Source organism: Pyrus communis, chromosome 15, assembly GCF_963583255.1.
Source record: "Pyrus communis chromosome 15, drPyrComm1.1, whole genome shotgun sequence".
Taxonomy (NCBI): Eukaryota; Viridiplantae; Streptophyta; class Magnoliopsida; order Rosales; family Rosaceae; genus Pyrus; species Pyrus communis.
The window spans coordinates 14,769,450-14,841,538 of NC_084817.1; positions in this window are offsets into that span (position 1 = coordinate 14,769,450).

Sequence of the window (72,089 nt, forward strand, 5' to 3'; positions counted from 1 at the left end):
ATGATTGAATGTGCATGTGGCTGCAATGGATTAGGAATCCTTCAATTTCGTCCATTCCTTTTGCTCCAAACATAAGCTATCCATTCCAAGTCCAATTTTGCTCCAAAATGCTCCAAAATGCATCTTTTTGCTTCCTTAGCCATATGAACCTAAAAACACACGAAAATGGCTTAAACTACTAAAACAACTATGAATTAACAATATAAATGCACGAAAACAAGCTAAGTAAGTCGCCTAAATATGCTCCTATCAAATTCCCCCACACTTAGGTTTTGCTCGTCCTCGAGCAAAACAAAAAAACAAAACAAACAAAACGACACTAAACAAGTAAAACACAACCTAAACCTTCCAACAATCGTCTCAGGGATTTCCAATGCACATGACATGTTAAAAATCATTATTCCCACAGAGTTTAGCCATCTTTACACTTAAGTACATTCTTACTCATAGTCACCACATACTAGTTCGCATTTAATCAATTAAAACACATTTCGAATGTAGTAACATGCCTTAGAGAATTTCCTTAATTCCTCACTAGAATGCACTCTATTTTCACACAGATTTTCTAACTTCACACCCTACACTAGGTATATGTGAGAAGATTGATGTAAATATGAATTCTAACACTCACATATGTTATATCAAAGAAAGCATTTTCTGGATTTACGACAATGACATGAATATGATCTCATGAATGGAATGCTACTACTTAGATGCAAGAACCATTGACACCATATGCTCATATCAATTCCAAACTCCACATTATTGAACACATAACGATCAAGATAGAAGTCAAAGGGGTGTAACGGGGCTAGGGTATTGGCTAACAATGAAAGGTGAAGGATAAACAAACATTCTTAAAGCAATAGTGAGCAAAGTATTGAATTAGGCACTTAGAATTCCCTTTAGAACGCAGAAGTCAACTTTGAACACCCAAGGGGAAGTCACAAAACTTAGGGCCATATTCAAACTTTTTGGGCCCTTTCTTCAACAATCACACTTGTGAGTCCATTCTCACTTATTTTCACTCTTTTTTTTTTTTTCTTTCTTTTCTTCTTCTTTTTCTCACATTTTTTTTTTCTTTTTCCCGTGCCTCCTTTAAGACTTAGGCACATACATACACACAAAAATCCCGCCCCACACTTATTTTCTGCAACATATTAATCAAAAGGAATTCATTATCCGTCATGCTTACTATGCTTCAAGAACAAGGGTACGGATGGTCCTAATCTAGGCTAGGTGAGGATTATGTGGGTAAACAAAGAATATGGGCTAAACAAGGCTCAACGGGGTTAAGACTTACAACATATACGAAATATGGGAAGTAAGGCTCTTTGGCTATGGTGGCAACTACACAACTTCATCTTGATATATGTTATGCAATTCAATGTCATGCTTTGAATGAAACAGATATAAGTTCTAGCATTTAGTTCTATCATGATACAATTGCATTCTAAGTAGCAACCAAGCAAGGAATAATGAGATCATTCAACAACTTTAGAAAACAAAGAATCACAGATTATAACTCTCCAAAGAAGGTAATGGCTCGAGTCTCACAGGGTTGTAGTGTTTGTTTGAGTTTCTTCCTTCAAGCATGTTACAAAAACGAATTTTTCTTTTATGATTGCATGTGAAGTCATACATTATAACCATGACCAAGCATATACCAAGAGTAAATCAAACTTTCATCCATGTTTATAACTCTCTTTAACAGTCATGCAATTACAAACCAAATCCTTGTCATTTTGTTGGAAGGTACCCTAAGACACAAACACACAAAAACGACTCAAAACACTCTTTTTAGGCTTTTCAAAACATGTTTTTCAAATTTTTATGTGATTTTCGAAGTTATAAAACAAAACATACTAAAACACTCTAAAACAACTTAAAAACACCTTAAAACAGCAAGGAACAACATTTTAAGTTATGGGTGATAAAATCCCACGAATTTGAATCAAATATACTTAGTTACCCCCCCCCCCCCCCCCCCCCCACACTTAAATCAAACATTGTCCTCAATGTTTTAAGAATAGATTCACACAAAACATAAGTAAACACACAAAAAGCATTTAAACATACTAAACATGGCAGAATGTAATTAACAAACAGAAGAGTTTAGGGACGCAAATCTGGTTATGGAGTGTAAATTCCCTCTTCTCCTTGGTGATTGCATTGAGGCTTTGATCTTTGTGATTCCACAGGCTTACTCTTGAACTGGTTTCCTCCCATCGTTGATTTTCCACAGGCTACTCTTGAACTGGGCTGGAGGATTCTTTTAGTCTCCTCCGCTCGTTGATTTTCCTTTGTGCTACTCTTGAACCGGGCAGCAGGATTCATTTGGTCTCCCCCGAAGGTCTGAGCTTACCCCTTTTATCTGTTTCTTTGTTCAATCTTTGCAGAAGTGGTCCCTTCTCTGGAAGTGTATCAACCGTTGAAGATGACTACTCGAGAGCAACGCTAGGTAAGCAACTGATGCGAGATTTATACGCACACAAATTAAACCCTCTTTTTGTCAATTGTAGTATAAGTATAAGTAGGGATCGTTCTTAACCGGGGATTAGGAGGGATTGCAAATCACTTGGAAACTGACTCAAAAACGTAAAATAAAGTTTAAAACACTAAACTAGACTCAAAGAAAGCAACACTAAACTTTAAAACACTAAAACAAACCAAAAGACTCAAACATCACCCAAAACACTCAAAACTGCCTTAAAAACACTTTCTGGGCAGTTTTGAGCACTTTGGTGAATTTGGACGAATTTGTGTAATAGATTGAATCAAAACACTTAGAAACATAAACTAAGACACTTTCTAACTAAATTGGACATTAAAGTAAAGGGGGATTTAGGTTTATACGAAATTAAATTAAATGAACAAATTGCAATTAAAACAGAATGTAAATATGAAATTGATGAAATGGAATGAATGGATGATAGAATAGCTAAGGGGTTCATCTCCATACATGTTACACTTGCATAATAAAATGATTTCCAATTGCATTTCAATAAACCATGACTTCTCAACGCTCCAAGTTAATTAGGTCCGCTTAAATTAACTTTCAGATTTCCCTAGATTCATTGGATTGAATGGAATACGCATTACAACCAAATTATTCCTAATCAAAGTCCCTAACTATGGAATACGCATGATAGAGACATTCAACAAAGATCATTAAGTTCAACGGAAATCATAAACATCGACGAGGCATTCGTTACTATGGAATACACATGAAACTTATGCCAAGAATTCATTTAACGCGATTGTTTATAAGCAACCTCCACTACTCGTTTTGTTTTGTTTTTGGTTTCTTTTGTTTTGTTTTGCTCGAGGACTAGCAAAAGCTAAGTGTGGGGGTATTTGATAGGAGCATATTCATGCGACTTAAATGGCTTGTTCTCGTGCATTTACGTTATGTTTCTTTAGTTATTTTAGTAGTTTAAGCCATTTTCGTGTGTTTTTAGGTTCATATGGCTAAGGAAGCAAAAAGATGCATTTTGGAGCAAAATTGGACTTGGAATGGATAGCTTATGTTTGGAGCAAAAGGAATGGACGAAATTGAAGGATTCCTAATCCATTGCAGCCACATTCACATTCAATCATTCACACCAAAACCTTGCACATGCTTTCCCATTTCATTATTCATTCACTTTGCAGCCACCATTCACTCTTTAATCCACATGCATTCATCATCATCATTCACCACACCTTGCAGCCACATGCATTCCCCTTTTATATTTCCAACCCACATGCACTTCCCCCTTTATCATTTCAGCACATGCACTTCCCACTTCATCATTTCAGCCACCAAACATCCACATGCATTCATCCTAGCTGTTTTGCACATGCATTCACTTAACCTAGCTGTCATGTTCCCTCTCCCATCCATTCATCTCCCTATAAAAACCATACACACTTCACACAACATTCATTCATTCTTCCATATTCAGAAATTCACCAAAACCCCTCCCCCTTTGCCGTGCAAATCCACCAATTCCCTACAAATCCAAACACCACTCCTCTTCCATTTCCATCACTCCCCAAACCATTCACACCATCAAACTATCCTTAGACCTTGTGCTACAACGAAGAGGAAGAGAAGAGTGCCTAAACGTTCATACAATTCAAGTTTGAGTTGTTGGAATGTTTAGGTGTTTCTTTGATTTCAATGTTTAATTTCAATACTCTTTGTTTTGTACGTATGAGGAATGGAAGAGAAGAGTGCCTAAACGTTCATACAATTCAAGTTTGAGTTGTTGGAATGTTTAGGTGTTTCTTTGATTTCAATATTATGAAGAACTAAACCCCCCTTGGCTAGGGGGGGGATTCGAAATATATGTTTATGCTTGCATTTTGATTTGATTACTTCTAATTGCGTTTCATAAGTTGTGGATTCAATTTGTTTAACCGTTTGATTGATAACTTATTTATGTATGTTTATTGAAAATTTGATGCGTGATTTATACGCACACAAATTAAACCCTCTTTTTGTCAATTGTAGTATAAGTATAAGTAGGGATCGTTCTGGACCGGGGATTAGGAGGGATTGCAAATGACTTGGAAACTGACTCAAAAACGTAAAATAAAGTTAAAAACGTTCACAAAGACTCAAAGGACTCAAAACAAGTTCAAAAGACTCAAAACTGCCTAAAAACACTAACTAGGCAGTTTCTGACCTTAAACCCAATGTTGGACGAATTTAAGATTATGGTTTGATTCAAACGTAAAAACACAATATAAAACACTATACTAGACTCAAAGAATGCAAAACTAAACTTTAAAACACTAAAACAAACCAAAAGACTCAAACATCACCCAAAACACTCAAAACAGCCTTAAAATCACTTTCTGGGCAGTTTTGAGCACTTTGGTGAATTTGGACGAATTTTGGGAAATAAATTGAATCAAAACACTTTAAAACATAAACTAAACAAAGTCTAAACACTAAAGAACAAGAAAGTAAAGGGGGGGGGGGGTTAGGTTTTGACGAATTTAAACTAAAAGAACAGATTGTAAGTAAAAGCAAAATGTAAATGTGAATGTGTGATAGAATTGAATGGAATGAAGGCTAGCTAAGGGGTTCATCTCCATACATGTTATACTTGCATAATAAAATGATTTCCAATTGCATTTCAATAAACTATGATACTCAACACCCCAAGTTAACCGTGATGCACTAATTAACTCTCAAATTTTCCTTATGTTATTGAATTGGATGATGCATGCGACAATTCAAATCATTCTCCAATGGTTCTCAACATGAATGCATAGAAGAGATACAATGAGAGATCATTATGCTCTATGAGAATTATAAGTGTTGACGAGGCAATTGTAACTATGAATGCATGATACTTTTGCCAAGAATTCAATTAACGCGGTTGTGACTAGCAACATTCACTACTCATGTTTATAAACTTGTGACGATTAGGTGAAACTCGTTTATAAACTAGCATCGAGTTTATGCATGAAGACTAAGTATGCATCCCTAATCAACATACAAAAACAAGTTTTTAATAAACATGATAATTGAATTACAATCACAACTTAACAAATCACAATTGGAAGAAATCAATTCATATTTCAAACATGTTCATGGCTTCAAACTTTCCCCTAACTAATTAGGGGTTTAGCCACTCATGATTACAACAAACTTAGAGAGTAATAACAAAGTAAACATTGAAAACAAGAATCGAAGTACACCTAAAAATTCCAACAACTCAATCTTGAATTGTATGAACGTTTAGGCCTCTTGTCCTCTAGTTGCTGCGGCACAAGGGGTTTTGGTGAGTTTTGGGGGTTATGGATGATGTAGAATGATGTGTTTAGGGTAGGGATGGATGTAGGGGAAGGTAAGGAGTGTTTTTGGGCAGAAAATATGAAGAATGGTGAAGTATGGTAGTGCTAGAGAGAGGGGAGGAATTTCTGGCGTGAATGAATGTGTATGAGAGATGGTTTTCTGAAATGGAAGAGTGTGTTGTTTGTGGCTGCAATGCATGCTTATTTATAGGTGAAATGGGGGGAACATGATGACTAGGAATTAGGTGGAAAGCTGAAATGGTGATGGGAGATGCATGTGGCTGTTTGTGCATGTGATTAAAGGGTGGAAATGCATGTGCTTTCACAGAAATGAAAGGGAATGCACGGTTTTGGTTGATTTCTGGTGGTTGTGAGGTGGAAATCTAGGTGGAAATGCATGTGGATTAAAGCTATGTGAATGATTAAGGTGAATGTGCATGAGTGCATGTGAAATCTGCCAAGATGCATGTGTTATGAAGTGGATTTTCTGCAAAGGCAAGGTGAATGTGCATGTGATTAAATTAAAAGATGGAATGCATGTGAAAGGTTGGAGATTGAATGATTAAAGTGCATGTGGCTGATTTATGAAGGGGAAATGCAAAGGGGAAATCTGGAAATGGGATAGGAGCCACGGCATTGTGTGGTGTTTGTTTGAATGTTTGCAATGATGAAATGGATGGGAGTGGTTTGATGAATGAGTGGATGGAATGATGAAAGAATAAAGGGAATGATGAAAGGGGAACAAGTGCATGTTAGCCACGGCAAGGAATGCATTTTCTGAATGAATGAAGGCAGGTTATGTGGAAGGGCTTGAACAAAGGTAGAAGCATGGCACAAAGGTGAATGGGTGATGTGTGAATGTGGTTGAATGATTAAAGTGTAAATGATTAATGAATGGTTCTTTGTTGATGGTGGAAATCTGAAATGATGAAGTGGAATGTGCATGTGGCTGCAATGATGGTGTTTTGCACGGCAATGATGGAGAAAGAATGTGTGGATGCATGGTTGTGTTGGTGATGAATGTGAACTCTTTGTTCTTCATTTTCATTCCTTTGGTCTTCAATTTCGTCCATCTACTTGGCTTTAAGCATATGCAATCCATTCCAATCTCTAATTTGCTCCAAAAGGCTCCGAAAGGCATCCTTTTGCATCCTTAGCCATATGAACCTATAAACACACGAAAATGACTTTAAACACTAAATTAAGTAAGAAAACACAACATAAATGCATAAGAACTAGCTAACTAAGGCGCATAAATATGCTTCTATCAAATTCCCCCACACTTAGCTTTTGCTAGTCCTCGAGCAAAACAAAGAAACAAAACATAACCTAAACCTTCCAACGTTCACCTCAGGGATTTCCAATGGTACATGACAAGTTAAAAATCATCATCCCCACAGATTTGAGTCATCTTTACAATTGAAAACATACTTAATCATATACACCACTTACTAGTTCACAATTAATCGATTAAAAGAATGTTTTGAATGTAGTAACATGCCTTAGAGAATTTGCTCAATCCTTACAAGATATGCACTCAATTTTCACTCAGATTTTCTAACTACACACCCTATACTAGTTATATGTGAGAAGATTGATGTAAATATGAAAACGAATGCTCACATATACGTATAACAAAGAACGCAATTTATGGAGTTAATAAGCATGTTTAGAAATGATCTCATGAATGGAATGCTACTACTTAGATGCGAGAACTAATGACCATATGCTCATACCAAATTCAAACTCCACAAATTGAAACACATAACACTCAAGAATGAAGTCAAGGGTTGTAACGGGGCTTGGGGTAGTGGTTAACAAAGAAAAGATAAAGAGAACAAGCGTTCTTCAAGTAATAGTAAGCAAAGTAGTGTACTTAAGACTTAGAATTCATTTAGATTGCAGAAATTAACTTTAAAACACAAGGGGAAGACTTAGACAACTCCTTAGGGCCGAATTCATTGTTTTGGACCCTTACTTCAACAAACAATACTTTGGAATTCTTTTTCACAACTTTTCAACTCTTTTTCATACTTTTCACGCCTTTTTTTTTTTCTTTTTCTTTTCTTTCATGCCGTGCCTATGGCACACAAATTCTCACACAAGAACACTTCCCCCACACTTGTTTTCTGCCAACATAAATCAAAAGAAATTCAATTTGAATCATGCTTTACTAAGCTTTAAGAACAAGGGTGTGGATGGTCCTAATCTAGGCTAGGTGATGATAATGTGGGTTAACTTGAACATAAAATGACATGGGATACACGGCAATATGGCTAAGGTGGTGGTCACTACACAACTTCATCTTGAATCTGTGTTATGCAAATCAATAACATGCTTTGAATGAAATGGGCATGAGTTCTAGCATTTGGAACTAAATGATGAAACGCCTCTAAGTAGTAACCAAGCAAAGAATAATGAGATCATGCAACGACTTAGAAAACAAAAATGCACAGATTCTAACTCTCCAAATAAACGTTTAGGCTCAAGTCTCACAAGGTTGTAGCGTTAATTTGAGTTCCTTCCTTCAAGCATGTTACAAAAACTGATTTTTTTTTTTTTTTTTTTTTTTTTTTTTTCTTTATGATTGCATGTGAAGTCATAAGTTATAATCACAACCAAGCATACACAAAGAGTAAATCAAACTTTCATCCATGTTAATCACTCTCTTTAACAGCCATGTAATTACAAACCGAATCCTCATCATTGTGTTGGAAGGTACCCTAAAACAAAAACAAACACACAAAAACACTTTGAAAACAACTCTTTTTGGGTTTTTAAAACAAATTTTTCAAATTTTTATGTGATTTTCGGATTTTTACTTCAAAACACACTAAAACACACCAAAACTGCTTAAAAACAGCAAGGAACAAGTCTATAAGTAAAGGGTGATAAAATCCCATGAATTTGCATCAAAAACACTTAGTTACCCCCCCCACACTTAAATCAAACATTGTCCTCAATGTTTCAAGCATAAAATCACACAAAACACAAAGAAACACACAAACAGCAAGTAAAACAACTAAATAGGCAGATTCGAAATAAACAACAAAGTGAAGGGGTTAGGAACGCAAATCTGGAATTGGAGTGATTTCTTGAGCTTCCTTTGTTGAATTGCATGGGTTGCCTCCCAAGTAGCGCTTTCTTTAACGTCTTGCAGCCGGACGAAGACACGTTCATGCTCCATTGGAGCCCACGGCATGGAGTGGGGTCTCCTCCACGACATGCTCCACAAAGTTCTCATAGTATGGCTTCAATCTATGTCCGTTCACCTTGAACTCGTGGCCACTTTTTAAGCTTTGGACTTGGACTGCACCATGAGGAAAAACATTAGTAACAACAAGAGGTCCAATCCATTTAGAACGTAACTTACCAGGGAATAACCGAAGTCTTGAATCAAAAAGCAACACTTTCTGCCCCTTGGAGAACGTTTTGGTACGAAGCATCTTATCATGATAAGCCTTCGTCTTGTCCTTGTAGATGCGAGCATTCTCGTAAGCCTCGTTCCTAATCTCCTCAAGTTCATCTAATTGGAGCTTCCTATGAACTCCAGCAGCGTCTATGTCCAAATTGAAGGTTTTCACAGCCCAATGTGCCTTGTGCTCTAACTCAACGGGCAAATGACATGGCTTACCATATATAAGCCGAAAAGGTGACATGCCAAGGGGAGTTTTGTAAGCCGTACGATAGGCCCACAATGCATCGTCCAAGCGCAAACTCCAATCTCTTCTTGAGGGTCCCACGGTTTTCTCTAGGACTTGTTTGATCTCCCTATTTGAAACCTCCGCTTGCCCATTGGTTTGAGGGTGATAAGGTGTGGAAACCTTATGAGTAACGTTCTACTTCTTGAGCAAAGCTTCAATGGTGCGGTTACGAAAGTGAGAACCCCCATCACTAATTAAAACTCGTGGCATCCCAAACCTAGCAAAAATATTAGATTTCACAAAATCTGCAACAACCTTAGAATCGTTAGTACGGGTGGCTTTGGCTTCCACCCATTTGGAAACATAATCGACAGCTAGCAAGATATAAGTGAAACCAAAAGATGGAGGGAAGGGGCCCATGAAATCAATACCCCACACATCAAAAATTTCCACAAATGAGAGAGATTGTTGTGGCATTTGGTCCTTAGGCCCTATGTTACCTGTTCTTTGACACTTATCGCATGTTAAACAAAACATTTTAGCATCTTTAAAGAGATTAGGCCAATAAAATCCAGATTGTAACACCTTTAGGGCTGTCCTTTGGGTGCCAAAATGTCCCCCACATGCATAAGTATGGCAGAATGTAAGAATGGAATTAAATTCAGATTCGGGCACACATCTACGCACAATCTGATCTGGGCAGAATTTCCATAAATATGGATCATCCTAAACATAAAAACGTGCATCATGAACAAGTTTATCACGTTGGAACTTGTTTAGGGTACTAGGAACTTGCTTAGACACCAAGAAATTGACCAAATCGGCATACCAAGGGGTTCTTACCTCAATGGACAGAAGTTGCTCATCCGGAAACGTTTCTAAAATGGGGGTGGACTCTTCCTCACGCACCATTCTACTTAGGTGGTCAGCCACCACGTTTTCACACCCTTTCTTGTCTCGGATTTCAAGATCGAACTCTTGAAGTAGGAGCATCCAACGAATGAGTATTGGCTTAGCCTCCTTTTTGGTGAGAAGATACTTCAAGGCTGCATGGTCAGTGAAAACAATTACTTTAGTACCAAGAAGATATGATCTAAACTTATCTAAAGCAAATACAACCGCCAAGAGTTCTTTTTCGGTTGTAGAATAATTCAATTGAGCATCATTTAAAGTGCGTGAAGCATAATAAATAACATGTGGCTGTTTATTTTTCCTTTGACCCAAAACAGCCCCAAGTGCATAATCCGATGCATCACACATCAATTCAAAGGGAATGGACCAATCCGGGGGAGTTATGATGGGTGCCGTGGTGAGTAAGTCTTTTAGATGCTTGAATGCCTTCTCACACGCCTCGTTGAACTCAAAAGACACATCCTTTTGGAGTAGGCGGCATAGGGGTTGTGCAATCTTGGAAAAGTCCTTGATAAATCGTCGATAGAATCCTGCATGGCCAAGAAAAGAACGGACCTCTCTAACCGACGTAGGAGAGGGTAAGTGACGTACAAGATCTATTTTAGACTTATCAACTTCAATTCCTTTTTCAGAGATGATATGACCCAAAACTATACCTTGTTTAACCATAAAATGACATTTTTCCCAATTCAAAACAAGGTTAGTTTCCATGCATCTTTTCAAGATTAAAGTGAGATTATGCAAACAAGCATCAAATGAGTCTCCAAACACACTAAAATCGTCCATAAATACTTCAATTATCTTGTCAACATAATCAGAGAAGATACTTACCATGCATCGTTGGAAAGTGGCCGGTGCATTGCATAAACCAAATGGCATACGACGATATGCAAAAGTACCAAATGGACAAGTAAAGGTGGTCTTTTCTTGATCATCCGGCGTTATGACAATTTGATTATAACCCGAATAACCATCAAGAAAGCAATAAAAAGAATGACCGGCTAACCTTTCAAGCATTTGATCAATGAATGGCAAAGGGAAGTGATCTTTCCTTGTTGCGGCATTTAGCTTTCTATAGTCAATGCACACCCTCCAACCGGTTTGAATGCGTGTAGGCACAAGTTCATCTTCTTCATTCTTCACCACAGTCACTCCGGATTTCTTTGGCACAACTTGAACCGGTGAAACCCAACGGCTATCCGAGATAGGATAGATCACCCCACAATCTAGAAGCTTGATAATCTCCTTTTTCACAACTTCCATCATTGGAGGGTTGAGCCGGCGTTGAGCCTCTCTGGTTGGTTTAGCCCCCTCCTCTAAAAGTATGCGATGCATGCAAGTTGTAGGACTAATACCCTTTATGTCGGCCAAGGTCCATCCTATGGCCGTCTTGTGCTCTTTCAACACCCGAATCAATTTCTCCTCCTCTATTGCTGTGAGGGATAAGGAAACTATGACAGGCAACGTCTCATTGTCTCCCAAATAGACATACTTCAAATGATCCGGCAATGGTTTAAGCTCAAGAATGGGTGCCTGAATCACTGAAGGTAACAACTTGTTAGTCGAAACAGGAATTGGACTCGGTTTTGGAGGCTTACCAAAGTGTTGTGGCAATGACTCAAGTGCAGCAACCATCTCGGCCTCATCTTCACTTCTAGGCACGGCAAAACCAGATTTTTGCCCAATTCCTTGTGCAATTGTTGTTTCAAGTGTATCCCTCTCCAAAGAATCGAGAAATTCCTGCGCCAAATCATCAATTATATCAATAGAAAAGCAAGAATGATCGTCCTTAGGAAATTTAATACTTTCAGAAAGATTGAAATCAATGACTTCCCCATCAAATTCCATCGTTAAAGTTCCTTTAAACACATCTATCTTGGTGCGGGCTGTTTTCATGAAGGGCCTCCCTAATAGAATCGGTAATGGGGTGGAATGGGGTGAATCCTCCATGTCAAGCACGTAGAAATCCGCTGGAAAAATCAAGTTATCAACCTGTACCAAAATATCTTCCAAAACACCCTTTGGATATGCATTAGAACGATCGGCTAATTGAATTATCACACCATCATTTTTAAGCTCACCTAAGTTCATAGATGCATAAATAGAGTATGGCATAACATTAATCGAAGCCCCTAAGTCTAACATGCATTGTTCAAACTTAGTATTACCAATAACGCACGGAATTGTAAAACTACCCGGATCTTTGCATTTAGGGGGTAATTTCCTTTGTAACACAGCAGAGACATTTTCACTTACCTGGACCACCTCCTTGTTTGAAATCCTCTTCCTCGTTGTGCAAAGCTCTTTTAAGAACTTGGCATACTTAGGGACTTGCTTGATTGCATCAAGGAGCGGAATGTTAACTTGAACTTTCCTAAAGGTTTCCAAAATGTCCTTTTCACTCTCCTCCTTCTTTGATTGCCTAAACCTGCTAGGAAAGGGCACGTTTAGTGGAATGGAACTTGACAAAGTCGAATTTGGACTTACCTTAGGCATATTGGACGGTTTTGGCACAATAGGGGGCTGCGGCAAAGATTCTTTCACCCTTGCCGTGGCCTTTATTCCTTGTTCCTCCTCTTCTTGCAGCAACATGTCCTCTTCTTGACTTGTTTTGGATGGCCTTGAGGTGGTTCCGACCTCCTTACCACTTCTGAACATGATTGCCTTGGCAGATTCGCACCCTCCCCTTGGATTGACAACGGTTGAGCTAGGGAGCTTGCCTTTGTCTCGGAATTGTCCTACAAATTCCGCAATCTGCCCAATTTGTTTCTCCAAGTGATCCACCCTTTTGTCTTGGTTTTGCATGGCTTTGGTTTGATCCTCTTGCCCCTGAGACAAATTGGTAAGTAATTTAAGAAGTGTTTCATTGCCCAACGACGTACCTTGATTGTTTTGGGCAGGTTGTGCTTGGTTTGGATTGGGGCCGAATGGCTTGGTGTAGAACCCCGGGGGTTGTTGTCTAAAGCCTCCTTGTTGTTGAGGTTGTTGAGGTTCCCTCCACTTGAAGTTTGGATGGTCTCTCCAACCCGGATTGTATGTGTTGGAATATGGATCATTCCTTGGTTGATTGTGGCTCGGAAATCCCATGGCATTTGCACTCTCCCATCCCCCATTCTCAATCAATTGAGGGCATTTTTCCGAAGGGTGTCCTTGGATAGAACATACACCACATACAATCGGTCCTTGTATCTTCATTCCTTCGGCCATCTGAGACACAATAGAAGTAAGATTAGCTATCTGAGATTGAATATCGGATTGAGAACTTACCTCATTCAAGTGTTGCCGTGGGGGGTCCCTTTGCCCAAGTCCTTCATATTGTTGTGCATTTAGAGCACGGTTTGCAATTAGGGTCTTGGCCGACATAGGAGTTTTGTCCACCAATGCACCTCCCGCCGAAGCATCGAGCATTTGCCTTTCAATGGGAAGAAGGCCCTCATAGAAATATTGAAGGAGAAGCTCCTCCTTCATTTGATGTTGAGGACACGATGCAACAAGGGCTTTAAAACGCTCGTAGTATGCCGGAAAAGATTCTCCTTGACTTTGTTGGATTCCGCTAATTTTCTTCCTCAAGAGAATGACTCTTGAAGTAGGGAAGAACTTCTCCAAGAACGCTCTCTTCATGCTCTCCCAAGAAGTAACGGTCCCGGGTGCCAATTCATAAAGCCAATCCTTAGCCTTTTCCACAAGAGAGAATGGAAAAGCTTTCATCATTAGAATGTTCCCATCGACATTTATGGGTGTCATGCTCGAACAAACAACCTCGAACTCCTTGAGATGCTTGTTGGGATCTTCCATGGAAAGCCCATGGTATTTCGGAATGTGGTGCAACAAGCTTGACTTCAACTCGAATTCATCGGTCTTGCCTTGGGCAGCCGCGGGGTATTGAATGCATAATGGTGCGGCATTGGCCAACCCCGAGGCCGAAAGCTCTTTAATGGTCCGATTGTCTGCTGCCATAACTTCTTCTTCCACACTTTCAAACTCAGATTCGGCCTCTGAACTTGAACTAGGTTCACTAGGTTCGGGATGCCTCCTCTTTCTTCTCAAATCACGTTCAAAATCGTCGTTAAAGTCCAAGATATGTGCATGCACAGTTTGAGAACTCCGCGTCATGCACTAGTACCTAAACCAAGAAAACAAAACAAAATGAGAAAACTAGGTAAATTACACTAAAAACATACGGCAAAAACACAAGGGATTAGCAATTTTGCTAATCCCCGGCAACGGCGCCAAAATTTGATGCGAAAATAGTTAAACACACAAATTAACCCTATGGATGACAATTGTAGTAAATGAGCAAATAGGGATCATTCTGGACCGGGGATTAGGAGGGATTGCAAATGACTTGGAAACTGACTCAAAAACGTAAAATAAAGTTAAAAACGTTCACAAAGACTCAAAGGACTCAAAACAAGTTCAAAAGACTCAAAACTGCCTAAAAACACTAACTAGGCAGTTTCTGACCTTAAACCCAATGTTGGACGAATTTAAGATTATGGTTTGATTCAAACGTAAAAACACAATATAAAACACTATACTAGACTCAAAGAATGCAAAACTAAACTTTAAAACACTAAAACAAACCAAAAGACTCAAACATCACCCAAAACACTCAAAACAGCCTTAAAATCACTTTCTGGGCAGTTTTGAGCACTTTGGTGAATTTGGACGAATTTTGGGAAATAAATTGAATCAAAACACTTTAAAACATAAACTAAACAAAGTCTAAACACTAAAGAACAAGAAAGTAAAGGGGGGGGGGGTTAGGTTTTGACGAATTTAAACTAAAAGAACAGATTGTAAGTAAAAGCAAAATGTAAATGTGAATGTGTGATAGAATTGAATGGAATGAAGGCTAGCTAAGGGGTTCATCTCCATACATGTTATACTTGCATAATAAAATGATTTCCAATTGCATTTCATTAAACTATGATACTCAACACCCCAACTTAACCGTGATGCACTAATTAACTCTCAAATTTTCCTTATGTTATTGAATTGGATGATGCATGCGACAATTCAAATCATTCTCCAATGGTTCTCAACATGAATGCATAGAAGAGATACAATGAGAGATCATTATGCTCTATGAGAATTATAAGTGTTGACGAGGCAATTGTAACTATGAATGCATGATACTTTTGCCAAGAATTCAATTAACGCGGTTGTGACTAGCAACCTTCACTACTCATGTTTATAAACTTGTGACGATTAGGTGAAACTCGTTTATAAACTAGCATCGAGTTTATGCATGAAGACTAAGTATGCATCCCTAATCAACATACAAAAACAAGTTTTTAATAAACATGATAATTGAATTACAATCACAACTTAACAAATCACAATTGGAAGAAATCAATTCATATTTCAAACATGTTCATGGCTTCAAACTTTCCCCTAACTAATTAGGGGTTTAGCCACTCATGATTACAACAAACTTAGAGAGTAATAACAAAGTAAACATTGAAAACAAGAATCGAAGTACACCTAAAAATTCCAACAACTCAATCTTGAATTGTATGAACGTTTAGGCCTCTTCTCCTCTAGTTGCTGCGGCACAAGGGGTTTTGGTGAGTTTTGGGGGTTATGGATGATGTAGAATGATGTGTTTAGGGTAGGGATGGATGTAGGGGAAGGTAAGGAGTGTTTTTGGGCAGAAAATATGAAGAATGGTGAAGTATGGTAGTGCTAGAGAGAGGGGAGGAATTTCTGGCGTGAATGAATGTGTATGAGAGATGGTTTTCTGAAATGGAAGAGTGTGTTGTTTGTGGCTGCAATGCATGCTTATTTATAGGTGAAATGGGGGGAACATGATGACTAGGAATTAGGTGGAAAGCTGAAATGGTGATGGGAGATGCATGTGGCTGTTTGTGCATGTGATTAAAGGGTGGAAATGCATGTGCTTTCACAGAAATGAAAGGGAATGCACGGTTTTGGTTGATTTCTGGTGGTTGTGAGGTGGAAATCTAGGTGGAAATGCATGTGGATTAAAGCTATGTGAATGATTAAGGTGAATGTGCATGAGTGCATGTGAAATCTGCCAAGATGCATGTGTTATGAAGTGGATTTTCTGCAAAGGCAAGGTGAATGTGCATGTGATTAAATTAAAAGATGGAATGCATGTGAAAGGTTGGAGATTGAATGATTAAAGTGCATGTGGCTGATTTATGAAGGGGAAATGCAAAGGGGAAATCTGGAAATGGGATAGGAGCCACGGCATTGTGTGGTGTTTGTTTGAATGTTTGCAATGATGAAATGGATGGGAGTGGTTTGATGAATGAGTGGATGGAATGATGAAAGAATAAAGGGAATGATGAAAGGGGAACAAGTGCATGTTAGCCACGGCAAGGAATGCATTTTCTGAATGAATGAAGGCAGGTTATGTGGAAGGGCTTGAACAAAGGTAGAAGCATGGCACAAAGGTGAATGGGTGATGTGTGAATGTGGTTGAATGATTAAAGTGTAAATGATTAATGAATGGTTCTTTGTTGATGGTGGAAATCTGAAATGATGAAGTGGAATGTGCATGTGGCTGCAATGATGGTGTTTTGCACGGCAATGATGGAGAAAGAATGTGTGGATGCATGGTTGTGTTGGTGATGAATGTGAACTCTTTGTTCTTCATTTTCATTCCTTTGGTCTTCAATTTCGTCCATCTACTTGGCTTTAAGCATATGCAATCCATTCCAATCTCTAATTTGCTCCAAAAGGCTCCGAAAGGCATCCTTTTGCATCCTTAGCCATATGAACCTATAAACACACGAAAATGACTTTAAACACTAAATTAAGTAAGAAAACACAACATAAATGCATAAGAACTAGCTAACTAAGGCGCATAAATATGCTTCTATCAGAATGCGCGCTTAATTTTCATGCATGAATATGACGCTAGAATATAAGTGAGTTTCACCTAATAGTTACGAACTTATATTCGCAAGTAGTGGAGGTTGCTTATAAACAATCGTGTTAAACAAATTCTTGGCATAAGTTTCATGCAATCATAGTAACGAATGCCTCGTCAACACTTATAATTTTCATAGAGCGTAATGATTCTTGCTTGTACCTCTTCTATGCATTCATGTTGAGGACTTGTGGGGAATGTTTTGAATTGTCGCATGCATCATCCAATTCAATAACGTTAGGAAGATTTGAAGGTTAATTAGTGCATCACGGTTAACTTGGGGTGTTGAGTATCATAGTTTATTGAAATGCAATTGGAAATCATTTTATTATGCAAGTATAACATGTAGTATCCCACATCGCCCGTGAGGGCGTGGTCTTTGGGCCTTATATATCCATTGCCAACCTTAAGTTTCAATTAGGCCTTTTGTGGACTCCCTGAGGGGAGAGCAGGCGCTGGCTACGGCTGAGTACCGGTCCACAGGAACAAAACCGTGCGGTAGCTCTGTCTTCGGGCAGGGAATGCCAAAGCGGACAATATAGTTGGAGCTGAGGGTTGGGATGTGACAATTTGGTATCAGAGCCAGACTCACGGTCGTGGTGTGCCGACGAGGACGTCGGGCTCCCTAAGGGGGGTGGATTGTAGTATCCCACATCGCCCGTGAGGGCGTGGTCTTTGGGCCTTATATATCCATTGCCAACCTTAAGTTTCAATTAGGCCTTTTGTGGACTCCCTGAGGGGAGAGCAGGCGCTGGCTACGGCTGAGTACCGGTCCACAGAAACAAAACCGTGCGGTAGCTCTGTCTTCGGGCAGGGAATGCCAAAGCGGACAATATAGTTGGAGCTGAGGGTTGGGATGTGACAATTTGGTATCAGAGCCAGACTCACGGTCGTGGTGTGCCGACGAGGACGTCGGGCTCCCTAAGGGGGGTGGATTGTAGTATCCCACATCGCCCGTGAGGGCGTGGTCTTTGGGCCTTATATATCCATTGCCAACCTTAAGTTTCAATTAGGCCTTTTGTGGACTCCCTGAGGGGAGAGCAGGCGCTGGCTACGGCTGAGTACCGGTCCACAGAAACAAAACCGTACGGTAGCTCTGTCTTCGGGCAGGGAATGCCAAAGCGGACAATATAGTTGGAGCTGAGGGTTGGGATGTGACAATTTGGTATCAGAGCCAGACTCACGGTCGTGGTGTGCCGACGAGGACGTCGGGCTCCCTAAGGGGGGTGGATTGTAGTATCCCACATCGCCCGTGAGGGCGTGGTCTTTGGGCCTTATATATCCATTGCCAACCTTAAGTTTCAATTAGGCCTTTTGTGGACTCCCTGAGGGGAGAGCAGGCGCTGGCTACGGCTGAGTACCGGTCCACAGAAACAAAACCGTGCGGTAGCTCTGTCTTCGGGCAGGGAATGCCAAAGCGGACAATATAGTTGGAGCTGAGGGTTGGGATGTGACATAACATGTATGGAGATGAACCCCTTAGCTAGGTTCCCATCCATTCAATTCCATCAAATTCATCTTTACATTCTGTCTAGATTATTAACTTCTTTCGTTATTTCAATTCTCGTCAATTTAAAACCCCCCCTTTACTTTCTTGTTCTTTAGTGTTTAGACTTTGTTTAGTTTATGTTTTAAAGTGTTTTGATTCAATTTATTTCCCAAAATTCGTCCAAATTCACCAAAGTGCTCAAAACTGCCCAGAAAGTGATTTTAAGGCTGTTTTGAGTGTTTTGGGTGATGTTTGAGTCTTTTGGTTTGTTTTAGTGTTTTAAAGTTTAGTTTTGCATTCTTTGAGTCTAGTATAGTGTTTTATATTGTTATTTTACGTTTGAATCAAGCCATAATCTTAAATTCGTCCAACATTGGGTTTAAGGTCAGAAACTGCCTAGTTAGTGTTTTTAGGCAGTTTTGAGTCTTTTGAACTTGTTTTGAGTCCTTTGAGTCTTTGTGAACGTTTTTAACTTTGTTTTTATGTTTTTGAGTCAAATCCAAGTGATTAACAATCCCTCCTAATCCCCGGTCCAGAACGATCCCTACTTACATACTTACTACAATTGATAAAAAGAGGGCTTAATTTGTGTGTCAAGTTAATTTTCGCATCAACGAACACTCACATATGTTATAACAAGGAAAGCATTTTCTGGATTTATGATAATGACATGAATATGATCTCATGAATGGAATGCTACTACTTAGGATGAGAACCAGTGATTCCATAAGCTCATATCAATTCCAAACTCCACATTATTGAACACATAACGATCAAGATAGAAGCATAAGGGTTGAAACGGGGGTAAAGGTGTTTGGCTAACAAAGAAGGGATATGGAAAACAAAGGTTCTTAAAGAAATAGCGAGCAAAGCATTTGAATTAACTTAGAATTCACTTTTGAATGAAAACTCAACTTTTGAACAACAAGGGGGAACAAGCTCTTTTTTCCTTTTTCTTTCTTTCTTTCTTTTCTTTTCTGTTTTTCTTTTTTTTTCATATGTTTTTCACAATTTTTTCTTTTCTTTTGCCTCTCAAAACATACATAAACACTTAAGAACAAAACATTCTCTCCCCCACACTCATTTTCTTTCATAATGTACTCAAAAGGAATTCATTTTAGTCATGCTCACTATCAATTAAGAACAAGGGTGTGGACTGTCCTACACTAGGCTAGGTGAGGATAATGTGGGTAAACAAAGAATAAAGGCTAAACAAGGCTCAACGGGGGTAAAACTTACAACATATACGAAATATGGGAAGTAAGGCTATTTGGCTATGTGATGCGAGAATTATACGCACACAAATTAAACCCTCTTTTCGTCAAATTGTAGTATATGTATAAGTAGGGATCGTTCTAGACCGGGGATTAGGAGGGATTGTTAACCACTTGGATTTGACTCAAAAACGTAAAATAACAATATGAAACATTATACTAGACTCAAAGAATGCAAAACTAAACTTTAAAACACTTAACGAAAAGACTCAAACATCACCCAAAACACTCAAAACTGCCTTAAAATCACTTTCTGGGCAGTTTTGAGCACTTTGGTGAATTTGGACGAATTTGGGAAACAAAATGAAACAAAACACTTATAAACACATGGTTAATGTAATTCTAACTAATCTAACACTTTTAAATAAATGGGGGATTGGTTTTGACGAATTTAAACTAAAAGAACAGATTGTAAGTAAAAACAGATAGTAAAGATGAATGTGATGAAAATATGGATGGAAGGCTAGCTAAGGGGTTCATCTCCATACATGTTATACTTGCATAATAAAAAGATTTCCAATTGCATTTCAACGAACCATGAATTCTCAACACCCCAAGTTAACCGTGATGCACTAATTAACCTTCAAATCTTCCTAACGTTATTGAATTGGATGATTGCATACGACAACCCAAAACATTCCCCACAAGTCCCCTACATGATTGCATAATAGAGATACAAGCAAGAATCATTACGCTCTATGAAAATTATAAGTGTTGACGAGGCATTCGTTACTATGATTGCATGAAACTTATGCCAAGAATTCGTTTAACGCGATTGTTTATAAGCAACCTCCACTACTTGTGAATATAAGTTCGTAACTATTAGGTGAAACTCACTTATATTCTAGCGTCAAATTCATGCATGAAAATTAAGTGTGCACTCTCAATAAGCATACATAAATAAGTTATCAATCAAACAGTTAAACGAATTGAATCCACAACTTATGAAACGCAATTAGAAGTAATCAAATCAAAATGCAAGCATAAACATATATTTCGAATTCCCCCCTAGCCAAGGGGGGTTTAGTTGAATTTAAACATTGGAATCAAAGAAACACCTAAACATTCCAACAACTCAAACTTGAATTGTATGAACGTTTAGGCCCTCTTCTCTTCCATTCCTCATTCGTACAAAACAAAGAGTATTGAAATTAAACATTTGAAATCAAAGAAACACCTAAACATTCCAACAACTCAAACTTGAATTGTATGAACGTTTAGGCCCTCTTATCTTCCTCTTCGTTGTAGCACAAGGTCTAAGGATAATTTGATGGTGTGAATGGTTTGGGGAGTGGTTGGAGTGGCTGCAATGGAGGAGAAAAGTGTTTTGGTGGCTGCGGCAAGGGTGTGGAGAGGTTTTGACGAATTTCTGGAATATGGAAGAGTGAATGAGAATGAATGCAATGGATGTTTATTTATAGGTGAAATGGGGGGAACATGACAGCTAGGAGGGAATGTGGCTGCATGTTTGAATGATTAAAGGATGCATGTGGGTTGGAATTGCATGTGCAAGGGGACAATCTGAAAATGCATGTGAAAGCATGTGTTGGCTGCAATGATGAAATGGATGGGAGTGCATGTGGCTTAATTAATTAAAAGGAGTGCATGTGCAATGTTTTAAAGGATGGAATGCATGTGAATATGATGGAAATCTGATATGGTGATGGGAGATGCATGTGGCTGATTTATGCATGTGATTAAAAGGAGTGCATGTTTGAATGATTAAAGGGACATGTGGGGGTAGAAATGATGAATGAAATGCATGTGAATGACAGCTAGATTGAATTAATTAAAGGGAGTGCATGGCAAGGTTGTTGTTGGTGCAATGATGGAGGAACAAGTGCATGTGGCTGAAATGTGGAAGGTGTGTGGCTACTTCAAGTAGGAATCCTTGTGACATCAACTCTTCAATTTCGTCCATTCCTTTTGCTCCAAGTATAAGTTATCCCTTCCAAGTCCAATTTTGCTCCAAAATGTTCCAAAATGCATCTTTTTTCTTCCTTAGCCACATGAACCTAAAAACACACGAAAATGGCTTAAACGCCAAAAACAACTATGAATTAACAATATAAATGCACGAAAACAAGCCATTTAAGTCACATGAATATGCTCCTATCACTATGGTGGCAGCTACACAACTTCATCTTGATATATGTTATGCAATTCAATGTCATGCTTTGAATGAAACGGATATAAGTTCTAGCATTTAGTTCTATCATGATACAATTGCATTCTAAGTAGCAACCAAGCAAGGAATAATGAGATCATGCAACAACTTTAGAAAACAAAGAATCACAGAAAATAACTCTCCAAAGAAGGTAATGGCTCGAGTTTCACAGGGTTGTAGCGTTTGTTTGAGTTCCTTCCTTCAAGCATGTTACAAAAACGAATTTTTCTTTTATGATTGCATGTGAAGTCATACATTATAACCATATCCAAGCATATACCAAGAGTAAATCAAACTTTTCTCTATGTTTATAACTCTTTTTAACCGTCATGCAATTACAAACCAAATCCTTATCATTGTGTTGGAAGGTACCCTAAGACACAAACACACAAAAACGACTCAAAACACTCTTTTTAGGCTTTTTAAAACATGTTTTTCAATTTTTTATGTGATTTTCGGAGTTATAAAAACAAAACATACTAAAACACTCTAAAACAACTTAAAAACACCTTAAAACAGTAAGGAACAACATTTGAAGTTATGAGTGATAAAATCCAACGAATTTGCATCAACATACTTAGTTACCCCCCCCCCCCCCCCCACACTTAAATCAAACATTGTCCTCAATGTTTTAAGCATAGATTCACACAAAACATAAGTAAACACACAAAAAGCACTTCAACATACTAAACATGGCAGAATGTAATTAACAAAGAGAAGAGTTTAGGGACGCAAATCTGGTTTTGGAGTGTAAATTCCCTCTTCTCCTTGGTGATTGCATTGAGGCTTTGATCTTTGTGATTCCACAGGCTTACTCTTGAACTGGTTTCCGCCCATCGTTGATTTTCCTTTGTGCTACTCTTGAACTGGGCAGCAGGATTCAATTGGTCTTCCCCGAAGGTCTGAGCTTACCCCTTTGGTCTGTTTCTTTGTTCAATCTTTCCAATTCGTATTGAAAAGGGTTGGAGGATAACTCAGCCTATGTTTGTCTCCACATGTTTCAATGTATCATTTTCCCTTGCCTTACTTGCTCCGTTGAAGATGACTACTCGAGAGCAATGCTAGGTAAGCAATCAGGAATGGATTCCAGGCAGTCGGCTCCAGATCGGAAGACTGACTCCAAGTGCCGGCTGATTGCTTCTTTCACTTTGCCATGCGAGTAAGAACAAGGACAAAGAAAAGGACAGGGAAAGAGCATGATATGAGATACTTTTGCTTTAGACCTTGATGATATGAGATACCTTTGCTTTTGAAGAAACGGCGAATGAAGCAGCACATGTATTTGTTGTGGTTGTCTCCACATGCTTCGATCGACCGTTTCCTTCTGCCTCATTTGTACTCCAGGTTTCTGGTATCTTCTTTGGGGGAGAAAAAATTGAGTATTTCAAGAGGCTTTGCTGGGTGATAGGAGCATATTCATGCGACTTACTTAGCTTGTTTTCGTGAATTTATATTGTTAATTCATAGTTGTTTTTGGCGTTTAAGCCATTTTCGTGTGTTTTTAGGTTCATGCGGCTAAGGAAGCAAAAAGATGCATTTTGGAGCAAAATTGGACTTGGAAGGGATAACTTATACTTGGAGCAAAAGGAATGGACGAAATTGAAGAGTTGATGTCACAAGGATTCCTACTTGAAGTAGCCACACACCTTCCACATTTCAGCCACATGCACTCCCTTTAATTAATTAACCCACATGCACCCTTTATTCTTTCATCATTCCAGCCACTCCACATCCCTCACCAAGAAATCATTCAACACATGCATCCATAATCATTTCTCCACACCAAAATCGTGCACATGCATTCCCCTTGTGCAATTCCATCATTCCACACCTCCATGGCAGCCACCAACCAACCTAGCTGTCATGTTTCCCCTTTAATCATTCAAACATTCACCCACATGCATTTCTAACCCACATGCACCCTAGATTCTAATCAGCCATTCACATTTAATCATTCATTCCCATCAGATTTCTAGCATATTCTCATTCATTCCCAAAAGAGTTGAAAAATAAGTGAGAAGGAAGGGTCCAAAAGAGTGAATTTGACCCTAGTTGTTGCATGAATCTTCCCTTGTGTTTAAAAGTTGATTTCTGCCATTAAAAGTGAGTTTAAGTGTCAATTTCATTACTTCGCTTCCTATTACTTTAAGAACCTTTGTTTTACTTTACCTTTCTTTGTTAAACCATTACCCTTAGCCCCGTTACAACCCTCAACTTCTATCTTGATGTTATGTATTCAATATGTGGAGTTTGGAATTGATATGAGCTTATGGAATCCCTGGTTCTCATTCTAAGTAGTAGCATTCCATTCATGAGATCATATTCATGTCATTATCGTAAATCCAGAAAATACTTTCTTTGTTATAACATATGTGAGATGCTAGTCTTTCATGTTTACATCAATCTCTCACATATAACTAGTGTAGGGTGTGTAGTCAGAAAATCTGTGTGAAAATAGAGTGCATTCTAGTAAGGAATTGAGGAAATTCTCTAAGGCATGTTACTACATTCGAAATGTGTTTTAAATGCTTAATTGTGAACTAGTATGTGGTGACTATGATTAAGAATGTACTTAAGTGTAAAGATGGCTAAAATCTGTGGGAATAATGATTTTTAACTTGTCATGTGCATTGGAAATCCGTGAGACGATTGTTGGAAGGTGTAGGTTGTGTTTTGTTCGTTTTGTCTAGTTTCGTGTTCTTTTGTTGTTTTGTTTTGCTCGAGGACTAGCAAAAAATAAGTGTGGGGGTATTTGATAGGAGCATATTCATGCGACTTCAATGGCTTGTTCTCGTGCATTTACGTTATGTTTCTTTAGTTATTTTAGTACTTTAAGCTATTTTCGTGTGTTTGTAGGTCCAAAGGGCTAAAGGAGCAAAAAGATGCATTTTGGAGACTTTTGGAGCACTTTTGGGCTAAGGATGGATAGCTTATGCTTGGAGCCAAAGTGTTGGACGAAATTGAAGACCTAATTGAAGACCAAAGTGTTGGAACCTTGTTCCCTTTAGTTTTAGGACATTTAAACCTTTCCTAATCCCATTCATCAACACATGCATCCACATGCATTCACCCTTTAAACCATTAAATCCACATGCTTTCCTATTCAATTAAATCAGCCACATGCATTCATCATCATAACCTAGCTGTCATTCCACTTCATTGCACATGCATCTTCAAATAAATTAGCCATTCCACATGCATATTCAACCTAGCTGTCATTGCACATGCATTCACTCTTTAATTCACATGCATTTACTCTTTAATTCACATGCAAAACATCCCATTCCATCTCCCATTTCAGATTGCATTCCATAATCATTCACTCACCTTTAATCCACATGCATCTTCCATAAATCAAATCAGCCACATTCACCACCACATTCACTCACCACAAACATTCCACATGCATTCATCAACATATCTAGTTGTCACTCACATGCATTTCTGATAGGAGCATATTTAGGCGACTTACTTAGCTTGTTTTCGTGCATTTATATTGTTAATTCATAGTTGTTTTTGGCGTTTAAGCCATTTTCGTGTGTTTTTAGGTTCATGTGGCTAAGGAAGCAAAAAGATGCATTTTGGAGCAAAATTGGACTTGGAAGGGATAACTTATACTTGGAGCAAAAGGAATGGACGAAATTGAAGAGTTGATGTCACAAGGATTCCTACTTGAAGTAGCCACACACCTTCCACATTTCAGCCACATGCACTTGTTCCTCCATCATTGCACCAACAACAACATTGCACATGCACTCCCTTTAATTAATTAACCCACATGCACCCTTTATTCTTTCATCATTCCAGCCACTCCACATCCCTCACCAAGAAATCATTCAACACATGCATCCATAATCATTTCTCCACACCAAAACCGTGCACATGCATTCCCCTTGTGCAATTCCATCATTCCACACCTCCATGGCAGCCACCAACCAACCTAGCTGTCATGTTTCCCCTTAATCATTCAAACATTCACCCACATGCATTTCTAACCCACATGCACCCTAGATTCTAATCAGCCATTCACATTTAATCATTCATTCCCATCAGATTTCTAGCATATTCACATGCATTCATCCTAGCTGTCATGTTTCCCCTTTCATCATTCCCTCACATGCATCCACCTTTCTCCCATCAGATTTCCAACATTGCACATGCATTTCCACCCTTTAATCACATGCATAAATCAGCCACATGCATCTCCCATCACCATTCCAGATTTCCACCAAGTTCCTAGCTGTCATGTTCCCCCCATTTCACCTATAAATAAACCTTCATTGCAGCCACAAAGGGGGGGATCCATTCACCACAGAAATAAGGCCTTTGTGCCAGAAATTCAACCATTCCATAAACACTTCCATTCCATTGTACATACCACCAACACTTCCCCCTTTGTGCCGTGAGTTTCCCTTACAATCCAAACACCATCCTTCCATTTTCACCACTCCCCAAACCATTCACACCATCAAACTATCCTTAGACCTTGTGCTACAACGAAGAGGAAGAGAATAGTGCCTAAACGTTCATACAATTCAAGTTTGAGTTGTTGGAATGTTTAGGTGTTTCTTTGATTTCAATGTTAATTTCAATACTCTTTGTTTTGTACGTATGAGGAATGGAAGAGAAGAGTGCCTAAACGTTCATACAATTCAAGTTTGAGTTGTTGGAATGTTTAGGTGTTTCTTTGATTTCAAAGTTATGAGGAAATTCGAAATATATGTTTATGCTTGCATTTTGATTTGATTACTTCTAATTGCGTTTCATAAGTTGTGATTCAATTTGTTTAACCGTTTGATTGATAACTTATTTATGTATGTTTATTGAGAGTGCACGCTTAATTTTCATGCATGAATATGACGCTAGAATATAAGTGAGTTTCACCTAATAGTTACGAACTTATATTCACAAGTAGTGGAGGTTGCTTATAAACAATCGCGTTAAACGAATTCTTGGCATAAGTTTCATGCGTATTCCATAGTAACGAATGCCTCGTCAACACTTATAATTTTCATAGAGCGTAATGATTCTTGCTTGTATCTCTATTATGCAATCATGTAGGGGACTTGTGGGGAATGTTTTGAATTGTTGTATGCGCTAACCCATCCAATTCAATAACGTTAGGAAGATTTGAAGGTTAATTAGTGCATCACGGTTAACTTGGGGTGTTGAGAATTCATGGTTTATTGAAATGCAATTGGAAATCATTTTATTATGCAAGTGTCACATGTGTGGAGAAGAACCTTCTAGCTAGCATTCATCCATTCATTTTCATCGCAGTCATATTTACATTCTGTCTAGTTTATTAAACTTGTTTCGTTATTTCAATTTTCGTCAAATTAAAATCCCCCTTTACTTTGTTGTCTAATTTAGTTAGAAAGTGTCTTAGTTTGTGTTTATAAGAGTTTTGAGTCATTTTGTTACACAAATTCGTCCAGATTTGTGTTTGTGCTCAAATCTGCCCAGAAAGTGGTTTTTAGGCAGATTTGAGTGTGTTTGTGTTGTTTTGAGTCTTTTGGTTTGTTTTAGTGTTTTAAAGTTTAGTTTTGCATTCTTTGAGTCTAGTATAGTGTTTTATATTGTTATTTTACGTTTGAATCAAGCCATAATCTTAAATTCGTCCAACATTGGGTTTAAGGTCAGAAACTGCCTAGTTAGTGTTTTTAGGCAGTTTTGAGTCTTTTGAACTTGTTTTGAGTCCTTTGAGTCTTTGTGAACGTTTTTAACTTTGTTTTTATGTTTTTGAGTCAAATCCAAGTGATTAACAATCCCTCCTAATCCCCGGTCCAGAACGATCCCTACTTATACTTATACTACAATTGTCAAAAAGAGGGTTTAATTTGTGTGCGTAAAATTCTCGCATCAATTTCCTTCATCATTTCCAACCCACATGTCCCTTTAATCATTCAAACATACACCCATTCACCACCAGAAATTATCCTTGCCATGAGTTCCCATCAGATTTCCATCATATTCACATGCATTCCATCCTTTAAAACATTGCACATGCACTCCCTTTAATTAATTAAGCCACATGCACTCCCATCCATTTCATCATTGCAGCCAACACATGCTTTCACATGCATTTTCAGATTGTCCCCTTGCACATGCAGCCACTTATTCAAAGCACATGCATTTCCACCCTTTAATCACATGCATAAATCAGCCACATGCATCTCCCATCACCATTCCAGATTTCCACCACCCTCCTAGCTGTCATGTTCCCCCCATTTCACCTATAAATAACCCTTCATTGCAGCCACAAAGGGGGGGATCCATTCACCACAGAAATAAGGCCTTTGTGCCAGAAATTCATCCATTCCATAAACACTTCCATTCCATTGTACATACCACCAACACTTCCCCCTTTGTGCCGTGAGTTTCCCTTACAATCCAAACACCATCCTTCCATCTCCACCACTCCCCAAACCATTCACACCATCAAACTCACCTTAGACCTTGTGCCACAACGAAGAGGAAGAGAAGAGTGCCTAAACGTTCATACAATTCAAGTTTGAGTTGTTGGAATGTTTAGGTGTTTCTTTGATTTCAATGTTAATTTCAATACTCTTTGTTTTGTACGTATGAGGATTGGAAGAGAAGAGTGCCTAAACGTTCATACAATTCAAGTTTGAGTTGTTGGAATGTTTAGGTGTTTCTTTGATTTCAAAGTTATGGGGTGATTCGAAATATATGTTTATGCTTGCATTTTGATTTGATTACTTCTAATTGCGTTTCATAAGTTGTGGATTCAATTCGTTTAACTGTTTGATTGATAACTTATTTATGTATGTTTATTGAGAGTGCACGCTTAATTTTCATGCATGAATATGACGCTAGAATATAAGTGAGTTTCACCTAATAGTTACGAACTTATATTCACAAGTAGTGGAGGTTGCTTATAAACAATCGCGTTAAACGAATTCTTGGCATAAGTTTCATGCGTATTCCATAGTAACGAATGCCTCGTCAACACTTATAATTTTCATAGAGCGTAATGATTCTTGCTTGTATCTCTATTATGCAATCATGTAGGGGACTTGTGGGGAATGTTTTGAATTGTTGTATGCGCTAACCCATCCAATTCAATAACGTTAGGAAGATTTGAAGGTTAATTAGTGCATCACGGTTAACTTGGGGTGTTGAGAATTCATGGTTTATTGAAATGCAATTGGAAATCATTTTATTATGCAAGTGTAACATGTGTGGAGAAGAACCTTCTAGCTAGCATTCATCCATTCATTTTCATCGCAGTCATATTTACATTCTGTCTAGTTTATTAAACTTGTTTCGTTATTTCAATTTTCGTCAAATTAAAATCCCCCTTTACTTTGTTGTCTAATTTAGTTAGAAAGTGTCTTAGTTTGTGTTTATAAGAGTTTTGAGTCATTTTGTTACACAAATTCGTCCAGATTTGTGTTTGTGCTCAAATCTGCCCAGAAAGTGGTTTTTAGGCAGATTTGAGTGTGTTTGTGTTGTTTTGAGTCTTTTGGTTTGTTTTAGTGTTTTAAAGTTTAGTTTTGCATTCTTTGAGTCTAGTATAGTGTTTTATATTGTTATTTTACGTTTGAATCAAGCCATAATCTTAAATTCGTCCAACATTGGGTTTAAGGTCAGAAACTGCCTAGTTAGTGTTTTTAGGCAGTTTTGAGTCTTTTGAACTTGTTTTGAGTCCTTTGAGTCTTTGTGAACGTTTTTAACTTTGTTTTTATGTTTTTGAGTCAAATCCAAGTGATTAACAATCCCTCCTAATCCCCGGTCCAGAACTTTCCCTACTTACATCATTACTACAATTGTCGAAAAGAGGGTTTAATTTGTGTGCGTATAATTCTCGCATCAGTCGACATATATAGAGATAATATCAAGTGATGGTATTGTTCTTTTACCCTTGTCAACAAACGTTTTGATCCCGCAAATCCGGCTTTTTGAAATAGTGGCGCCTCTTCGATTTCTGAACAACGCCCCTTCGATTTCTGAGCAGGCGCCCCTTCGCTTTCTGAACGACACGTAGTAGTGCGGATGCGGCTCCTTTTGACAAAGCTGCACGCGTTTTCTGAAAAGCAGAGAAAGCGTCGCCGAACTTTGCGCTTGTCGGCTAAAGATGTGTAGTTGCGATGATGGCCTCCACGTGTTGTCTGAAAAGAAGAAATCTTTTGACAAAGTTGAACGCGTCTTCTGAAAAGCCGAGAAAGCGTCGCCTAAATTACGCCGGAAATTCCGGTTCTTGAATCGGTGGACGCGTCGCCTTGGCTTTTTATAGAGCTATCGATCACCACAACAAACACACTCTGAAGATTGCCAATTCTTGAAAATCGACTCCGGGCCTTTGAGAATTAACTCCATCCACCCCATCTCTTTGAACACTTTTGAAAAATGGCAAACCCATCGAACTTTAGCTTAGAATTGAGTCTCAGCAGTGATACAGGCGCGCCGCGTCAAGGTAACGTATGGCGCCCTTCTTTCTTATCTTCTAACGGTCCTCTTACAGGTGAAGACTCCGTGATGCAGGACGCCACAACAGCTACAATAGTAGCTAGGAACCTCCTCACTCCAAAAGATAGTAGGCTGCTGTCAGGACGGTCCGATGAGTTGGCCGTTCAAGAGTCCCTCGCACTTAGTGTTCAGTGTGCGAGTTCTGTGTCCAACATGGGCCAACGCCTGCTTGCCCGCTCCCGTCAGGTGGAATCATTGATGGCAGAGGTGGAAAGTCTTAAGCAAGAGATCCAGCAGCTTAAGTACTAGAATAGAAGTTTGCACGTGCTTGCAAACAACTATTCGACGGGCATGAAGAGGAAGCTTGATGAACTGCAAGAGTCTGAAGGTCGGATTCAAAGCGACCGTCAAAGGTTTTCTGCTTATCTCCAGAGGCACCTTTTTCCTGGCTCATCCAGCGCTTGGCCAAGTATTGAGGCCTGGAATGCTCTAGCTCCGATGCCTCCCGCTCCGATGCCTTCCGCTCCTATGTCTTCTGCTCCGATGCCTTCCATTCCGATGTCTTCTGCTCCTAGGCCTTCCGCTTCAAGAGTATTGCCACGTAGTGGGGCTTCAAGCAAACAACCTCTGTGAAGGCTACATCTGCTTTATTTTTTTTTTTCTGAATCAATCGGCATGGAATTTATCTTTGAATGGGCGGTGATGCTTGAAATGATCCGATAATGGTTTAAATTCAAGATTGGATGCCTGAATCATTAACAACATGATAGTATAAAAGAAAATTGAAATTGGAGGAGGTGGCTTACTTATGTGCTCCGACATGAACTCAAGGATAAACACATCTTCTTTGAACATTTCAGGAACTTTGCCCTTGGACAGATTTGATGTGAGGATTGGTCCTTGTCTTGTGTCATAAAATTCAACTTCTTTGGGGTTCTTTGCCTCAAGAACGTCATCTTTGATGAATTCATGATATTCCCTACTTTGCACCTTTGGAAGGGCTTCCAAGATGTCTTTTTCACTTTCTTCTTGCTTGGAATTCATGAACCTGCAAGGAATAGGGATATCTGTTGGAACGGGGTTAGAAATAATGAAATTTGGAACAACCTTACTTGAATTAGATGGCGTAGGAGCAATAGGTGCCTCCGGCAAAGGTGTTTCCACCCTTGCCGTGGGTTGGGTGTATTCCTCTTCCTCAAATTGCAACTCCTCATCCACTTCTAAGCTATGTTTGGACATTTTTAGGTCAGCTCCAACCTCCATAGCACTTCCCAAAGTGATAGCATTATGGATTTCAAAATCTTCCTTCGAGTTTTCAATGGTTGAACTAGGGAGTTCGTCTTGGTCTCGAAACTGTCCTACGAACTCCGCAATCTGCCCAATTTGCTTTTCCAAGAGGTCCAACCTTTGTGGTGTCTGCATAGGCGTTGAATAGAACTCCTCATATGGCTGTCAATATCCTTCTTGTTGAGCCTCATTCTCTTGATTTTGTGAGCCCTGCACCAAACAAATTAATTCATTAAGCTTTTGATTATAATCTATTGACGAACTTGAATTTGGTTGGGCATATTGAATATGAGGTTGTGGTGGCTGCCAATATCCTTCTTCTTGAACATGTTGAGCTTCCCACCACATAGAGTTTGAATGATCACTCCAATCTGAATTGTAAGTATTGGAAAACACGTTATTCCTTGATTGAAGATCAAATATATCAACGCTTTGCATTTGGGACCGTTCCATGAGCTGTGACAAAAGAGAAGCATTATCAAGTGCCATGTTGTTCTTCTCTAGTACTTGAATTCAACAAATAAAACACAAATCAAAAACTAAAACTAAAATACAAAACAGAAACGAACAATCCAAGAGATTAGCAAATTTGCTAATCCCCGGCAACGGCGCCAAAATTTGATGCGAGATTTATACGCACACAAATTAAACCCTCTTTTTGTCAATTGTAGTATAAGTATAAGTAGGGATCGTTCTTAACCGGGGATTAGGAGGGATTGCAAATCACTTGGAAACTGACTCAAAAACGTAAAATAAAGTTTAAAACACTAAACTAGACTCAAAGAATGCAACACTAAACTTTAAAACACTAAAACAAACCAAAAGACTCAAACATCACCCAAAACACTCAAAACTGCCTTAAAAACACTTTCTGGGCAGTTTTGAGCACTTTGGTGAATTTGGACGAATTTGTGTAATAGATTGAATCAAAACACTTAGAAACATAAACTAAGACACTTTCTAACTAAATTGGACATTAAAGTAAAGGGGGATTTAGGTTTATACGAAATTAAATTAAATGAACAAATTGCAATTAAAACAGAATGTAAATATGAAATTGATGAAATGGAATGAATGGATGATAGAATAGCTAAGGGGTTCATCTCCATACATGTTACACTTGCATAATAAAATGATTTCCAATTGCATTTCAATAAACCATGACTTCTCAACGCTCCAAGTTAATTAGGTCCGCTTAAATTAACTTTCAGATTTCCCTAGATTCATTGGATTGAATGGAATACGCATTACAACCAAATTATTCCTAATCAAAGTCCCTAACTATGGAATACGCATGATAGAGACATTCAACAAAGATTATTAAGTTCAACGGAAATCATAAACATCGACGAGGCATTCGTTACTATGGAATACGCATTGATAGGAGCATATTTATGCTACTTAGTTGTGTTGTTTCCTTACACTTAGTGAGTTAATTACTATGTATTTCAGTCTTTTAAAGTATTTTCGTGTGTTTTTAGGTCCTAATGGCAAAAGGAGCAAGAAAGTGCATTTTGAGGCTATTTGGAGCATTTTTGGGCATGGATTGGATAGCTTACTCATGTAGCAATGAGGATGGACGAAATTGAAGACTAGAAGAGCTAGGAAAGGCTACAAATCTGGTGGAAGAAGTTCTATTCCAATGAAGATAAGGAAGAAGCAAGAAACAAGGGATCTTATCCAAACCTTATCTTATCCAAACCTTATCCTATCCTATCTCTAACATTATCCTATTCTTTCCTATCCAAATCAGGTGGGGACTTAAACTTAGCTATTTAGGTGGGATTAGATATATATCTAAACACTTAGAATAGGTTCTAGACCCTCATTCCTTTGTATGCCGCATGTACACCACTCCTAGTAGGTTTAGGAATTGAAAACCTTATCCTACTCTTATATCACATGTTCTAAACCCTTCTTTCTAGAAGCCTTATCTTATCCCTACAACCCTTGCCGCACATATCCTTCTAGAATCCCTAAATCCTAGCTGAATTCCCTATTCCAAATCCCACTTAATTTCTGCCTTGAGTTAACCTTTTTCCAATGGGATTAGGCAATCCTTTTCCTACACTAAGTGTGCCAAAACTAGCCTATATAAACAGCCTTGCCGTGCCATTTAATTATCACCATCCCTTCACACAACATTCATACATCCCTTCAGAAATCAACCCTTGCCGTGACCTTGCAACCACCCATCCATCATTCCCCTACTTCCATACATCCATCCCAACCTCCATACACCACCATAACCCCTTGCCGCACCACCATATATACCTAAAACCATCCAAAATCCAGAAAATCGTCCACAAACTCACCATAGACCTTTGTGCCGTGACCTAGCAAGAAGAAGGAGAAGGAAGACCAAGCCTTGGGCGTTTGTACATTCAAGTTGGAGTGTTGGACGTGTCTAGGTGTAATCTATCTTTTATTTTCAATGTTTAAATCTATATTGCTTTGTTTTGTCATGAACATGAGAGGCTAAACTCGTTTTAGCCTAGGGATGCTTTGAAACCATGATTACAATTATAATATGATTTGATTAATTCCAGTTGTGATTTCATAAATTGCGAATGCAATTTACTTAACCGTTTGATGGATAACTTATTCTTGTATGTTTATTAGGGAGGCCTACTTAATTTGCATGCTTGAATTTGGGGCTAGAATATAAGGGTGTTTCACATAATCGTCACAAACTTATATTCACAAGTAGTTAAGGTTGTTTTCACAATCATGTTAAGTAAATTCCTAGCATGCGTATCATGATGTCATAGTTACAAGTGCTTTGTCAATACTTATGGTTTCCATTGAACGTAATGATCTTTAACCGTATCTCTATTATGATGTCATGTAGGGGACTTTTTGAAGAATGCTTTGGGTTGTCGTATGATGTCATCCAATCCACTAACTTAAGGGAAATCTGAGGGTTAATTAGTGATGTCACGGTTAATCTGGGGTGTTGAGGTTCATGGTTTATCGGAAAAGCAACTGGAAATCAATTTATGTTAGAAAGTATCATGTGTGGAGAAGTATCCCTTGGCTATCCCATCATCCATTAGTTTTTCTTATTTTCGTCCAAAATCTGTTTTAAAGTTTTAAGTCACTTGTTTTCTTTTAAATTCGTCCAAAATCAAAACCCCCTTTCTTATTTGTTCCAAATCTGTCCAAAAGAGTCTTTTTGAGTCTTTAGAGTCAAAACCAAGTGTATTTTCGTCCAAATTAAGTCATAGAGTCTAAATTGAGTCTTTTTGGTTGTTTTTGGTTGTTTTGAGTCTTTAAAGTTTGTTTTGAGTCATATAAGTTAGTAAGAGTCTTGTGAGTCTATTTAAAGTGTTTTAAAACATATTTTCACATCTTTGAGTCAATTTTCATTAGATTAGCAATCCCTCCTAATCCCCGGCCTAGAACGATCCCTACTTATATCTATACTACAATTGTCGAAAAGAGGGTTTAATTTGTGTGCTTATATATTTCGCACCACGCATGAAACTTATGCCAAGAATTCATTTAACGCGATTGTTTATAAGCAACCTCCACTACTTGTGAATATAAGTTCGTAACTATTAGGTGAAACTCACTTATATTCTAGCGTCATTCATGCATGAAAATTAAGCGTGCACTCTCAATAAACATACATAAATAAGTTATCAATCAAACAGTTAAACAAATTGAATCCACAACTTATGAAACGCAATTAGAAGTAATCAAATCAAAATGCAAGCATAAACATATATTTCGAATTCCCCCCTAGCCAAGGGGGGTTTAGTTCCTCATACGTACAAAACAAAGAGAATCAAAGAAACACCTAAACATTCCAACAACTCAAACTTGAATTGTATGAATGTTTAGGCCCTCTTCTCTTCCATTCCTCATTCGTACAAAACAAAGAGTATTGAAATTAAACATTGAAATCAAAGAAACACCTAAACATTCTAACAACTCAAACTTAAATTGTATGAACGTTTAGGCACTCTTCTCTTCCTCGTTGTTGTAGTACAAGGTCTAAGGTGAGTTTTGGGGATTATGGATGATGTAGAATGATAGGTTTTGTGTATGAATGGATGGGGAGTGGTTGGAGTGGCTGCAATGGAGGAGAAAAGTGTTTTGGTGGCTGCTGCAAGGGTGTGGAGTGGTTTTGACGAATTTCTGGATATGGAAGAGTGTGTGGAAGAATTGAGGTGTGTATGGTTATTATAGGGAGATGAATGGATGGGAGAGGGAACATGACAGTTAGGTATGGATGGGAGAGGGAACATGACAGCTAGGTTAAGTGAATGCATGTGCAAAACAGCTAGGATGAATGCATGTGGATGTTTGGTGGCTGAAATGATGAAGTGGGAAGTGCATGTGCTGAAATGATAAAGGGGGAAGTGCATGTGGGTTGGAAATATAAAAGGGGAATGCATGTGGCTGCAAGGTGTGGTGAATGATGATGAATGCATGTGGATTAAAGAGTGAATGGTGGCTGCAAAGTGAATGAATAATGAAATGGGAAAGCATGTGCAAGGTTTTGGGGTGAATGATTGAATGTGCATGTGGCTGCAATGGATTAGGAATCCTTCAATTTCGTCCATTCCTTTTGCTCCAAACATAAGCTATCCATTCCAAGTCCAATTTTGCTCCAAAATGCTCCAAAATGCATCTTTTTGCTTCCTTAGCCATATGAACCTAAAAACACACGAAAATGGCTTAAACTACTAAAACAACTATGAATTAACAATATAAATGCACGAAAACAAGCTAAGTAAGTCGCCTAAATATGCTCCTATCAGCAACCAGGAATAGATTCCAGGCAGTTGGCTCTAGATCGGAAGACTGACTCCAAGTGCCGGCTGATTGCTTCTTTTACTTTGCCATGCAAGTAAGAACAAGGACAAAGAAAAAGACAGGGAAAGAGCATGATATGAGATACTTTTGCTTTTGACCTTGATGATATGAGATACCTTTGCCTTTGAAGAAGCGATGAATGAATTAGCACATGCTTCAATCTACCGTTTCCTCCTGGGTCATCTGTACTCCAGGCATCTGGTATCATCTTTGGGGGAGAAAAAATTGAGTATTGCAAGAGGCTTTGCTAGGAGTACGCCCTCAGAGGTGAGGAAGAGTTGGGCATTTTCTTCAGGTCTGCCTTGCCATAAAAGATGAAGGTCGACATATATAGAGATAATATCAAGTGGTGGTACTGTTCTTTTACCCTTGTCGACAAACGTTTTGATCCCGCAAATCCGGCTTTTTGAAATAGTGGCGCCTCTTCGATTTCTGAACGACGCCCCTTCGATTTTTGAGCAGGCACCCCTTCGATTTCTGAACGACTCCCCTTCGCTTTCTGAACGACACGTAGTAGTGCGGATGCGGCTCCTTTTGACAAAGCTGCACGCGTTTTCTGAAAAGCAGAGAAAGCGTCGTCGAACTTTGCGCTTGTCGGCTAAAGATGTGTAGTTGCGATGATGGCCTCCACGTGTTGTCTGAAAAGAAGAAATCTTTTGACAAAGTTGAACGCGTTTTCTGAAAAGCCGAGAGAGCGTCGCCTAACTTAAGCCGGAAAATCCAGCTCTTTGAATCGGTGGACGCGTCGCCTTGGCTTTTTATAGAGCTATCGATCACCGCCAACATACACACTCTGAAGATCTCCCATTCTTGAAAATCGTCTCCGGCCCTTTGAAAATTTACTCTATCCACCCCTTCTCTTTGAACACTTTTGAAAAAATGGCAAACTCATCGAACCTTAGCTTAGATTTGAGTCTCAGCAGCGATCCAGTTGCGCCCCGTCAAGGTAATGTATGGCGCCCTTCTTTTTTATCTTCTAACGGTCTTCTTACAGGTGAAGACTCCGTGATGCAGGACGTCACAACAGCTACAATAGTAGCTAGGAACCTCCTCACTCCAAAAGATAGTAGGCTGCTGTCAGGACGGTCCGATGAGTTGGCCGTTCAAGAGTCCCTCGCACTTAGTGTTCAGTGTGCGAGCTCTGTGTCCAACATGGGCCAACGCCTGCTTGCCTGCTCCCGTCAGGTGGAATCATTGATGGCAGAGGTGGAAAGTCTTAAGCAAGAGATCCAGCAGCTTAAGTATGAGAATAGAAGTTTGCATGTGCTTGCAAATAACTATTCGTCGGGCATGAAGAGGAAGCTTGATGAGCTGCAAGAATCTGAGGGTCGAATTCAAAGTGACCGTCAAAGGCTTGCGGCTTATCTCCAGAGGCACCTTTTTCCTGGGTCATCCAGCGCTTGGCCAAGTATTGAGGCCTGGAATGCTCTAGCTCCGATGCCTTCCGCTTCGATGCCTCCCGCTTCTATGCCTTCCGCTTCGATGCCTCCCACTTCTATGCCTTCCGCTTCTATGCCTTCCGCTCCGACGCCTCGTAGTGGGGCTTCACGTAAACAACCTTTGTGAAGCTCCATCTTTCTCCATGTTTAGTATCTTTTTTTTATTTTTTATTTTTTATGAACATGCTTTGTTTTATTCAGTGCATTGGGTTGCCTCCCAAGTAGCGCTTTCTTTTACATCTTGCAGCCGGACGAAGAACCCAATCACTCCAGGAAATGTTCACGAATCGGATGAGAACTCCGAGTCATAAACTAGTACCTAGAACAAGAAACAAAACAAGATTAAGAATCTGGAATAAAATAAAAACAAACGAAAATAAAACAATTCAAGGGATTAGCAAATTTTCTAATCCCCGGCAACGGCGCCAAAATTTGGTGCGAGATTTATACGCACACAAATTAAACCCTCTTTTTGTCAATTGTAGTATATGTATAAGTAGGGATCGTTCTGGACCAGGGATTAGGAGGGATTGCAAATCACTTGGAAACTGACTCAAAAATGCAAAAACACAATATAAAACACTATACTAGACTCAAAGAATGCAAAACTAAACTTTAAAACACTAAAACAAACCAAAAGACTCAAAACAAGTTCAAAAGACTCAAAACTGCCTAAAAACACTAACTAGACAGTTTCTGACCTTAAACCCAATTTTGGACGAAATTAAGTTGTAACTTGACTCAAAACACTTTAAAACACAAACTAAACAGATTCTCAGCACCAAAGAACAAGAAAGTAAAGAAGGGTTTTGATTTGACGAGAATTGAAATAACGAAACAAGTTAATAAACTAGGCAGAATGTAAATATGAATTTGTGATAGAATTGAATGGATGAATGCTAGCTAAGGGGTTCATCTCCACACATGTTACACTTGCATAATAAAAAGATTTCCAATTGCATTTCAATAAATTATGAAACTCATCACCCCGGGTTAATTAGGTCCGCTTAAATTAACCGTCAAGTTTTCCTTAAGTTAATGAATTGGATGGGTTAGCGCAACGCAATTCACAACATTCTCCAAAAGTCCTTTACGTGAACAGCACAATAAAGATACAATCAAAGATCATAAAGCATTATGAAAACTATAAGCGTTGACGAGGCATTCGTTACTATGATGAGCATGAAACTCGTGCCAAGAATTCATTTAACGCGATTGTTTATAAGCAACCTTCACTACTTGTGAATATAAGTTCATAACGATTAGGTGAAACTCACTTATATTGTAGCGTCATATTGATGCGAGATTTATACGCACACAAATTAAACCCTCTTTTCGTCAAATTGTAGTATATGTATAAGTAGGGATCGTTCTAGACCGGGGATTATGAGGGATTGTTAACCACTTGGATTTGACTCAAAAACGTAAAATAACAATATGAAACACTATACTAGACTCAAAGAATGCAAAACTAAACTTTAAAACACTAAGACAAACCAAAAGACTCAAAACAACACAAACACACTCAAATCTGCCTAAAAACCACTTTCTGGGCAGATTTGAGCACAAACACAAATTTGGACGAAATTAAGTAATAACTTGACTCAAGAACGTAAAAACACAATATAAAACACTAAACTAACTCAAAGAATGTAAAACTAAACACTTAAAACATTAAAACAAACCAAAAGACTCAAACATCACCCAAAACACTCAAAACTGCCTTAAAATCACTTTCTGGGCAGTTTTGAGCACTTTGGTGAATTTGGACGAAATTGGGAAATAAAATTGAATCAAAACACTTTAAAACATAAACTAAACAAATTCTAAACACTAAAGAACAAGAAAGTAAAGGGGGGTTTTAAATTGACGAGAATTGAAATAACAAAACAAGTTAATAAACTAAACAGATTGTAAAACGAATTTGATGGAATGGAATGAATGGATGATAGAATGGCTAAGGGGTTCATCTCCATACATGTTATACTTGCATAATAAAATGATTTCCAATTGCATTTCAATAAACCATGAAACTCAACACCCCGGGTTAACCGTGATGCACTAATTAACCTTCAAATCTTCCTAACGTTATTGAATTGGATGGGTTAGCGCATACAACAATTCAAAACATTCCCCACAAGTCCTCAACATGAATGCATAGAAGAGATACAAGCAAGAATCATTACGCTCTATGAAAATTATAAGTGTTGACGAGGCATTCGTTACTATGATTGCATGAAACTTATGCCAAGAATTTGTTTAACGCGATTGTTTATAAGCAACCTCCACTACTTGCGAATATAAGTTCGTAACTATTAGGTGAAACTCACTTATATTCTAGCGTCATATTCATGCATGAAAATTAAGCGCGCATTCTCAATAAACATACATAAATAAGTTATCAATCAAACGGTTAAACAAATTGAATCCACAACTTATGAAACGCAATTAGAAGTAATCAAATCAAAATGCAAGCATAAACATATATTTCGAATCCCCCCCTAGCCAAGGGGGGTTTAGTTGAATTTAAACATTGGAATCAAAGAAACACCTAAACATTCCAACAACTCAAACTTGAATTGTATGAACGTTTAGGCACTCTTCTCTTCCTCTTCGTTGTAGCACAAGGTCTAGGGATAGTTTGATGGTGTGAATGGTTTGGGGAGTGGTGGAAATGGAAGGATGGTGTTTGGATTGTAAGGGAGAGCACGACACAAGGGAGTTTTATGGCATTTCTGCAATGGATGAGTGTTTATGAATGGAATGGATGGACTTGTGAAGGGCACGGCCCCAAGGGACCAATTTCTGTTGTGAAATGAATTGTGTATGAATGAGTGTGAATGAATGAGTATTTATAGGTGAAATGGGGGGAACATGACAGCTAGGTTGCATGTGCACATGTTGGTTGAATGATTATGAGTGCATGTGGCTGAAATAGCATGTGGAATGGCTGGAAATGCAAGGAGAAGGCATGTGCACGGTTTTGGGAGAGAATGGGAGTGCAAGTGGCTGAAATGTTAGAGGAACAAGTGCATGTGGCTGCATTGTGGTGCAATGATGGAGGAACAATCTGAAAATGCAAGGTATGGCTGGAATGATTGTGTTTGTTTGAATGTGCATGTGATTAAATTAAAGGATGCAAAGTAAATAAATAATGAATGCATGTGTTGAATTATGAAGATGCATGTGCAATGAAGTGGAATGACAATCTGAAATGGGATAGGTACCCACGGCAATGATGATTTCTGGTGGTGTTTTGGGTGCATGTGGAATGAATGATTTCTTGGTGAGTGGATGCATGTGTTGATTAAAGGGGGAATGCAAAGGAAAAGCTAGAAATGCATGTGGACTGGCTGCAAGGTGAATGAATAATGAAATGGGAAAGCATGTGCAAGGTTTTGGTGTGAATGATTGAATGTGCATGTGGCTGCAATGGAGGAGGAATCCTTCAATTTCGTCCATCCTCTTGGCTCCAAGCATATGATATCCATTCCAATCTCTAATTTGCTCCAAAAGGCTCCAAAAGGCATCCTTTTGCATACTTTGCCCTTAGAACCTGAAAACACACAAAAGAAGCATAAAGGACTAAAATAACTAAAGAAACATAACGTAAATGCACGAGAACAAGCCATTTAAGTCGCATGAATATGCTCCTATCACATATTCATGCATGAAAATTAAGCGTGCACTCTCAATAAACATACATAAATAAGTTATCAATCAAACCGTTAAACAAATTGAATCCACAACTTATGAAACGCAATTAGAAGTAATCAAATCAAAATGCAAGCATAAACATTTATTTCGAATCCCCCCCTAGCCAAGGGGGGTTTAGTTCCTTATGGTACAAAACAAAGAGAATCAAAGAAACACCTAAACATTCCAACAACTCAAACTTGAATTGTATGAACGTTTAGGCCCTCTTCTCTTCCATTCCTCATTCGTACAAAACAAAGAGTATTGAATTTAAACATTGAAATCAAAGAAGCACCTAAACATTCCAACAACTCAAACTTGAATTGTATGAACGTTTAGGCACTCTTCTCTTCCTCTTCGTTGTAGCACAAGGTCTAAGGATAGTTTGATGGTGTGAATGGTTTGGGGAGTGGTGGAGGAATGAAAGAGGAGTGGTGGAAATGGAAGGATGGTGTTTGGATTGTAAGGGAGGGCACGGCACAAGGGAGTTTTGATGTCTACATTCTGAAAACGGAGAGTGTGAATGAATTGTGTATGAATGAGTGTGAATGAGAATGAATGCAATGGATGCTTATTTATAGGTGAAATGGGGGGAACATGACAGCTAGGAACTTGGTGGAAATCTGAAATGGTGATGGGAGATGCAAGTGGCTGTTTTATGCATGTGATTAGAGGGTGGGAGTGCATGTGCTTTGACAGCTAGGATGAATTAATTAAAGGGAGTGCATGTGGCTTGGCTGCAAGGTGTGAATGATTATGAATGCATGTGCAATGTTTTGGGAGAAAATGGGAGTGCATGTCAATGATGGTGTTTGGTGCTGAAAATGAATGTGTTTGCATGTGAATTAAAGCTAGGGTGAATGATGATGAATGCATGTGGATTAAAGAGTGAATGGTGGCTGCAAAGTGAATGAATAATGAAATGGGAAAGCATGTGCAAGGTTTTGGTGTGAATGATTGAATGTGCATGTGGCTGCAATGGATTAGGAATCCTTCAATTTCGTCCATTCCTTTTGCTCCAAACATAAGCTATCCATTCCAAGTCCAATTTTGCTCCAAAATGCTCCAAAATGCATCTTTTTGCTTCCTTAGCCATATGAACCTAAAAACACACGAAAATGGCTTAAACTACTAAAACAACTATGAATTAACAATATAAATGCACGAAAACAACCTAAGTAAGTCGCCTAAATATGCTCCTATCACGGCACAAGATGATTTTCTGAATGAATGGTGGCTGCTGTGAATGGATGGAGGAATTGAAGGATGGATGGCTGCCTAGGGTGGCTCCGGGGTGCGGCAACTTTAGGTTTAATATATATATAGCATGGCAAAACCCTAGCAATCAGATTTAGGGTTAAAACTAGCCAATATAAGTGTTTAGGGCCCCTAAGTTGCGGCATGGGTTTGGGGAATTAAATCCTAGCCCAATCAATCTCGAATATGGACTTATACAATCCAAATCCAAGAGAAAAAGGGCCAAATAAAATCAGAATGCAAACAGAAATAGGTTTAAGAATTTTCGTCCAAAATTGGGCCTTCTAGAAGCTAAGTGTCTTATGGCTGATTTTGGGTCTTCTAGAAGGCATAAAAGGGGGGGAAGGTGTGGCACCCTTTTAGGGTCAGATAGGGCTCTAGAAATTAGGTTTTTAGGTCCACTTGCAGCTAGGATTAAGGTGGAACAAGATTAGGTTAGGATAAGATAGGATAAGGTTTGGATAAGATAAGATTGGATAAGGTTTTGGATAATGTTTCCTCTTTTCTTGCACTTTCCTTATCTTCTTTGTCATGAACTTTCCTTTTCTGATTTGTAGCATGTTTCTAACCTCTTTTGACTCCAAATTCGTCCAACCATGTTGCTCCATACACAAGTTATCCAAAGTAAGCCCAAAACTGCTCTAAAAGGCTCAAAATTGCATTTTCTTGCCAAGTTTGTCATTAGGACCTACAAACAAACGAAAATAGCTCAAAACACTATAATAAGTAGTAATTAGCTCACCAAATGTAAGGAAATAACATAACTAAGTAGCATAAATATGCTCCTATCAAATTCCCCCACACTTAGCTTTTGCTAGTCCTCGAGCAAAACGAAATAAACAAAACAAACAAAACACAACCTAAATCTTCCAACGTTACCTCAGGGATTTCCAATGCAACATGACATATTCAAGATCATCACTCCCATAGATTTTAGTTATCCCTACCCTCGAGCACATACTTAATCATAGTTACCACTCACTAGCTCGCATTTCATCAATTAAAACCTGATTTTGAATGTAGTAACATGCCTTAGAGAATCCCTCAATTCCTCACAAGATATACTCTCTATTTTCACACAGATTTTCTGACTCCACTCCCTACACTAGGTATATGTGAGAAGATTGATGTAAACATGTAGACGAACACTCACATATGTTATAACAAGGAAAGCAATTTCTGGAATTATTAACATGTATTTGTATATGATCTCATGAACGGAATGCCACTACTTAGATGCCAGAACCAGGGATACCATATGCTCAAACCCATTTTAAACTCCACATATTGAAACACATAACAATCAAGATAGAAGTCTGATGCGAGAATTATACGCACACAAATTAAACCCTCTTTTTATCAATTGTAGTGAAGAATGTAAGTAGGGATCGTTCTGGACCGGGGATTAGGAGGGATTGTTAATCACTTGGAAACTGACTCAAATATGTAAAAACAAGTTTAAAACACTATACTAGACTCAAAGAATGCAAAACTAAACTTTAAAACACCAAAACAAACCAAAAGACTCAAAACAGCACCAAAACACTCAAAACTGCCTTAAAAACACAATCTGGGCAGTTTTGAACACTAGACACAACTTTGGACGAAAATTGGTTTTACTTTGACCTAAGACACTTAAAAACACAAACTAAAGTGATTTCTAACTACTATGACTCAACAAAGTAAAGGGGGATTGGTTTTGGACGAATTTAAAAACAAAACAAACTTTTTAAATTAGAACAGATTGTAAAACGAATTTGATGGAATTGAATGGATGGGAAGCTAGCTAAGGGGTTCATCTCCACACATGTTATACTTGCATATAAAACGATTTCCAATTGCTTTTCAATAACCCATGAATTCTCAACGCCCCAAGTTAATTAGGTTCGCTTAAATTAACCTTCAGATTTTCCTAACGTTATTGAATTGGATGATTGCATACGACAACCCAAAACATTCCCCACAAGTCCCCTACATGATTGCATAATAGAGATACAAGCAAGAATCATTAAGTTCTATGAAAACCATAAGCATTGACGAAGCAATTGTTACTATGATTGCATGAAACTTATGCCAAGAATTTACTTAACGCGATTGAGATCATCAACCTTTACTACTATTGAATATAATTCCATAACGATTTAGGTGAAATTTCCTTATATCCTAGCATCCAATTTATGCATGATAATTAAGCGTGCACTCTCAACCAACACACACAAATCAATGTAATTCACATAGATAAGTAAATTGAATTCACAACTTATGAAACGCAATTAGAAGTAATCAAATTATATAGCAAGTATGTTCATGGTTTCGAATCCCCCCCTAGCCAAGGGGGGTTTAGTTCCTCATACGTACAAGACAAAGGGAAATAAATTTAAACATTGAAATCAAAGGAGAGGAAACACCTAAACATTCCAGCCACTCGAACTTGAATTGCATGAACTCCCGAGCTTCCTTCTCCTCCTCCTTGGTGCGGCAAGGGTCTAGGGATAGGTTTAGGGCCTTAGGTGTATGGATGCATGGTTATGGAGGGATGTAGTAGTGTTTAGGGGAAGGGGATGGTGCGGCAAAGCTTAAAACTAAGGAGAAAGGTGTTTGGTGGCTGCGGCAAGGGTGTGGAGAGGGTTGGACGAATTTCTGGAATTAATGAATGTGTATGAGAGGTGGTGATCTGATCTAGGGGTTAATATGAGTATATATAGGCACTTAAAACCCTAGGGTAATCAGATATGGACTTGAATAACCCAAATCCACAAGGAAATAGGCCATCTAGAAGGTAGGAAACCCCAAAGGAAAAGGAATAGAGGCGCCAGATTTTTAGGGTTCTAGAAACAAAGTGTTTTGTGGCAGAAATTGGCACTTCTAGAAGGATTTGGGGCGCCACCTTTGTAGGAGATAAGATAAGGTTCCTAGAATCATGTTTTAAGGGCCAAATTTGTAGGAAAAAGAGATAAGGGTGCGGCACCTTAGTAGGGATAATGTTAGGGCTTCTAGAAAGCCTAAAACTAAGGGGATTTGTATAAAACCCACGGCAAAGATAGGATAGGGCATCTAAGGCTTCTAGAAACCCTCCAAGATAAGGTAAAGTGCATGGCATCCCTATAGGATTAGGATAAGGTGTCCTAAAGTGTTTAGGACTCCTCTTTGTGGCTGAAAACCTTGTGCATTAGGATTAGGAAAGCTAATCCTTCTTCATCTTGGAATTCTTCTCCTTCTTGGACTTGGAAAGCTTCTTTGTTGCTTCACTTGGGACCATATGGATTTTGACTTTCCTTCATCAAGTAGGAAACCTTATTTGAGTAGGAATCTTCATTCTTCTAGGAATCCTAATTCAACTAGGAAACCCATTTTAACTAGGAATCCTAATTCAACTAGGAAACCCATCTTCCATTTAGGGACTTTCCTACTTCAACTAGGAAACCTTGCTCAAGTAGGAATCATCATCTTCAAGTCTTCAATTTCGTCCATCCTCTTGGCTCCAAGCATATGATGTCCATTCCAAGCTCTAATTTGCTCCAAAAGGCTCCAAAATGCATCCTTTTGCATACTTTGCCCTTAAAACCTGAAAACACATAGAACTAGCTTAAAAGACTACTTTACTAAGGAAAAACACTATAAATGCACAAAAACAAGCTAAACTAAGGTGCGTAAATATGCTCCTATCAAATTCCCCCACACTTAGCTTTTGCTAGTCCTCGAGCAAAACAAAATGAAACAAAGTAAATAAACGACGTAAACCGAGTAAAACACAACCTACACCTTCCAACAATCGCCTCAGGGATTTCCAATGCACATGACATGTTAAAAATCATCATTCCCACAGATTTTAGCCATCTTTACGCTTAAGCATTTACTTAATCATGGTCACTACTCATTAGTTCACAAATGACCAATTAAAACATGATTTTGAATGTAGTAACATGCCTTAGAGAATTTCCTCAATTCCTTACTAGATATGCACTCAATTTTCACACAGATTTTCTAACTCCACACCCTACACTTAATTATATGTGAGAAGATTGATGTAAATATAAAAACGAATGCTCACATATATGTATAACAAAGAACGCAATTTCCGAAGTTAATAACATGTTTAGATATGATCTCATGAATGGAACGCTACTACTTAGATGCGAGAACCAGTGACACCATATGCTCGTACCAATTTTAAACTCCACAAATTGAAACACATAACACTCAAGATTAAAGTCAAGGGTTGTAACGGGGCTAGGGGTATTGGCTAACAAAGAAAGGTAAAGGATAAAACAACCGTTCTTTAAACAATAGTAAGCAAAGCAATGAACTTGATACTTAGAATTCACTTTAGAGTGCAGAAAATAACTTTAAAACACAACGGGGAATACACGTGCGTACTTAGGGTCAAATGCAACGTTTTGGACCCTTTCTTCAATAACCAACAACTTAGAGCTCATTTTATGCTCTTTCAACTCCTTTTCATACTTTTCACAACTTTTTCTTTTTTTTCTTTTTATTTTCCACGAAATTTTTTTTTTTTTTTTTTTTTTTCCTTTTCTTTACCGTGCCTCATTCAAGACTTTGGCACACCCATATATCAAGAATCCTTCCCCCACACTTGTTTTCTGCAATGCAATGATCAAAAGGAATTCATCTTTGAGTTATGCTTTTACTATGCTTCAAGAACAAAGGTATGGGTGGTCCTACTCTAGGCTAGGTGAGGATAATTGTGGGTTAACAAAGAAAGTCGGCTACACAAGGCTCAACGGGGTTAAATCCTACAAACAAATGAAATAGGGAAATATGGCAATTTGGCTATGGTGGTTACTACTAACTTCATCTTCAATATGTGTTATGCAATTCAATAACATGTTTTGAATGAAATTGGCATGAGTTCTAGTATTTGGAACTAAATGATGAAACGCCTTCTAAGTAGTAACCAAGCAAAGAAAAATGAGATCATGATGCGGTTATTTATACGCATACAAATTAAACCCTCTTTTTATCAATTGTAGTATAAGTATAAGTAGGGATCGTTCTGGACCGGGGATTAGGAGGGATTGTTAATCACTTGGAAACTGACTCAAAAACGTAAAAACAATATAAAACACTAAACTAGACTCAAAGAATGCGAAACTAAACGTTAAAACATTAAGACAGAATGTAAATATGAAATTGATGAAATGGTGTTGAAGTTTTCCTTCTTCGTGCTAGAATATTTTTAGTATAATGGCACAAGTAAGGATGTCGAATCCACAGGGACTAATTGGACCTAAACAACTACTTGTTTTGCAAAAACTCTATAAGAGAAATAAACTAATCAATTTAGGCAGATTTGTTGTTGTAACTTGAAAGCACAAGAAAATGAAGTAGACACAAATAAATGAATCAACAACTAATGAAATGAGATAGTACCAATGGAGATGAAGCTAGGGATTCGGTTTCACCATTGCTAAACCAAGTCCATGTTTGTTAAGTTAGAATATACTCATCCCTCTACTTATTTCTTGGGTTTGTTTCACTTAGATATGATCAGCCATATGATGTGTGGACTTGATCAAATGTCCCTAATCATGAACCTAATTGTGATGTGCAACTTTGGTTCCTAATCAAGAATATGTAGTGCATAAGAAACTTTCACAAAACCAAAGGGAACACTCGGCAGGATGTTTGCAAAACATTCCCTTCATTCATTCACATATCCACCAAGATTATGCATGATGTGTGCTTTAATCTTGTCTAAACAACCTGTGGTTAATTCAAATGATGATCAAGCACTAAAATCAACACACTAAGTCACAATTAAATCGGAGAATGAAACAAGAAATAGATAGATTAAATGAGAATTCTGAATTAACTACATGGCACTCTTGCAAGGCTACATCGAATCCCTAGAGAGAGATTAGTTACACTTCATGTTTACAAAAGGTTTGACATAAAAATATATAACATGAGTGAACATAGGATTAAGAAGAAAGAACCCTTGAAGCAAAACTGATTGTCGAAAGAGGAAGTTCCTCATGGTACAAAACAAAGAGAATCAAAGAAACACCTAAACATTCCAACAACTCAAACTTGAATTGTATGAACGTTTAGGCCCTCTTATCTTCCTCTTCGTCGTAGCACAAGGTCTAAGGGATGTTGTTGGTGTGTTGAATGGATTGGGGAATTATGGAAATGGATGAGGAGTGGTGTTTGGATTATAAGGGAAGATTGGATGTGTTTGTGGTGTGTTGTGTATGAGAATGAGATGTGATTTTTGTGTATGAATGCATGGGTTTTTATAGGGGGAATGGGAGAATATGTGGGTGATTGTTTAAGAGTGAATGTGGTTGTTATGATTGAGAGTGCATGTGGATGAAATGATGAAGTAGGAAGGTGGAAATGCATGTGTATGTGGGTGATTGTTTAAGAGTGAATGTGGTTGTTATGATTGAGAGTGCATGTGGATGAAATGATGAAGTAGGAAGGTGGAAATGCATGTGTTGAATTGGTGGTGCAATGATGAAAGAGTAAGTGCATGTGTGTGTGAATGGTGGTGCAATGATGAAAGAGTAAGTGCATGTGTGTGTGAATGGTGTTTCTTGATGGTTTTGGGGTTGTGATGCATGTGAATGCATGTGGCTAAGGGTTGTTGATTGGGCTAGAGGTTTTGCATGGCTCAAAGGATTGTTTGATTGGGCTAGGCCCTTTGTTTTATGTCCAAAGTGCATACAAGGCTTTCAAATTCGTCCAACACTTTGGCTCCAAGCATATGTTATCCATTCCAAGCCCAATTTTGCTCCAAAATGCTCCAAAATGCATCTTTTTGCTTCCTTAGCCATATGAACCTAAAAACACACGAAAATGGCTTAAACTACTAAAACAATTATGAATTAACAACATAGATGCACGAAAACAAGCTAAGTAAGTCGCCTAAATATGCTCCTATCAGATCATGCAACGACTTTAGAAAACAAGAATGCACAGATTTTAACTCTCCAAATAAACGTTTAGGCTCAAGTCTCACAAGGTTGTAGCATTAGTTTGAGTTCCTTCCTTCAAGCATGTTACAAAAACTAAATTTTTTTTTTTCTTTTTGATTACATGTGAAGTCATAAGTTATAACCACAACCAAGCATAACAAAGAGTAAATCAAACTTTCATCCATGTTAATCATTCTCTTTAACAGTCATGCAATTACAAACCGAATCCTCATCATTGTGTTGGAAGGTACCCTAAGACACAAACAAACACACAAAAACAACTTAAAAACAACTCTTTTTGGGTTTTCAAAACAATTTTTTCAATTTTTTCTGGGATTTTCGGATTTTTAGAACAACAAATACTAAAACACTCTAAAACGGCTTAAAAACACTTAAAAAACAGCAAGAAACAACATTTGAAATTATGGGTGACAAAACCCTACGAATTTGCATCAAAACACTTTGGTTACCCCCCCCCCCCACACTTAAATCAAACATTGTCCTGAATGTTTCAAGCATAGACTCACACAAATAACAAACAAACAAACAAAACAACATCTAACAACCTAACATGGCAGAAACAAAATCAACAACAAAGAGAAGAGTTTAGGAACGCAAATCTGGAATTGGAGTGCTTTCTCGGTCTTCCTTTGTTGAATGCATGGGTTGCCTCCCAAGTAGCGCTTGCTTTAACGTCATACAGCCGGACGAAGACCTCATTCACTCCTTACTAGGGCCCACGGCTTCCAAGGGTATGTCATCCACGGCATGCTCCACAAAGGTGTCATAATAGGGCTTCAAACGATGCCCGTTCACCTTGAATTCTTGTCCCGTTTTCAAGCTTTGGATTTGGACTGCACCATGAACAAAAACATTAGTAATAACAAATGGTCCAATCCACTTAGAACGTAACTTACCGGGAAACAAACGTAAACGGGAATTGAACAATAGCACTTTCTGCCCAATTGAGAATGATTTCCCACGGATCATGTTGTCATGGAAAGCTTTGGTCTTTTGCTTGTAAATGCGTGCATTATCGTACGCCTCGTGCCGTATTTCATCAAGCTCATTCAATTGGAATTTCCTAAGACTTCCCGCTTCATCTAAGTGCATGTTGAACTTCTTGACGGCCCAAAGAGCTTTATGCTCCAACTCCATGGGAAGATGGCACGCCTTGCCATAGATGATAGGAGCATATTCATGCGACTTAAATGGCTTGTTCTCGTGCATTTACGTTATGTTTCTTTAGTTATTTTAGTCCTTTATGCTTCTTTTGTGTGTTTTCAGGTTCTAAGGGCAAAGTATGCAAAAGGATGCCTTTTGGAGACTTTTGGAGCAAATTAGAGATTGGAATGGATATCATATGCTTGGAGCCAAGAGGATGGACGAAATTGAAGGATTCCTCCTCCATTGCAGCCACTTGCACATTCAATCATTCACACCAAAACCTTGCACATGCTTTCCCATTTCATTATTCATTCACCTTGCAGCCACTCCACATGCATTTCTAGCTTTTCCTTTGCATTCCCCCTTTAATCAACACATGCATCCACTCACCACTAGAAATCATCATTGCCGTGGGTACCTATCCCATTTCAGATTGTCATTCCACTTCATTGCACATGCATCTTCATAATTCAACACATGCATTCATTATTTATTTACTTTGCATCCTTTAATTTAATCACATGCACATTCAAACAAACACAATCATTCCAGCCATACCTTGCATTTTCAGATTGTTCCTCCATCATTGCACCACAATGCAGCCACATGCACTTGTTCCTCTAACATTTCAGCCACTTGCACTCCCATTCTCTCCCAAAACCGTGCACATGCCTTCTCCTTGCATTTCCAGCCATTCCACATGCTATTTCAGCCACATGCACTCATAATCATTCAACCAACATGTGCACATGCAACCTAGCTGTCATGTTCCCCCCATTTCACCTATAAATACTCATTCATTCACTCTTCCATATTCCAGAAATTCGTCCAAATTCACCAAAGTGCTCAAAACTGCCCAGAAAGTGATTTTAAGGCTGTTTTGAGTGTTTTGGGTGATGTTTGAGTCTTTTGGTTTGTTTTAGTGTTTTAAAGTTTAGTTTTGCATTCTTTGAGTCTAGTATAGTGTTTTATATTGTTATTTTACGTTTGAATCAAGCCATAATCTTAAATTCGTCCAACATTGGGTTTAAGGTCAGAAACTGCCTAGTTAGTGTTTTTAGGCAGTTTTGAGTCTTTTGAACTTGTTTTGAGTCCTTTGAGTCTTTGTGAACGTTTTTAACTTTGTTTTTATGTTTTTGAGTCAAATCCAAGTGATTAACAATCCCTCCTAATCCCCGGTCCAGAACGATCCCTACTTATACTTATACTACAATTGACAAAAAGAGGGTTTAATTTGTGTGTGTATAAATCTCGCATCAAATTTTGGCGCCGTTGCCGGGGATTAGAAAATTTGCTAATCCCTTGGATTGTTTTATTTTCGTTTGTTTTTATTTTTCCAGATTCTTAATTTTGTTTTGTTTCTTGTTTTAGGTACTAGTTCATGACTCGGAGTTCTCATCCGATTCGTGAACATATCCTGGAGTGATTGGATTCTTCGTCCGGCTGCAAGACGTAAAAGAAAGCGCTACTTGGGAGGCAACCCAATGCACTGAAAAAAAAAAAAAAAAAAATTTCATATATTAAAAAAAAATTATACTAAACATGGAGAAAGATGGTGCTTCACAAAGGTTGTTTACGTGAAGCCCCACTACGAGGCGTCGAAGCGGAAGGCATCGAAGCGGAAGGCTTTGAAGCGGAAGGCATCGGAGCGGAAGGCATCGAAGCGGAAGGCATCGGAGCGGGAGGCATCGGAGCTAAAGCATTCCAGGCCTCAATACTTGGCCAAGCGCTGGATGAGCCAGGAAAAAGGTGCCTCTGGAGGAAAGACGAAAACCTTTGACGGTCACTGTGAATCCGACCTTCAGACTCTTGCAGCTCATCAAGCTTCCTCTTCATGCCCGTCGAATAGTTGTTGGCAAGCACGTGCAAACTTCTATTCTCGTACTTAAGCTGCTGGATCTCTTGCTTAAGACTTTCCACCTCTGCCATCAATGATTCCACCTGACGGGAGCGGGCAAGCAGGCGTTGGCCCATGTTGGACACAGAACTCGCACACTGAACACTAAGTGCGAGGGACTCTTGAACGGCCAACTCATCGGACCGTCCTGACAGCAGCCTACTATCTTTTGGAGTGAGGAGGTTCCTAGCTACTATTGTAGCTGTTGTGGCGTTCTGCATCACGGAGTCTTCACCTGTAAGAAGACCGTTAGAAGATAAGAAAGAAGGGCGCCATACGTTACCTTGACGCGGCGCGCCCGTATCACTGCTAAGGCTCAATTCCAAGCTAAGGTTCGATGAGTTTGCCATTTTTCAAAGGTGTTCAAAGATAAGGGTTGATGGAGTAAATTTTCAAAGGGTCGGAGTCAATTTTCAAGAATGGGAATTCTTCAGAGTGTGTTTGTTGTGGTGATCGATAGCTCTATAAGAAGCCAAGGCGACGCGTCCACCAATTCAAAAAAAAACCGGAATTTCCGGCGTAATTTAGGCGACGCGTTCTCGGCTTTGTAGAAAACGCGTTCAACTTTGTCAAAAGATTTCTGACAAAGCTGAAAACACGTGGAGGCCATCATCGCAACTACACGTCTTTAGCCGACAAGCGCAAAGTTCGGCGACGCTTTCTCTGCTTTTCAGAAAACGCGTGCAGCTTTGTCAAAAGGAGCCGCATCTGCACTACCACGTGTCGTTCAGAAAGAGAAGGGGCGTCGTTCTGATATCGAAGAGACATTTGTCGACAAGGGTAAAAGAACAGTACCACCACTTGATATTATCTCTATATATGTCGACCTTCGTCTTTTATGGCAAGGCAAACCTGAAGAAAATGCCCAACTCTCCCTCACCTCTGAGGGCGCACTCCCAGCAAAGCCTTTCGAAATACTCAATTCTTTCTTCTTCCCCAAAGATGATACCAGATGCCTGGAGTACAGATGACCCAGGAGGAAATGGCGGATTGAAGTGTGCTGATTCATTCACCGCTTCTTCAAAAGCAAAGGTATCTCATATCACCAAGGTCAAAAGCAAAAGTATCTCATATCATGCTCTTTCCCTGTCTTTTTCTTTGTCCTTGTTCTTACTCGCATGGCAAAGTGAAAGAAGCAATCAGCCGGCACTTGGAGTCAGTCTTTCGATCTGGAGCCAACTGCCTGGAATCTATTCCTGGTTGCTTACCTAGCGTTGCTCTCGAGTAGTCATCTTCAACGGTTGATACACTTCCGGAGAAGGGACCACTTCTGCAAAGGGGAGCGAGTAAGGCAAGTGAAAATGATACATTGAAGCATGTGGAGACAAACATAGGCTGAGTTATCCTCCAACCCTTTTCAATACGAATTGGAAAGATTGAACAAAGAAACAGACCAAAGGGGTAAGCTCAGACCTTCGGGGAAGACCAAAAGAATCCTCCAGCCCAGTAGCACAAAGGAAAATCAACAAGTGGAGGAGACCAAAAGAATCATGCAGCCCAGTTCAAGAGTATGCCTGTGGAGTCACTATGATCAAAGCCTCAATGCAATTACCAAGGAGAAGAGGGAATTTACACTCCATAACCAGATTTGCGTCCCTAAACTCTTCTCTTTGTTAATTACATTCTGCCATGTTTAGTATGTTTAAATTTTTTTTTTTTTGTGTGTTTACTTATGTTTTGTGTGAATCTATGCTTAAAACATTGAGGACAATGTTTGATTTAAGTGTGGGGGGGTAACTAAGTATATTTAATGCAAATTCGTGGGATTTTATCACCCATTACTTCAAATGTTGTTCCTTGCTGTTTTAAGGTGTTTTTAAGTTGTTTTAGAGTGTTTTTAGTGTGTTTTGTTTTATAACTCCGAAAATCACATAAAAATTTGAAAAACATGTTTTAAAAAGCCTAAAAAGAGTGTTTTGAGTCATTTTTGTGTGTTTGTATCTTAGGGTACCTTCCAACACAATGATAAGGATTTGGTTTGTAATTGCATGACGGTTAAAAAGAGTTATAAACATAGAGAAAAGTTTGATTTACTCTTGGTATATGCTTGGATATGGTTATAATGTATGACTTCACATGCAATCATAAAAGAAAAATTCGTTTTTGTAACATGCTTGAAGGAAGAAACTCATAATAACGCTACATCCCTGTGAGACTCGAGCCATTACTTTCTTTGGAGAGTTATTTTCTGTGATTCTTTGTTTTCTAAAGTTGTTGCATGATCTCATTATTCCTTGCTTGGTTACTACTTAGAATGCAATTGTATCATGATAGAACTAAATGCTAGAACTTATATCCGTTTCATTCAAAGCATGACATTGAATTGCATAATATATATCAAGATGAAGTTGTTGCCACCATAACCAAATAGCCTTACTTCCCATATTTCGTATATATTAGTTTTAACCCCGTTGAGCCTCGTTTAGCCTATTTTCTTTGCTAACCACATCACCCCTTACCTAACCTAGAGTAGGACTTTCCTATACCCTTGTTCTTGAAGTATAGTGAGCATGACTTAAATGAATTCCTTTTGATTAATATGTTGCAGAAAATAAGTGTGGGGGAAGGGATTTTTGTGTGTATGTATGTGCCTAAGTCTTAAAGGAGGCACGGAAAAAAAAAAAGAAAAAAAAAATGTGAGAAAAAGAAGAAGAAAAGAAAGAAAAAGAGTGAAAATAAGTGAGAATGGACTCACAAGTGTGATTGTTGAAGAAAGGGCCCAAAAAGTTTGAATATGGCCCTAAGTTTTGTTTGACTTCCCCTTGGGTGTTCAAAGTTGACTTCTGGGTTCTAAAGGGAATTCTAAGTGCCTAATTCAATACTTTTCTCACTATTGCTTAAAGAACGTATGTTTTCCCTATCCTTTCATTGTTAGCCAACTCCCCAAGCCCCGTTACAACCTTTGACTTCTATCTTGATCGTTATCTGTTCAATAATGTGGAGTTTGGAATTGATATGAGCTTATGGAATCACTGGTTCTCGTTCTAAGTAGTAGCATTCCATTCATGAGATCATATATATACATGTTAATAATTCCAGAAAATGCTTTCCTTGTTATAACATATGTGAGTGTTCGTCTACATGTTTACATCAATCTTCTCACATATACCTAGTGTAGGGTGTGTAGTCAGAAAATCTGTGTGAAAAACGAGTGCATATCTTGTAAGGATTTGAGCAAATTCTCTAAGGCATGTTACTACATTCAAAACATAGTTTTAAATGCTTAATTGTGAAATAATATGTGGTGACTATGAGTAAGAATGTACTTAAGTGTGAAGATGACAAAAATCTATGGGACTAATGATTTTTAACTTGTCATGTGCATTGGAAATCCGTGAGACGATTGTTGGAAGGTGTAGGTTGTGTTTTGTTCGTTTTGTCTAGTTTCGTGTTCTTTTGTTGTTTTGTTTTGCTCGAGGACTAGCAAAAGATAAGTGTGGGGGTATTTGATAGGAGCATATTCATGCGACTTAAATGGCTTGTTCTCGTGCATTTACGTTATGTTTCTTTAGTTATTTTAGTCCTTTATGCTTCTTTTGTGTGTTTTCAGGTTCTAAGGGCAAAGCATGCAAAAGGATGCCTTTTGGAGCCTTTTGGAGCAAATTAGAGATTGGAATGGATATCATATGCTTGGAGCCAAGAGGATGGACGAAATTGAAGGATTCCTCCTCCATTGCAGCCACATGCACATTCAATCATTCACACCAAAACCTTGCACATGCTTTCCCATTTCATTATTCATTCACCTTGCAGCCACTCCACATGCATTTCTAGCTTTTCCTTTGCATTCCCCCTTTAATCAACACATGCATCCACTCACCACCAGAAATCATCATTGCCGTGGGTACCTATCCCATTTCAGATTGTCATTCCACTTCATTGCACATGCATCTTCATAATTCAACACATGCATTCATTATTTATTTACTTTGCATCCTTTAATTTAATCACATGCACATTCAAACAAACACAATCATTCCAGCCATACCTTGCATTTTCAGATTGTTCCTCCATCATTGCACCACAATGCAGCCACATGCACTTGTTCCTCTAACATTTCAGCCACTTGCACTCCCATTCTCTCCCAAAACCGTGCACATGCCTTCTCCTTGCATTTCCAGCCATTCCACATGCTATTTCAGCCATATGCTCCTATCAATAGACAAGTCTAAAAGGGGACATCCTGATAGGAGCATATTCATGCGACTTAAATGGCTTGTTCTCGTGCATTTACGTTAAGTTTCTCTAGTTATTTTAGTCCTTTATGCTTCTTTTGTGTGTTTTCAGGTTCTAAGGGCAAGGTATGCAAAAGGATGCCTTTTGGAGCCTTTTGGAGCAAATTAGAGATTGGAATGGATATCATATGCTTGGAGCCAAGAGGATGGACGAAATTAAAGACTTGAAGTAGGAAAGTTAAATCCTAAAAGACCTCATGTTTAAGCATCATTGAAGACTCCTACGCATTTTAGAACACAAAAACAACATTCCTTGCAACCTTAGGACATTGTCGTGTGTTTCCTTGTGTCTCCCTTCCTTGCCATGCAAGGAAGGGCTTTGTTCCCTATTTTAAACACTTAAAGCATTCACTTATCAAACCATTCACTTATCACTTCCATTCACTTATCACTTATCACTTCCATTCACTTATCACTTATCACTTCCATTCACTTATCACTCACCACATATCATTCATTTATCACTTAACATATCATTCATTTATCACTTAATACATCATTCACTTATCACTTATCATACTCATAATCATCTACACATTTCAACCATTTAAACATATGCATTTCAACTCACATGCATCATCATCATGCAACCAACCTTGCCACATGCTTTCCAAGCTTTCCCCCTTCATCATTAAGCCACATTCACTCCCATTTCTCTCCCCTTAACAGCCCTAAACCGTGCATAATTAAAGGACACCATTCAACACACACATGCACCAAAAGACAAAATTGGCATGCATCACATGCATTTCCAACACTTCCCCCTTTGTGCCGTGCCTTCCCTTCCACTTTCCAACCACATTCTTTCAATTCCCACTTCATCATTACACCACCTAAGCCACATGCACTCCCATTCTTTAATTCAGCCACTTAATCATTCAACCACAAAACAATCACACAACACACCAACACACATGCATCCTGAAATTCTTTGCTGTGCAATCACATGCATTTCCCTTGACATTTTCAGCCATCACACTTCATCATTACACCACCATTCACTCTTTAACCCACACACACTTCACACAAACAACATTCACATGCATTCACATGCATTTCCAACACAAAACACACTCAAAACCGTGGCCACCTTTGCATTTCAGCATTCCCATTTGCATTTTCAGATTTCCAGCTTTCCAACCTAGCCACATTCACATGCCTTCACTCATAATCATTCACCAAACTTGCAGCCACATTTCCACCCACCTCCTAGTTGTCATGTTCCCTCCATTACTCCTATAAATACCCTTGCATTCATTCATTCAATATCATCTCATTTCATACACAACACATTACAAACACATTCTCCCTTCCCTAGCCGTGAGCTTCCCATCTCTCCCCTTATAATCCAAACACCATTTTTCCATTCCCCTTCCACTTCTACACCACTCCTCATCCATTTCCATAATCCCCCAAACCTCACCTTAGACCTTGTGCTACAACAACGAGGAAGATAAGAGGGCCTAAACGTTCATACAATTCAAGTTTGAGTTGTTGGAATGTTTAGGTGTTTCTTTGATTTCAAAGTTTAAATTCAATTCTCTTTGTTTTGTACGTATGAGGAATGGAAGAGAAGAGTGCCTAAACGTTCATACAATTCAAGTTTGAGTTGTTGGAATGTTTAGGTGTTTCTTTGATTTCAAAGTTATGAGGAACTAAAAACCCCCTTTAGCTAGGGGGTGATTCGAAACTATGTTTATGTTTGCATTATGAATTGATTAACTTTCGTTGGAATTTCATAAGTTGTTGAGTCAATTTGTTTAACCGTTTGATTGATAACTTATTTATGTATGTTTATTAAGAATGCGCGCTTAATTTTCATGCATTAATATGACGCTAGAATATAAGTGAGTTTCACCTAATCGTTATGAACTTATATTCACAAGTAGTGGAGGTTGCTTATAAACAATCGCGTTAAATGAATTCTTGGCACGAGTTTCATGCTCATCATAGTAACGAATGCCTCGTCAACACTTATAGTTTTCATAATGCTTAATGATCTTTGATTGTGTCTTTATTGTGCTGTTCACGTAAAGGACTTTTGGAGAATGTTGTGAATTGCGTTGCGCTAACCCATCCAATTCATTAACTTAAGGAAAACTTGACGGTTAATTTAAGCGGATCTAATTAACCCGGAGTGTTGAGTTTCATAATTTATCGAAAGACCAACTGAGAATCAATCTTGTATGCAAGTGTAACATGTGTGGAGAAGAACCCCTTGGCTATTCCATCATCCATATTTTCATCACATTCATATTTACGTTTTGCCTTTAATTACAATTTGTGCAATTTAGTTAATTTCGTCAAATCAAACCCCCCCTTTACTTTCTTGTTCTTTAGTGCTTAGAATCTGTTTAGTTTATGTTTTAAAGCATTTTGAGTTTTTGGTTTGTCTTAGTATTTTAAAGTTTAGTTTTGCATTCTTTGAGTCTAGTATAGTGTTTTAAACTTTGTTTTTACGTTTTTGAGTCAAATCCAAGTGATTAACAATCCCTCCTAATCCCCGGTCTAGAACGATCCCTACTTATACTTATACTACAATTGTCAAAAAGAGGGTTTAATTTGTGTGCGTATAAATCACGCATCAAATTTTGGCGCCGTTGCCGGGGATTAGAAAATTTGCTAATCCCTTGGATTGTTTGTTTCTGTTTTGTCTTTTAGATTTAGTTTTTTTTTTATTTGTGTTTTGTTTGTTAAGAACAAGATGGCACTTGATAATGCTTCTCTTTTGTCACAACTCATGGAAAGGTCCCAAATGCAAAGAGTTGATATATTGAATCTTCAATCAAGGAATAACGTGTTTTCCAATACTTACAATTCGGATTGGAGTGATCATTCAAACTCTATGTGGTGGGAACCTCAAAATGCTCAACAAGGAGGATATTGGCAGCCACCACAACCTCATATTCAATATGCCCAACCAAACTTAAGTTCGTCAATAGATTATAATCAAAAGCTTAACGAATTAATTTGTTTGGTGCAGGGCTCACAAAATCAAGACAATGAGGCTCGACAAGAAGACAAAAGGTTGGACCACTTGGAAAAGCAAATTGGGCAGATAGCGGAGTTCGTAGGACAATTTTGCGACCAAGGCAAACTCCCTAGTTCAACCATTGTAAATCCGAAGGGAGAATTTGAAGCACCTTTGCTGGAAGCACTTATTGCTCCTACGCCATCTAATTCAAGTAAGGTTGTTCCAATTAGTTCTAACCCCATTCCACCTAATATCCCTATTCCTTGCAGGTTCATGAATTCCAAGGAAGAAAAAAGTGAAAAAGACATCTTGGAAGACCTTCCAAAGGTGCAAAGTAGGGAATTTCATGAATTCATCAAAGAGGATATACTTGAGACAACAATGCCCAAAGAAGTTGAATTTGATGACATTGGACAAGTCATAACCATCACATGCAATCTGGCCAAGTCCAATATCCCTGAAACTTTCAAAGGAGTGGTGTTTGTCATTGAGTTCTTGTCAGACAAAACAAGTAAGTCATTTTTTTCAAATTCCATTACATTTTATACTAACTTGTTGTTTTTTATGAATTAGGCACCTACATTAGAATTCAAACCAATGCCGGTTCACTTCAAGTATCACCTTCCATTCAAGGACCAATTCCATGCCGTTTGATTTTATTTATGTTAATAAAAAAAAAAAAAAATTAAATAAATAAAAAAAATAAAAAATAAAAAAAAAAAAAAAAAGAAAAAAAAAGAAAGATACTAAACATGGAGAAAGATGGAGCCTTCACAGAGGATGTTTACGTGAAGCCCCACTACGAAGCGTCGAAGCAGAAGGAATAGAAGCGGACGGCATAGGAGCGGAAGGCATAGAAGCAGGAGGCATAGAAGCGGACGGCATCGGAGCGGAAGGCATCGGAGCTAGAGCATTCCAGGCCTCAATACTTGGCCAAACGCTGGATGACCCAGGAAAAAGGTGCCTCTGGAGATAAGACGCAAGCCTTTGACGGTCACTGTGAATTCGACCCTCAGATTCTTGCAGCTCATCAAGCTTCCTCTTCATGCCCGCCGAATAGTTATTTGCAAGCACATGCAAACTTCTATTCTCGTACTTAAGCTGTTTGATTTCCTGCTTAAGACTTTCCACCTCTGCCATCAACGATTCCACCTGACGGGAGCGGGCAAGCAGGCGTAGGCCCATGTTGGACACAGAGCTCGCACACTGAACACTAAGTGCGAGGGACTCTTGAACGGCCAACTCATCGGACCGTCCTGACAGCAGCCTACTATCTTTTGGAGTGAGGAGGTTCCTAGCTACTATTGTAGCTGTTGTGGCGTCCTGCATCACAGAGTCTTCACCTGAAAGAGGACCGTTAGAAGATAAAAAAGAAGGGCGCCATACATTACCTTGACGGGGCGCAACCGGATCGCTGCTGAGACTCAAATCTAAGCTAAGGTTCGATGAGTTTGCCATTTTCTTTCAAAAGTGTTCAAAGAGAAGGGGTGGATGGAGTTAAATTTCGAAGGGCCGGAGACGATTATCAAGAATGGGAGATCTTCAGAGTGTGTATGTTGGCAGTGATAGATAGCTCTATAAAAAGCCAAGGCGACGCGTCCACCGATTCAAAGAGCCGGATTTTCCGGCGTAAGTTAGGCGACGCTCCCTCGGCTTTTCAGAAAATGCGTTCAACTTTGTCAAAAGATTTCTGACAAAGCTGAAAACACGTGGAGGCCATCATCGCAACTACACATCTTTAGCCGACAAGCGCAAAGTTCGGCGACGCTTTCTCTGCTTTTCAGAAGACGCGTGCAGCTTTGTCAAAAGGAGCCGCATCTGCACTACCATGTGTCGTTCAGAAAGCGAAGGGACGTTGTTCAGAAATCGAAGGGGCGTCGTTCAGAAATCGAAGGGGCGCCTGCTCAGAAATCGAAGAGGCGTATTCAAAGATCGAAGAAGCGCCACTATTTCAAAAAGCCGGATTTGCGGGATCAAAACGTTTGTCGACAAGGGTAAAATGTACCACCACTTGATATTATCTCTATATATGTCGACCTTCGTCTTTTATGGCAGGGCAAACCTGAAGAAAATGCCCAACTCTCCCTCACCTCTGAGGGCGCACTCCCAGCAAAGCCTTTCGAAATACTCAATTCTTTCTTCTTCCCCAAAGATGATACCAGATGCCTGGAGTACAGATGACCCAGGAGGAAACAGCACAACAAATACATGTGCTGATTCATTCACCGCTTCTTCAAAAGCAAAGGTATCTCATATCATCAAGGTCAAAAGCAAAAGTATCTCATATCATGCTCTTTCCCTGTCTTTTTCTTTGTCCTTGTTCTTACTCGCATGGCAAAGTAAAAAAAGCAATCAGCCAGCACTTGGAGTCAGTCTTCCGATCTGGAGCCAACTGCCTGGAATCTATTCCTGATTGCGTACCTAGCGTTGCTCTCGAGTAGTCATCTTCAACGGTTGATACACTTCCAGAGAAGGGACCACTTCTGCAAAGGGGAGCGAGTAAGGCAAGTGAAAATGATACATTGAAGCATGTGGAGACAAACTTAGGCTGAGTTATCCTCCAACCCTTTTCAATACGAATTGGAAAGATTGAACAAAGAAACAGACCAAAGGAGTAAGCTCAGACCTTCGGGGGAGACCAAAAGAATCCTGCTGCCCAGATGAAGAGTAGCACAAAGGAAAATCAACGATGGGCGGCAACTAGTTCGAGAGTAAGCCTGTGGAATCATCAAGATCAAGCCTCAATGCAATCAACAAAGAGAAGATGGAATTTACACTCCATAACCAGATTTGCGTCCCTAAACTCTTCTCTTTGTTAATTACATTTTGCCATGTTTAGTATGTTTAAGTGCTTTTTGTGTGTTTACTTATGTTTTGTGTGAATCTATGCTTAAAACATTGAGGACAATGTTTGATTTAAGTGTGGGGGGGGGGGGGGGGGTAACTAATGTTGTTAATGCAAATTCGTGGGATTTTATCACCCATAACTTCAAATGTTGTTCCTTGCTGTTTTAAGGTGTTTTTAAATTGTTTTAGAGTGTTTTAGTGTGTGTTGTTTTATAACTCCGAAAAACACATAAAAATTTGAAAAAAATGTTTTGAAAAGCCTAAAAAGAGTGTTTTGAGTCGTTTTTGTGTCGTAGGTCACCTTCCAACACAATGATAAGGATTTGGTTTCTAATTGCATGACTGTTAAAAAGAGTTATAAACATAGCGAAAAGTTTGATTTACTCTTGGTATATGCTTGGTTATGGTTATAATGTATGACTTCACATGCAATCATAAAAGAAAAAAATTCGTTTTTGTAACATGCTTGAAGGAAGGAACTCAAACAAACGCTACAACCCTGAGAGACTTGAGCCTATAACGTTCTTTGGAGAGTATAATCTGTGATTTCTTGTTTTCTAAAGTCGTTGCATGATCTCATTATTCTTTGCTTGGTTACTACTTAGAAGGCGTTTCATCATATAGTTCCAAATGCTAGAACTCATGCCCATTTCATTCAAAGCATGTTATTGATTTGCATAACATATATCAAGATGAAGTTGTGTAGTTGCCACCATAGCCAAATAGCCTCACTTCCCATATTTCGTATTTGTTGTAAGTTTTAACCCCGTTGAGCCTTGTTTATCCTCTATTCTTTGTTTACCCATATTTTCCTCACCTAGCCTAGTTTAGGACAATCCACACCCTTGTTCTTAAAAGATAGTGAGCATGACTTAAATGAATTCCTTTTGAGTTACATTATGCAAGAAAATGAGTGTGGGGGAAGGAATGCTTGTTCTTAAGTATGTTTGAGATTCAAAAGAAAAGAAAGATAGAAAAAGAGAGCTTGAAAAAAAAAAAAAAAGAATGAGTGATTGAAGAAAGGGTCCAAAAAGTGAATATGGCCCTAAGTTTTGTGTGACTTTCCCTTGGGTGTTCAAAGTTGACTTCTGCGTTCTTAAGGGAATTCTAAGTGCCTGATTCAATACTTTGCTCACTATTGCTTTAAGAATGTTTGTTTATCCTTCACCTTTCATTGTTAGCCAATACCCTAGCCCCGTTACAACCCTTGACTTCTATCTTGAGTGTTATGTGTTTCAATTTGTGGAGTTTGAATTTGGTATGAGCATATGGTGTCACTGGTTCTCGCATCTAAGTAGTAGCATTCCATTCATGAGATCATATCTAAACATGCTTATTAACTCCAGAAATTGCGTTCTTTGTGATACATATATGTGAGTGTTCGTTTTCATGTTTACATCAATCTTCTCACATATGACTAGATTAGGGTGTGTAGTTAGAAAATCTGAGTGAAAATCGAGTGCATATCTTGTAAGGAATTGAGCAAATTCTCTAAGGCATGTTACTACATTCAAAACATGGTTTTAAATGCTTAATTGTGAACTAGTATATGGTGACTATGATTAAGAATGTACTTAAGTGTGAAGATGACTAAAATCTGTGGGAATGATGATTTTTAACGTGTCATGTGCATTGGAAATCCCTAAGACGGTTGTTGGAAGGTTTAGGTTGTGTTTTACTTGTTTTGTTTCGTTTGGTTTTGTTTTGTTTTTCTTTCTGTTTTGCTCGAGGACTAGCAAAAGATAAGTGTGGGGGTATTTGATAGGAGCATATTCATGCGACTTAAATGGCTTGTTCTCGTGCATTTACGTTATGTTTCTCTAGTTATTTTAGTCCTTTATGCTTCTTTTGTGTGTTTTCAGGTTCTAAGGGCAAGGTATGCAAAAGGATGCCTTTTGGAGCCTTTTGGAGCAAATTAGAGATTGGAATGGATATCATATGCTTGGAGCCAAGAGGATGGACGAAATTAAAGACTTGAAGTAGGAAAGTTAAATCCTAAAAGACCTCATGTTTAAGCATCATTGAAGACTCCTACGCATTTTAGAACACAAAAACAACATTCCTTGCAACCGTAGGACATTGTCGTGTGTTTCCTTGTGTCTCCCTTCCTTGCCATGCAAGGAAGGGCTTTGTTCCCTATTTTAAACACTTAAAGCATTCACTTATCAAACCATTCACTTATCACTTCCATTCACTTATCACTCACCACATATCATTCATTTATCACTTAACATATCATTCATTTATCACTTAATACATCATTCACTTATCACTTATCATACTCATAATCATCTACACATTTCAACCATTTAAACATATGCATTTCAACTCACATGCATCATCATCATGCAACCAACCTTGCCACATGCTTTCCAAGCTTTCCCCCTTCATCATTAAGCCACATTCACTCCCATTTCTCTCCCCTTAACAGCCCTAAACCGTGCATAATTAAAGGACACCATTCAACACACACATGCCCCAAAAGACAACATTGGCATGCATCACATGCATTTCCAACACTTCCCCCTTTGTGCCGTGCCCTCCCTTCCACTTTCCAACCACATTCTTTCAATTCCCACTTCATCATTACACCACCTAAGCCACATGCACTCCCATTCTTTAATTCAGCCACTTAATCATTCAACCACAAAACAATCACACAACACACCAACACACATGCATCCTGAAATTCTTTGCCGTGCAATCACATGCATTTCCCTTGACATTTTCAGCCATCACACTTCATCATTACACCACCATTCACTCTTTAACCCACACACACTTCACACAAACAACATTCACATGCATTCACATGCATTTCCAACACAAAACACACTCAAAACCGTGGCCACCTTTGCATTTCAGCATTCCCATTTGCATTTTCAGATTTCCAGCTTTCCAACCTAGCCACATTCACATGCATTCACTCATAATCATTCACCAAACTTGCAGCCACATTTCCACCCACCTCCTAGCTGTCATGTTCCCTCCATTACTCCTATAAATACCCTTGCATTCATTCATTCAATATCATCTCATTTCATACACAACACATTACAAACACATTCTCCCTTCCCTAGCCGTGAGCTTCCCATCTCCCCCCTTATAATCCAAACACCATTTTTCCATTCCCCTTCCACTTCTACACCACTCCTCATCCATTTCCATAATCCCCCAAACCTCACCTTAGACCTTGTGCTACAACAACGAGGAAGATAAGAGGGCCTAAACGTTCATACAATTCAAGTTTGAGTTGTTGGAATGTTTAGGTGTTTCTTTGATTTCAAAGTTTAAATTCAATTCTCTTTGTTTTGTACGTATGAGGAATGGAAGAGAAGAGTGCCTAAACGTTCATACAATTCAAGTTTGAGTTGTTGGAATGTTTAGGTGTTTCTTTGATTTCAAAGTTATGAGGAACTAAAAACCCCCTTTAGCTAGGGGGTGATTCGAAACTATGTTTATGTTTGCATTATGAATTGATTAACTTTCGTTGGAATTTCATAAGTTGTTGAGTCAATTTGTTTAACCGTTTGATTGATAACTTATTTATGTATGTTTATTAAGAATGCGCGCTTAATTTTCATGCATGAATATGACGCTAGAATATAAGTGAGTTTCACCTAATCGTTATGAACTTATATTCACAAGTAGTGGAGGTTGCTTATAAACAATCGCGTTAAATGAATTCTTGGCACGAGTTTCATGCTCATCATAGTAAAGAATGCCTCGTCAACACTTATAGTTTTCATAATGCTTAATGATCTTTGATTGTATCTTTATTGTGCTGTTCACGTAAAGGACTTTTGGAGAATGTTGTGAATTGCGTTGCGCTAACCCATCCAATTCATTAACTTAAGGAAAACTTGACGGTTAATTTAAGCGGATCTAATTAACCCGGAGTGTTGAGTTTCATAATTTATCGAAAGACCAACTGAGAATCAATCTTGTATGCAAGTGTAACATGTGTGGAGAAGAACCCCTTGGCTATTCCATCATCCATATTTTCATCACATTCATATTTACGTTTTGCCTTTAATTACAATTTGTGCAATTTAGTTAATTTCGTCAAATCAAACCCCCCCTTTACTTTCTTGTTCTTTAGTGCTTAGAATCTGTTTAGTTTATGTTTTAAAGCATTTTGAGTTTTTGGTTTGTCTTAGTATTTTAAAGTTTAGTTTTGCATTCTTTGAGTCTAGTATGGTGTTTTAAACTTTGTTTTTACGTTTTTGAGTCAAATCCAAGTGATTAACAATCCCTCCTAATCCCCGGTCTAGAACGATCCCTACTTATACTTATACTACAATTGTCAAAAAGAGGGTTTAATTTGTGTGCGTATAAATCACGCATCACATCCCAATGGGGGTTTTGTACGCCGTACGATACGCCCAAAGTGCATCATCTAACTGTAAGCTCCAATCCTTCCTTGTTGGCCCAACGGTCTTCTCAAGTATTTGCTTGATCTCTCGGTTGGAAACCTCGGCTTGGCCATTCGTTTGAGGATGGTAAGGTGTAGAAACCTTATGGGTGACATGGTATTTCCTCAATAACGCTTCAATGGTCCGATTGCAAAAGTGTGACCCTCCATCACTAATGATCACTCGTGGCATTCCAAACCTTGCAAAAATGTTAGTTCTAATAAAATCAGCAACCACTTTAGAATCATTAGTCCGGGTGGCCTTGGCTTCCACCCATTTTGACACATAATCAACCACAAGCAAAATATACATGAAACCATACGATGAAGGGAAGGGACCCATAAAATCAATACCCCAAACATCAAAAATTTCAACATTTAAGATAGAAACCTGCGGCATTTGGTCCTTTGCACTAATACCACCCATTCTTTGGCATTTATCACATGTTAGGCAAAACGTTCTAGCATCCTTAAAAATACTAGGCCAATAAAATCCACATTGTAACACTTTGAGGGCCGTGCGTTGTGTGCCAAAGTGCCCTCCACATGCATATGTATGACAAAAACTCAAAATTGAATGACATTCAGAATCATGCACACAACGACGTATAATCTGATTGGGGCAAAATTTCCATAAGTACGGATCATCCCACACATAAAACCGTGCATCATGCCTAAGTTTATCACGTTGGTGCCTAGTGAACTCACTTGGAATACGTTTTGATACCAAAAAATTAACAATATCGGCATACCAAGGTGCACTAACCTTAATGGACAGCAATTGTTCATCGGGGAATGTCTCGGCAATGGGTAGGGCCTCTTCATTGTGCACCATTCGGCTTAGGTGGTCAGCCACCACGTTTTCACTTCCCTTCTTGTCCCGAATCTCTATGTCGAACTCTTGAAGTAGCAACATCCATCGAATTAGCCGTGGCTTGGCCTCCTTTTTAGTGAGCAAGTACTTTAGAGCTGCATGATCAGTGAAAACAATTACTTTAGTGCCAATTAGATATGATCGAAATTTATCTAAAGCAAAGACAACGGCAAGAAGTTCTTTTTCCGTAGTGGAGTAGTTCAATTGTGCATCGTTCAATGTCCGTGAGGCGTAGTAGATGACATGCGGCCTCTTGTCCTTTCTTTGTCCTAAAACTGCTCCTAAAGCATAGTCGGACGCATCACACATGAGCTCAAAAGGTAGACTCCAATCCGGTGGAACAATTATGGGTGCCGTGGTCAACAACTCCTTAAGTTGGTTGAATGATGCCGTGCACTCCTTGGTGAATTCAAACGTCACGTCTTTTTGTAGGAGACGGCAAAGAGGTTGCGCAACCTTCGAGAAATCCTTGATAAACCTACGATAAAATCCTGCATGGCCAAGAAAAGAACGAACCTCTCTAACCGAAGTTGGAGAGGGTAAGTGACGTACAAGATCTATTTTTGACTTATCAACCTCAATACCGTTTTCAGAGACTATATGACCTAAAACTATGCCTTGTTTAACCATGAAATGGCATTTTTCCCAATTAAGAACAAGGTTAGTTTCAACGCAACGTTTTAAGATTAAACTAAGATTATGCAAGCAACCATCAAAAGAATCACCAAACACGCTAAAATCATCCATAAATACTTCAATGATTTTCTCAACATAATCAGAAAATATGCTCATCATGCATCGTTGAAATGTAGCAGGTGCATTACATAAACCAAAAGGCATGCGACGATATGCAAAAGTACCGAAGGGGCATGTAAAAGTGGTTTTTTCTTGATCTTCGGGTGTTATGACAATTTGATTATAACCAGAATAACCATCAAGAAAACAATAGAAAGCATAACCAGCTAACCTCTCAAGCATTTGGTCGATGAACGGCAGTGGGAAGTGATCCTTCCTTGTTGCGGCGTTTAGCTTCCTATAATCGATGCACACCCTCCAACCGGTTTGAATGCGTTGAGGAACAAGTTCATTCTCGGCATTTGCAACCACAGTCACTCCAGATTTCTTCGGAACGCATTGAACGGGTGAGACCCACTTACTATCCGAGATTGGATAGATTACTCCACAATCCAAAAGCTTGATTACCTCCTTCTTCACAACTTCCATCATCGGAGGGTTGAGACGGCGTTGAGCCTCTCGGGATGTTTTGGAGCCCTCCTCTAGAAGTATGCGATGCATGCGTGTAGTAGGGCTAATTCCCTTGATGTCGGCCAAGGTCCATCCAATTGCCGTTTTGTACTCCTTGAGCACTCGCACCAATTTGTTTTCTTTTTGTGCCGTGAGTGAGGATGAGATAATGACGGGCAATGTCTCATCCTCGCCCAAGAAAACATACTTCAAATGACTAGGCAACGGCTTAAGTTCAAGTGTAGGTGGCTGCACAACTGAGGGAAGCATTTTATTAGCCGAAACTGAACTTAAAATAGGGTCCAAAAACTTACCCGATTGTGATGGCAATGACTCGAGGGCAGCCACCTGATAGGAGCATATTCATGCGACTTAAATGGCTTGTTCTCGTGCATTTACGTTATGTTTCTTTAGTTATTTTAGTACTTTAAGCTATTTTCGTGTGTTTGTAGGTCCAAAGGGCTAAAGGAGCAAAAAGATGCATTTTGGAGACTTTTGGAGCACTTTTGATGGATAGCTTATGCTTGGAGCCAAAGTGTTGGACGAAATTGAAGACCTAATTGAAGACCAAAGTGTTGGAACCTTGTTCCCTTTAGTTTTAGGACATTTAAACCATTTCAGAAACTCCACAATCCCATTCATCAACACATGCATTCACCCTTTAAACCATTAAATCCACATGCTTTCCTATTCAATTAAATCAGCCACATGCATTCATCATCATAACCTAGCTGTCATTCCACTTCATTGCACATGCATCTTCAAATAAATCAGATTTCCATCATATTCACATGCATTCCATCCTTTAAAACATTGCACATGCACTCCCTTTAATTAATTAAGCCACATGCACTCCCATCCATTTCATCATTGCAGCCAACACATGCTTTCACAAGCATTTTCAGATTGTCCCCTTGCACATGCAGCCACATATTCATTGCACATGCAATTCCAACCCACATGCATCCTTTAATCATTCAAACATGCAGCCACATTCCCTCCTAGCTGTCATGTTCCCCCATTTCACCTATAAATAAGCATCCATTGCATTCATTCTCATTCACTCATCCATTGCAGAAATGTAGACCATAAACCACCCTTGCCGTGACTCTCCCTTACAATCCAAACACCATTCTTCCATTTCCACCACTCCTCTTCCATTCATCCACCACTCCCCAAATCATTCACACCATCAAACTATCCTTAGACCTTGTGCTACAACGAAGAGGAAGATAAGAGGGCCTAAACGTTCATACAATTCAAGTTTGAGTTGTTGGAATGTTTAGGTGTTTCTTTGATTTCAATGTTTAATTTCAATACTCTTTGTTTTGTACGAATGAGGAATGGAAGAGAAGAGTGCCTAAACGTTCATACAATTCAAGTTTGAGTTGTTGGAATGTTTAGGTGTTTCTTTGATTCTCTTTATTTTGTACGTATGAGGTACTAAACCCCCCTTGGCTAGGGGGGGATTCGAAATAAATGTTTATGCTTGCATTTTGATTTGATTACTTCTAATTGCGTTTCATAAGTTGTGGATTCAATTTGTTTAACCGTTTGATTGATAACTTATTTATGTATGTTTATTGAGAGTGCACGCTTAATTTTCATGCATGAATATGACGCTAGAATATAAGTGAGTTTCACCTAATCGTTATGAACTTATATTCACAAGTAGTGGAGGTTGCTTATAAACAATCGCGTTAAATGAATTCTTGGCACGAGTTTCATGCTCATCATAGTAACAAATGCCTCGTCAACACTTATAGTTTTCATAATGCTTAATGATCTTTGATTGTATCTTTATTGTGCTGTTCACGTAAAGGACTTTTGGAGAATGTAGTGAATTGCGTTGCGCTAACCCATCCAATTCATTAACTTAAGGAAAACTTGACGGTTAATTTAAGCGGACCTAATTGACCCGGGGTGATGAGTTTCATAATTTATTGAAATGCAATTGGAAATCTTTTTATTATGTAAGTGTAACATGTGTGGAGAAGAACCCCTTAGCTATTCTATCATCCATTCATTCCATTTCGTCAATTTCGTTTTTATAATCTGTTTTAATTAGAATCTGTCCATTTAGTTTATTTTCGTCCAAACCTCAATCCCCATTTATTTTAAAGTGTTAGATTAGTTATAAATACTTTTAGTTTGTGTTTATAAGTGTTTTGATTCAATTTGTTAAACAAATTCGTCCAAATTTGTGTTTGTGCTCAAATCTGCCCAGAAAGTGGTTTTTAGGCAGATTTGAGTGTGTTTGTGTTGTTTTGAATCTTTTGGTTTGTTTGAGTGTTTTAAGCATTTAGTTTTGCATTCTTTGAGTCTAGTATAATGTTTTATATTGTGTTTTTACGTTTTTGAGTCAAATCCAAGTGA